This window comes from Barbus barbus (assembly GCF_936440315.1).
Source record: "Barbus barbus genome assembly, chromosome: 12".
Classification (NCBI taxonomy): domain Eukaryota; kingdom Metazoa; phylum Chordata; class Actinopteri; order Cypriniformes; family Cyprinidae; genus Barbus; species Barbus barbus.
Window position 1 is genome coordinate 18,224,616 of NC_136740.1, and position 72,089 is coordinate 18,296,704.

Sequence of the window (72,089 nt, forward strand, 5' to 3'; positions counted from 1 at the left end):
TATAGACAAAAGTTTAAAATCATGAGATCTAATGAAAAATACATTGTGCTGAAATTTGGTTGCATTATGGTGATTCTTAAAGGAATAGTTCACCGAAAAATTTAAATTCTGTTATTAATTACTCACAATTGTGTCGTTACAAACACGTATTAATAACAGAATTTATTAATTATCCCTTTAAGTTACGGCCAGCTTACCACTTACTTCTTTCTTTTGTTGGACACACCTTACTTGCTTAAACAAGTTAGCTAGCAGTCATTTCATTTTGAATATATAAAATAAAATGAAAAATACAGTTTCAATACTTTTCAAATAATAACTTGTGCAATAAAATTGCAAAACTAAATTGAATTTATTGTGGAGGAAAAGAGTTTAGGCAGGGGACATAAAAAGAGATGTTCTGGCAGGCAATATATCAAATAAAACTAAACTGTAAAAGAAAAAACTTTTTAAAATCATTTTAAAAGGAAAGAAAACACCTAACTGAAAAAATTCAGTTAGGGTAGGATTGGCTGACGAACCCATCTTATTCCATTCTTCTCTTTGGGGTCCTTTTTCCACATCCCGAATTTTGAAGAGAAATGGATCATGAATGCAAAGCAGCCTGGAACAAAGGCAAAAATAAACAAATGGAAAAGTAAAACGGAACGTCTATTTCTATATCGGGTGTTTGTTTACACACAATCACAAATGCGTACACACAAACAGAAATACACATGACGAAGATAATTGAAATGAAGCAAAATGACCTGTTTGGAGTGTGATATTTTCAGTGTCTGTCACTACTAAACAGACCTAGCACTGCATATTCCAAACACTTACACAGTCACAACAAAACACTCAAATGTGCTTTCTTAAAGGTCTCAGGACGTTATACAATAAAGCTGGGTGGGCTGACTGCATGTTGGAGACAGTCATTATTGGAAAGAGAGATAGAGATGACTCTGTGTGTGTGTGTATGCCAAGTGAGGGGGGCATTTCCCTTAGGAGGTACGTGCCACTTGGATCGGTAAATCACCATCGGACCCCCACTCTGCTCTCCTCCCCACTTCTGACTGTGAGACTGTCAGAACCGATCACCTCATACAGTCTCCTCAGGGACAGAGAGAGACCGACTGAGAGAGTATAGCTTCAATATTTCCATCTTCAAGCTTTCCATTACCTGTTGTGCACTAGGCGATAAACACTTTTTTTTCTCCTTTTTTTAAATCATCACTAAATGCTAAAAATAATGAAATACAGTTCATTATAAAAGTTGTATTACCTCACACTGGACTAAAATAACTATAATCCACACAGAAAGTCATTTTGAAAAGTATTTCTGATAAAAAAGCTGGATGGTCTGAAGATTGTGGAGGAGGGAGAGAGGTAAGAAGTGTGTCTTATTAATTTATGTGCTGCTGGGCTGGTCTAATGAGATTACGAGCAGAGATGGTAAATAGACAGAGCCACTCTATTAGAGCTCTGAGTCAGACTAGGAGAAGAGCCCAGAGCCCCGGGCCCCTTCCCACTGCTCTGCTACAGGGGCCCCTAACCTTAAACCACGCCACTGTGACTTATCACATACACACAGACCTGCATGAGTCAATGGCTATGTAGAGCACTTGTAAGTGCACATACACACCCTCACGTTTAAATGGAGAATTAAAATAGATTTGATTTTATTTATTTAACAAAAAGCTAATTAAAATTATTAGACACTAAACACAACTTTTTTTACATTATTTTTTTTTTACTATTGCTTATTTGAAGGATAATACGGAATAATTAGCTCAACATACGCCCCTAAAACTAACATTTCTGCATTTTTATATTTTCATAAAGACATAATTTAGTAAGTCTATTAAGTTGTTTTGTTGTTTTGCTTGTACAGGCTATTGGTGATTTCAGGTTTTACTGTTCTTGTGGGAACGTTTAGTTCCCACACTGCAGACAAAGCATGATCCATAAACAAGACAAAAAGTGTCAGAGTCATGCTGCTGTGGGTAGCGCGTTTCCTCAAAGCATGTGAAGTGCCACTGTGTTCATGAGGGCACAGGTTTAAGTCCTGCCTTATTTCATTTCCATGGATCAGTTGGTACACACGCTCCGACATTTTGTGTGATGGTGGTTATGTAAATGACCTGAGTCAGAATCCAGCTTGCCATTCCTCCCAACCCTTCTTATCATTTCCTGCCTGCTCACTGACTGTCTATAAAATGCCAAAGTTACAAAAATCTTGGTCTTGGTGGAATAGATCTGCTACACCGCTGCTGCTGCTGCAGAGCAAGTACAGAGACTTGCTACTGCCAATACATCCACTACATGCTGCTGTGAGCATGTAAGAAATACTTCTGCTGCACATATAGCATATATAGATCCATGCAGGTGGAGCTGGGGAAGGGCTACAGCAAGCACTAAGCAAGTATTTGAATGTTAAAGGATTAGTTCACTTTTAAAAAAACTTTTGCTGATAATTTACTCACCCCCATGTCATCCAAGATGTCCATGTCTTTCTTTCTTCAGTCGAAAAGAAATTAAGGTTTTTGATGAAAACATTTCTCCATATAATGGACTTCATTGGGACCCAAACGGTTCAAGGTCCAAATGGCAGTTTCAGTGCAGCTTCAAAGGGCTTTAAACGATACCAGACGATGAATAAGGGTCTTTTCGACGAAAGAAAGAAAGACATGGACATCTTGGATGACATGGGGGTGAGTAAATTATCAGCAAAAGTTTTTTTAAAAGTGAACTAATCCTTTAACAAGCAAGCTCATTGGCTGCTGATACAAAAAAGAACCAATCAGTTGTGCCATGTGATGATGTCATTATGTCAGATTGAGTTAGACCTTTCGGACCACTCCATCTAGAGTTTCATGATAGAACATTGGATTTATTTGAAAAATAAATCTTTTAGAGTTAGAAACAAGTAAAGACATTACTGTCTTGTTTGATCAATTAAATGCATTCTTGCTGGATTCCTTTGTCATCATATACAAACCCCAAATTTTTGAATGGTAGTATATAAATGTGTACTTCCGCCTAAGTCAACCGTGACCTTTTCAACGTCATTGCGTATAAATTTATATTAGCTGTATGCTAACAACGATATTAGCCTAGTCTTGTCAGTCGTCACACAACCAGAAGCGCTGAACAGGTTTACGGGAATATATCCAACTCTTTCCTCAGCATTTGCCCTCTCAGTTTGCTCTCTTCTTTTCCACACTGTCTTTCCAATCTCAAATCCCCTAAACTCAAACGTGCGTATGGGGAAAGACTCTTAAGACGGTCTTACGAGTTGGCGTGTCTTGGTGTGACGTATGCAAGGATCAAGGCTCTTAGGGCAGTCCTGGCTAAATTAATTAAAAGTTTCCGGCCGTGGCTTCCCCCGCTCCTGTTGCTTCATGGCTTTTCCCTAACTCAGTGTATTGGGCCATGCCACAAATAGCTACGAGGAGGGATGAGTGCGCTTCTGAGGATGGCTAATAGGCTTAATGGGGTAGCCTGACCTAACGAGATCACCATCAGTGTGTTTGCATGTGTGCTCGTGCTTATGGCACACTCAGATTGACACACTTGGTATTCATGGCTATGGCTGTTAAACAGAAATGAAATGATACACATAGGTGGCATATGTGCTTTGTGAGTGAAATAAGGTTACAAACAGACGAAGCTATTAGCGCACTAAATATTAAACCATGGTGGTTTGGTTTCTTGTTTTAAGCATGAATCTCACAAAATGTTATATTTAGAATCAAAGGGATAGTTCAGCCAAAAATGAAAAAATTTCATCAATTACAATCACCCTCATGTCGTTCCAAACTTGTAAGACCTTTGGAACACAAATTAAGATATTTTCGATGAAATCTGAGAGCTTTCTTGCTCCATAAATAGCAATGGAATTAACACGTTCAAGGCCCAGAAATGGACATCAATAAAATAGTCCATGTGAAATCAGTGGTTCAACCATAATTTTATGAAGCTACGTGAATACTTTTTGTGCGCAAAGAAAACAACAAAAACAACTTTATTCAACAATTTCTTCTCTCTTGTGTCAGACTTCGACGCGCATTTACGAGAGTACCTTTAAAACAAGAAAAAGCAATGAAGTAAGAAAAAATAAACTTCAACACTCAGTACAATAAAATGTAAAATATATTTTTCTATATATTCTATATATTCTTCTCAACAAAATGCATCTTGTTTTAAGAATGTCTATCTATTTTTAAGTACTAATGCTAACCCTCTAATAATTGTGGAAATTATTTGTATTTATACATTAATTTTCATGAATGTTAATGAATTTTCATTCTTAATGAGTGACCACCTACCCAAGGTTAGCTATTTTGCATAGCACACTACAATGTACCTTTTTTTAACTGTGTGGTATAGATAGATTTGTTCTCACAGTTTTTTGTACATTTTAAATAAATTTAGTAAGACATTTACTGATTAATCTTGAATATTTGTTAGCAGATTTCACACACAAAATGTACAGTTAGTGAATGAGACCATGTTTTTGCCATGTTGTGTATAGTGTAGTAGCGTGCGTGTGTGTGATGTGCGTCATAATCCTGGATGGAATTCCCTCATCGGTGAGAAGGTGTGTAAAATCAGATCTGTGTAATCCTAATCCAGACTCCTCGTCAGAACGCACAATGTGTCCCCCATTTCGTCACTCCATGTTGACAGGATTACCTCCTCTTTATTCCTCCTGCTGACCAAGAATTCCATCAGCAGCTCACCTGTCACATGCACATACATACACACATTCACTATGAGATTTCAGTAGGCACAATTGCTTATTCCTCATGTGTAAATGCTGTCGAACATACTGAAAAAAGATGTTAGTGAAAAAAGTAGTGTTTGTGTAATCAGCGTGTAACCTCCCCTGACCTGACATATTTTATATAAACCGGGTTACAGAACATTCCTTTTTTTTCCCACAGCATGGCTGCAGTTACCAATCTCTGGTGAACGTCTGCTTTGTGAACTCTGACTATATCTGAAATAATACATCAGTCACACTGGGCCTGAATGGGTTTCTTTGTCTCCCTGAGCTGCTACGACAGGAAACACACGCACGCATGTGCATACAGCATTCTGAGAAGTTTTGCATAAGAATCCGCGGGCCACCCAGCATTGGTCACGCTGTTGTTTTAGGAATGAATTGTCAGCAAACGCTCGATTGTCTTTGGGCAAGAAATCAGAACACGGCACACTCGAAATAAAATCATCCCAGGGTGCAGGGTCACTCTTGCTTTTAATTTGTCTGTGCTCATCTCCTGCTCTCTCTCTTTCTTTCTCTTTCCTCGAGATATATCCTCAGGAGGTATGAAGACAATGCTAACTCTCACACTCCCTTCAGCGCAGAACACTAGAGGCAATAAACTTTTCATTTGATGTCTGTGTTTCTGTCTCTACTTCTTTTCAAAATCTCTCATTTTTCATTTGCGCTCATGTCAAACTTGCTGCTGTCACAGCGTGACTTTGTAAATTGTGCAGTGGCCGGGATCAGCGGGCCGCCAGTGTGAGTGAGTGAGTGAGTGAGTGTGTGTGTGTGTATGCGTATTTGTGCAGTCTACTATCATCAAGGGAACTGTGAATAAAATCCATAACTTTCATTGAGATTTCTATGGATGATCTGGATTTCCACGGCGAAAAGAAGCATTGAAGGATAAATGCTATCAGACTGACCCAAGATGAGGGCATTTGCATTGATACATTTTGTACTAAAAAAAAAAAAAAACTCTCAGAAATGAAGCTGCCCTGACGTCTTTAAAGCACTGATATGTTTATTAGTCTGTATTACTTTTTTCCCCCTTAGAACGAAGTGCATTTTTCTCCTATTCTTAACTTAAAGTTGTGATGCAATGTAATTACAATGGGGAAAAAAATGATTTGATCCCCTGCTGATTTTGTACGTTTGCCCACTGACAAAGAATTTATCAGTCTATAATTTTAATGATAAGTTTATTTGATCAATGAGAGACAGAATAACAACCAAAAAATCCAGAAAAACGTATTTTAAAAAAAGTTATAAATTGATTTGCATTTTAATGAGTGAAATATGTATTTGACCCATTCACAAAACATGACTTAGTACTTGGTGGCAAACCCCTTGTTGGCAATCACAGAGGTCAGACGTTTCTTGTAGTTGGCCACCAGGTTTGCACACATCTCAGGAGGGATTTTGTCCCACTCCTCTATGCAGATCCTCTCCAAGTCATTAAGGTTTCAAGGCTGACATTTGGCATCTCGAACCTTCAGCTCCCTCCACAGATTTTCTATGGGATTTTGGCCCACTCATCTTGGCAAAATTGTTGTAATTCAGCCACATTGGAGGGTTTTCGAGCATGAACTGCCTTTTTACGGTCATGCCACAGTATCTCAATAGGATTCAGGTCAGGACTTTGACTAGGCCACTCCAAAGTCTTCATTTTGTTTTTCTTCAGCCATTCAGAGGTGGATTTGCTGGTGTGTTTTGGATCACTGTCCTGCTGCAGAACCCAAGTTCGCTTCAGCTTGAGGTCACGAACAGATGGCCGGACATTGTCCTTCAGGATTTTTTGGTAGACAGCTGAATTCATGGTTCCATTTATCACAGCAAGTCTTCCAGCCCCAGACCATCACACTACCACCACCATATTTTACTGTTGGTATGATGTTCTTTTTCTGAAATGCTGTGTTACTTTTACGCCAGATGTAATGGGACAAACACCTTCCAAAAAGTTCAACTTTTGTCTCGTCAGTCCACAGAGTATTTTCCCAAAAGTCTTGGGGATCATCAAGATGTTTTCTGGCAAAACTGAGACGAGCAGGCCATTTTTGCTCAGTCTCTTTCTTATGGTGGAGTCATGAACACTGACCTTAACTGAGGCAAGTGAGGCCTGCAGTTCTTTAGATGTTGTTGTCTTGGATGGGTCGTTGCTGTGCTCGTGGGGTAATTTTGGTCGGCCGGCCACTCCTGGGAAGGTTCACCACTGTTCCATGTTTTCGCCATTTGTGGATAATGGCTCTCACTGTGGTTCGCTGGAGCCCCAAAGCTTTAGAAATGGCTTTATAACCTTTTCCAGACTGATAGATCTCAATTACTTTCTTTCTCATTTGTTCCAGAATTTATTTGGATCTCAACATGATGTGTAGCTTTTGAGGATCTTTTGGTCTACTTCACTTTGTCAGGCAGGTCCTATTTAAGTGATTTCTTGATTGCGAACAGGTGTGGCAGTAATCAGGCCAGGGTGTGGCTAGAGAAACTGAACTCAGGTGTGATTTGTTTCACACAGGGCCATGTGGGTTTGGATTTTGTTTTCCCTTCATAAAAAAAACCTGTTGTGTTTACTTGTTATCATCTTTGTTTAATATTTAAATTTGTTTGATGATTTGAAACATTCAAGTGTGACAAACTTGCAAAAAAAATCAGGAAGGGGGCCAACACTTTTTCCCACCACTGTAGCTATTTTTGATGACAGAAATATTATAAACTATATGCTAATGCACAGCAACTCATGTTATGTGAATGAATGTGGTTATCACTGCTGCAAATAATTGGCCAGCTAACCATTTATATTCTAAGAACATTTTCTTGACATTCCAAATAAGTAATGAAAACATAATTTAAACATTCTGAAAAAGTCAGCAAAACATTTTATTTTCTCTTCATGAACAAATCCTGACATTCTCCCATGAATGTTGAACTGCTTGTGTACAGAATATGATTAAAGTCAACATGAAATAATATGCATGTTATAGTTCTTAATGTGAACAATTCATCCATGTTTAAACAAACTTAGTCCCAAACCCCCACCTCTCTATACAATCGACTACAAGCTCACATACATTTTTGAGTGTGATGCCCATCTCACAATCAATAACCGATGCCCTACATATTTCTTTATTTTTGATAATCTGGTACATTTGAATGTGTCACAATACTGAAGGAAAAAAAACTCTCTTCTTTCATTTCACTGCGATTTTAAGCAGTCAGAAGAAGAGTGTCAACTGTATTTAACCCCTTTCAAAAGCTGCTGAGTACAGGTACAGCCTTCTGTTCTTCAGCTCCAGAATGCACTACAACTTCATAAAATAATACCCAGAATAAAAATGAATTTAATTTTCACCTGCGACACTTCCGCTATAACATTTTCAGAGCGTTTCTTATCTGTTCTGTCTGGCATTTGAGAAAAGGTCAGAAAAGAATGTGCGCTGTAGACTGCAAGACTGTTCTGTACAAGCCCAACTAGCAGCTTTACTTCTTTGTGTCGCCGCATCCTGAAACATTTAACTAACGTTGGACCATTTCAATGCACAATGGAACAAGGCTGTTTTAGGAGTGGAGAATGTGAGTGTGTGCTGCTAGTTTTCGTGTTCTGTATACATGAAAGACATAAACTGGCCTCCATGACAACAAATAAGCAACCTGGACAATTTCCACAGCATCTGCTGCACTTTTATAAATTAACGTAAACGTGTTGTGTATGTGTGCATTTGTCAATAGGGTCTCGCTGACTTCATTCAGTGGGGCTTTGTGAACTTGTGAGTCATAATTCTGACGATGAGTGTCTTTCCACCGGAACTAACGACATGAGGAACAAAAAGAACAGAGCAGTCCTCCTTTCTTCTATAGCTAGTACTTATACAAATGCACACACAAACTATTCTGCAAAGAACCCAGTTTTTTTTTTAGGCCATTTTTCTTTTTTGGTTCTTGTACAGTTCAGCTGTAAAATTATTTTTGTGGGCTCAAATGTGTTGTTAAATAAATCAGAGGTCTAATCCCGACACGAACACAACTGAGACTTGTGTGTCTGTGAATCTGAATCTCTTTAGGACTGTATATCTTTGAGCATGCTTGAATGTGAAGAGTGATATTGCTGTACTGGAATATTCTTCTTGACAAATAGATTAAACATTTATCATTTTCATTGCCCATGCACATATGCCAGGCTAAATATTAGGACTTGCCATTTACACATACTACCAGCACATCTAGGTCAGGTTAAGGCAATAACATGAGATAATTTTTACTGCAACCACTGACCTATGTTGTTGGAGGCTGTCCTAAATAACGCATAGTAATGGTAGATGTTCCACTGATGAAGTCTCTGAACAATCATAGCAGAGTCTGGGAATGTCATTTCATCACAGTAAGTAAAATAAATCTTAGTTGTGAATGTGGCCTAGCAATCTCTATAAGGGTGCTTTCACATCTGTAGTTCGGTTCATTTGGTCCAGACCAAAGGCAAAAAATTATACATTGTAGCTATTTTTAGCCATTTTGGTTCCTTTTCACACCACACCGTTTGCTCTGGTCCGAACCAGCTGAAACGAACCAAAATGCAGTCACGTCACAACATCTGCTTCACTTGTTGGCTAGATGTGTCTATGAACGCATTCCCTAAACTGCTTTTTGATTGGTCAGAAAGAGCGTGCGGGAAAATTCCAACGGTGCTTCCGGAGGTAAACTAAGACAGGAGTAAAATGCAGCAGACAGCACACTGCTATTTTGAGGCTTCGCACCTCCTCACAACCCCAAGTTTGTCCGCGACCTGCCATGCTAAACTGCAAACTGTCAGCAAACACTTCCTCATCCTATAATGCACAGCGCAGCTGACTATGGCAGCTGGTTTAGTCCCAAAATGCGCAGTTCTTTTTGCGATTGGGTCTGTTTAAGGTCGGATTGCGTTCTCACGCGTTCTGAAAAGCGTACCGAGACCTTCGCTTGTTTGGTCCGCTTTTGGTGCGCACCGAGTGTGATTGCTGCTTTCTCACCTGCCCAAATGAACCACACCAAGAGGGAAAACGAACTCTAGTGCGATTCAACCGAACTAAATGAGGCAGGTGAGAAAGCACCCTAAAACATGATGCTATTTATATAAAAAAAAAAAACCACTTCATCTACCGTGAGTAAATGTTAAGAAACATTTAAGTTGTTCTCACAGGATGCATGCAAAAACAGTCTAAGACCAGCGCTGTCAGGGGTACTCAGACCAGAGAGATGGTATGTAAAGTTCAAGCAGGCTTTATTTAACACAACAGCATGGAATAGGCGATGAGTGAGCAGGAGGATGATCAGACAGGTGAGAAAGAAACACACAGACACACACCTTGATGAATAGGTAAACACTTTCCTATCTTTTCTTGTAGGGTGAACACACAACACTTTGAGATGGAGACAAGGAACTGGACACTTGGATGTGGAAACAAACAACAGGCAAGTAGACTTCAGGTGAATAACAATCCAAGGAGAATATCTGGTAGGTCTTAGACGCAACTAGACAAACTGTGTGTGTGTGTGGCGAGTACTTTTAAGCAGTGCAGGTGGAATGAGAAACAGCTGTGATTGTGACTGGATGATTGGTGACAATGAGCAGGTGAGCAGCAGGAGGGATGATGGGAAATGTAGTTCTGATTAGGTGACAGAACTGGTGACCTTGACAGTACTTCACCCTCCCAGAAGGCGCGACCTCGCGCCAAAAGGAATCCAACCGGGGAGGGAGGGAGGGAGGGTGGGCGTGCTGGAGCAGTTGACAAACAGGTGAATAGGGCAGTGTGTGCAGGTTAGGACATCTCTAGGGCAGCGCCGGCAACTCAGGAAGCCAGGGAGGTGCCGGCCATTCAAGAGGCCATGGAGAATGGGCCTTTGTGCCCTTTTCCAGGATGCCCGGCTCAGCCACTATGGCCACGGGTATTGGGGGAAATTAGGGGCCTACAGGCCAGGATGGGTTCTGGAGGAGCAGGCACTGGAGGGCACTCTGGAGGTGCGGGGTTGGTTGACTAAGGAGCTTTGGGCTGACATTTCATGGGACTTCAATGCATAAAAGCTGGCGGGGACCAACGTAGACTCAGGAGACGAAGGAGGGTTGGACGGGATCAGCAGAGACGAAGGAGAACTGGGCTCCTGGTTAAGCTCTGTGATGTGAGTGGGCTCCCGGTTGAGCTCTGGAGAGCATTCTGGAGCGGGAGTGTTCATTGGACTGTACCAGGGAGTGGAAGTCAACTCTGGACTGATTTCAGGGACAGGAGCTATATCTGGGCTCCAAGACATCCCATCATATTCCACTAGTACTCCCAGGGGCACATGTGTGACAGCCATTTTGAATGAAGGCTCAGGTGCAGAAGCCATGACGGGATGGAATTCGGACATGGAGGTAGTGACTGGACGAGATTTTGGATAAGGGAGCCTGAGAGGGGGAAATTTCTTCAGGGCCTTCCAGAGAGAAATAACCGCAGGATCTGTCACTTTCAAGTCAGCGCTGTTAGAAACCATCTTCCTGGCTCGAGTGAAAACTTGTGACATCGGTTTGAACATTTGACACACTGGAGTGGACCTTGGGACTGGAGTTGGCATGATAGAATAAACCGCCGGTATACGGCAGGGCTGGAGTGTGCTGGGATGGCAGCAACTGAGTTACACTGGCGTTTTCATCGACCTCGCCAACGATGAATAAACCATCTAACAATAGCACATGATCGATATATTGGGCCAGGGAACCGGGGGTTGTAGCTGCTGGTGCTTGGAGGAAGAGTTGGTCATCCAGACCACTCCAGAAGACTGCCTTTAAATGTCCCATCATTCCAAGGTACCTAAAATGGAGTTCATATTGCTGTTGTGGTCTAGTTTTCTGTCAGGGATACACAGACCAGAGAGATGGTAAGTAAAGTTCAAGCAAGCTTTATGTAACACAACAGCATTGGAATAGGCGATGGGTGATCAGATAAGCATAGAAGATGCAGCAGGAAGATAATCAGACAGGTGAGAAGCCACACACACACAGGCCTTGATGAAGAGGTAAACACTTTCCTTTCTTTTCTTGTAGGATGAATACACGACACTTGGAGATGGAGACACGGAACTGGACGCTGGAGAGCGCACATAGGAGACTAGGGTGTGGAAACGAACAACAGGTAAGTAGACTTCAGGTGAGTAACAATCAAAGGAGAATATCTGGTAGGTCTTAGATGTGATCATAGACTAACAGTGTGTGTGTGGTGAGTCCTTTTAACCAGTGCAGGTGGAATGAGAGACAGCTGGTGATTGTGACTGGATGATTGGTGACAATGAGCAGGTGAGCAGCAGGAGGGATGATGGGAAATGTAGTTCAGATTAGGTGACAGAACTGGAGACCGTGACCAGCGCAGCCCAATTCACGAACAAACGACTCTTACGAGCTGATTCATTTTAGTGAATCAAAAACACACAGTGGAATCAGTGTAACCTGATTCCCAAAATGAATAACTCTTTTTAGTCGTCTCTATTTAGCGAATCAAATGCTCAAATAGTGTAGTCTGATTGAGTTCTTTTAAGCATTAGTTGTGGATTACCAGTTTGAATCCCTTTGAAACACTGCCCTGTTACAATTTACAGCACAACATTTTTGTTAATATATCATCATCAATTTCTAAGTAGAATTGCACACCTAATCTCATTTACTAAGGAATTACCTTAATACTTCTGGTAAAACATTTACTGTAACTCTTTTAATGCATGCATGCTGACATCTATCAAACAATATTCCAAATATATATTTTTTAAAATATTAGCAGTAGTGAACACAAAAAAATTTTTTACTCTAATGTTTAAAAGTTTGGGGTCAAATTTATTAATGTATTTAAAAGAAGTCTCTTATGCTCATTTAGACTGAATTTTTTTTTTTTTTTTTTTTATCAAATAAGTACAATGTAATTTATTCAAGTAATGGCCAAATTGAATTTTCACCAGCCATTACTCCAGTCTTCAGTGTCACATGATCCAGAAATAATTCTAATATGCTGACTGGTGCTAAAAAAACTTTTTTTTCTAATTTCTTTAATGATTTCTTATTATCAGTGTTGAAAACAGTTGAGCAGCTTACTATTTTCTGGAAACCTGAAATATTTTTCTTTTAGGATTCTTTAATATGCAGAAAGTTAAAAACGAACAGCATTTTGTAAAAATAGAATTCTTCTATAACATTACAAATATCTTTACTGTCACTTACCAGTTTAATGCTTCCTTGCTGAATACAATTATTCATTTCTAAAAAATCATACTGATCTCAAACTTTTTAATAGTATAAAATATACAGCTATAATATAAAGTTTGATACATTTTTCATATGTAAGCATAATGGACATTATAACTGAAATATAGCTGAATTAAATAAAATCGGGAGTTTGTGAATCAACAGCAATAATTCAGACGACAAGTACAAAACATATGAAAATATTTTCGCCTATATTCAGCATACTGAACAGACTGCATCCCATGCAAATAAGGCTATTTTTGTGTGCGTCAAATTGTTGGCAACTAAAGTCAAATAGATGCATGAGACTTGCGTAAAAGACCCTCACTGTACAGACTCATACATTTATGATTACATTGTACATTTGTATTGAGCAAATAAGTATTACGAAAAGGGTATTTATGCTGCTTCAAGCAGATTCTGAATTACGTGGCCTGCACTGAGTTTTCCTGTGAATTTGCACAGTCAAATGTGTGTGACAGGAGAAAGTTAAATATTTCAGGGTAGATGCAGATCTGTCTGTGGTTTTCTCACAGATCTACAAAGACTAGTAGTGCAATACATATCCTCTTACTGCCACACACACAAATGCACGTCACTAGGAACATGGTGCCTTGTTACACAAGCCCCCGTTGGAAACAGGATGCTGCCTTATCAGACACATAGACTCAATGAGTAAACACCTTCACCAACAAATTTAGAAGTCTGTATCTAAACCCTGTCACCGCATTTGAGAGAGAGAGAGTGTGGTGTCGACGAATGTGTTAAAAGTTAACACAGAGAGCTGTTATTCACAGTATGAATCAGCAGAGAGGAAAAAGGAGAAGGAAACGTTTTGGTTGAGCACGCACTTACACGTTAACACACTCTTCCACACACACACACATACATATGTGTCGACTATATATAGTGTGTGTGTGTGTGTAGACTATATATATATATATATATATATATATATATATATATATATATATATATATATATATATATATATATATATATATATATATATATATATATATGTGTGTGTGTGTGTGTGTGTGTGTGTGTGTGTGTGTGTGTGCGTGTGTGTGTGCGCACACACTCATGCACAAAAATAGTTCAGTCAGCGTAAACAACACATTTCATTCATAAAAAGTAGCTCAGTCTCCACCCATACATGGTCTGTCATCACCGAGTCATGTGACCCTAAACCGCTCAGAGCAGAAGCAGAGCGACATATGACCTGAAAGGGAAAGGAGAATAGAAAACTAGAGAGAAAGAGAAAAGTAGAGAGATGAGGATGTTAACGGTTCTCTCGTCATCGCTGGTTGCAGTTCCTTGGTTGGTGAATGTAGGAAATACCACAAAAACGTCACGTGGACAGAGTTCACTTTCCATTGTGCGCAACCCACCCCCTCACACACGCTCATACACACATACACATTTGCCAATTGTACACTAGAGTCACCAGCTGCCTTTCTCTCCACCCACGAATTTCACCATTGCAACAAACAACTTTCCATATTTCACACAAACACTTAGACAATTACAGCATGACAGCTGCATCCATGATGGGCTGCACAGCACAAAAGACTGCGTTTGTGTGTGTTTGTGTGTGAGAGATTCACAATTCGTGTCAGATGGAGTATTGTTTCTTTGGTCTATATTCAGTTCTACGTTTATTTTTGTGACAGGGGAACTAAAGGCATTTATTCTTGGCCAGTTGACGCATAACGCGTCCACTGACTTTTTTTCTATATCAAAATCAAGATTTTAGAGTCACATGTATAAGGGGAAGTGTGTATCTTAGGTCCTGAAACAATTAATTTGAAGTTGTTCACCATTTTTATTTACCTCTTGCCTTCACTAGTTCATTTTAAATGGTCACATGGTATGACTTTTTTTTTTACAAGTACAAACATTCCATATTACATGCAGTCTATCAATATCATGTCATAAAAAATCTGTTTAAAATAGTTTTAAATAGACAATAGCTTGTCACATCGCAAGATATGTTATGTTTTCTACTCACACTTCAATTTCTATATATTTATAAAGACATAAAAATAACATGTATTATTTTATTGTTTCATTCATAAATTATATATCTTTTCACAAACAATTACATAGAAAAGTAAAACACTGAATTAAATGTGAAATTTGATTACACTTTATTTTAAGGTGTCCTTGTTACAGTGTAATTATACATTTAAGTACAAAGTAATATTAATTAGCTACATGTATCTACTTAGGGTTAGAGTTAGGCTTAGGATTTCTTGCACGTAATTATGCATTATTAATCGTTATTATAATAGTAACTACATGTAACAAGGAGACTGTAAAATAAAGTGCTATCCCTGCAATTTTTAAGCAGAAAAACTGAAAAAGTATTTTCTTGCAAAAGAAACCTTTGTTTTAAGCACTACTTCAAACACACACACAGATATATATATATATATATATATATATATATATATATATATATATATATAGATAGATATATAGATATATATATACACACACACACAAACACACTTGACATCTACAGAACATGTGCTTTTCATTGTTTGTGATGCAGTTCTCCAGACACTGTCTGTGTTTGAGTGAAACAGAGATATTTCAGTTCCATTGTATCCTGTGATAGAGAGTGAAAATGCGTAGGTAACCTGCAGGTGCGTGGGTGTGTCACCAGAGACTCATGACCAGCCACTTCTTCTTTCTACAGGTATACACTGGTCACAGGGGAGGCTGGAAAAAGGTTGGTCAGGCGGTCAACCAGACTGAGGTAGGCTACGTGTTACTTCCATAAAAGGACCTCTATAACTGGCATTAGAAAGCACTTGCAAAACATCTTGATTCAGAAAATAATGTATCTAATTGTCAGTTATTGTTGTTGAACAGACTCGGACATTACAAACTGCATAACCTACCAGTCAGTCAGTCAAAAATAATCCTTGGATGACATCTTTAAAACAATTTAAGTCCAGAAGCATGCTAAATTTAGAAAGTAAGTCATTATGCACGCATGTAAATGAGGTTGAAAAATAGACATCCTAGTATTGTGACAAATTTAAACAGGGCAGCACTCTGTAAACAAGGCCATGCTATTGCATAAATCACAGTTCTGTAATTAGACTGTTTCTCTAACAGCCCTTGTGTTTTACCAACATACACACATATGCACTCACGCAAACATCCGTGCTTGCAAACACACAAAGATGCATTTTGGGCAGCCGTGCGTAGGAGACCATTGCGTGTTTGGTACGGAACCAGGCTGTTGAAGGCCTGAGTTGTCATGGCGATGATAGTTTGATTCACCATGGCGACTAATGAGTGAAAGAGAAAGGGAAAGACAGACATGAGCAAGGGAGATTGCATCATAGGAAGAGAGAGAGAGAGTGAGAGAGAGATCCAACTTAAGCATCATCCACCCAACAGTTACATGAAACCTGCCAACGCTGGCTGAAAAAAAACTGTAAATATGAAGATTATTCAAATGGTGTGAAAACCGTGAGAAAATCAAAACAGAAAAGCAAGTGCACGATTGCTCATATTCTTTTATACCTAATTGAATTCAGTCATCCACAGGCAAGCAAATTAATTCTTTCCATGCTCTCCTGTGAGACAGTATTTATTATGTATACTATATACAGTATGCCTTTTTTGTATATGTAAAATACTCAGATAACCACATTTGTCAAAATACATAGGCCTACTGTGCTATACTGTATCCCACAATGCACTCATGCATTTCCAATTTCACAGATATTAAATTTTAATAGTTACATCTGTAATAATAGGTGTGAGTTTTAACATTTTTAGACCAGTCAACAAAGCTGAACTGAGCTGGCTCATGGGGACCCAGGAAAGTGGGGTTCGTTCAACTTAAATGTGAAGTCATGACTAGGGTTGGGTATTAAGAACTTGTTCCATTTTTTTTTTAATTCCAAAAATCATAGATTTGATAAGACACACGCATTCCAGCATTTTAATGTGATTTTAATGGGGGATGAGGTTGGGGCTGTTGAGCTCAGAGCTTGAGCTGAGCCTCGGGTTTGGTGAACTGTTCTCTTTATTAACCATAAAGAGAACAGTTCACCAAAAAATGAATATTGTCATCATTTACTCACCATCATGTCGTTCCACACCTGTATTGCAGGGGTGCTCAATCCTGCGCCCGGCGATCGACTGTCCTGCAAAGTTCAGCTCCAACTCGAATCAAACACACCTAAAGCAACTAATTAAGGTCTTCAGGATCACTTGAAAATTAAAGGCAGGTGTGTTTGATTAGAGTTGGAGCTGAACTTTGCAGGACAGTCGATCGCCAGGAGCAGGATTGGGCACCCCTGCAGTATAGTAAACCTGTATAGTTCTTTATGTTGAACATAAAAGAAGATATTTTGAAGAATGCTGGTAATCAAAGAGATGATGGTCCCCATTGACATAGTATTTCTTTCCCTATATTGAAGTCAATTGAGACAAAAAAACAGTTTGGTTCTTCAAAATTCTTCAGAATATCTTCTTTTGGGTTCAACATAAGAAAGAAACGTATACAGGTTTGGAATGACATGAGGGTGAGTAAACAATAACAATTTTCATTTTTGGGTGAACTATCCCTTTAAGACTACACTGTAAAAAAAAAGAAAAAAAAAAAGTTGAGCCAACTTAAAATTTTAGAGAACTCACAAATCTGCTGAAGCTGGTTGCCTTAACATTTTAAGCTGGCTCAACTTTTTTTTTTTTTTTTTTTTTACAGTGTAGATGGGCAGGAGGACTAATAAAATGTTAATAGAACAACAAAAGAAAAAGAAAATTTCTCAGTGATCTTGACTGAATAACTTTTGTAACTTTAGTAAGAATCAAACTATATTTTATTTATAAAAAGAAAACTATACAGTGTTATTTTACATTTGATTACATTTCATTTCAACTTCTGTACCTTGTATTTGTGCTATTGCTAGTTTATTTGTTCTTATTTTATTACAGACAGTTTACTTGTCTTTATTAATGTTTGAAATTTATATTAGTTAGTCTAGTTGTTTTTGTTGTGGCATTTTTGTTAAAATCAAAAGTTCCTCCTGTTTTTGCAAAAACAAATAAAATGAATAAAGATATCTATATGTTTTACTTTTTTCTAGGAATTTTTGTTTAGTAATCAATAAGAAATGGAATTGATATGCAGAATCAGAATCTGTAAAGTCTACAAGCCCGAACGCCTTCACATTAGTCATTTTTGCAGCCGTGTAAACCTTCACGCAGCTTTTACCCAACAGTCTGTGTGGCATTACATCACCAAAATGTTGAGGAAAGGCCAAAAAGTAAGCTGGGGGGGGGGGGGGGTATTGAAAGTCAATGACAAGAGTGTGTAATAGTTTATTTCTAGCAGCAGAGTAAGTTCTAAAAGGGAAGAACCCTTAATACATTCCTCACATTTTCAACTGGTGAACAGCTCCTAAATACCAAGCTCTTCAGTGTCTCCAAACTTCTCTCTCTCTCTCTCTCTCTCTCTCACTCCACTGCTGGCTCTTCAGCAAATATAAACAGACCCGCTCCATTTATTCAACTTGTAACAAACATTAAGTCCCTAATATGTAACTGCTGGGGAAGGAACAGAGCATGACTATATTGGTCAGAATATAAACAGTGAGTAGCCAATATTTAGAGAGAGCCTGATCCATCACGGTTGGTGATAGCTAGTTATGCTGTATGTTGGAGATGACCTCATCCCCCTGTGACAGTCCACACAGAATGTATTTGAATACGAGGTTTGAATTAAATACCATTCCAGTGGTAAAGGAACTCATTAGCAATGGTACGGTTGCCATGACCTAAGGGCTGATGGACATTCATAGTATTACCGGAGTGATTTGAATAGTGGTTCTGTTAATAGTGCAGATAGCGCTCTGTTACGTAGGTTGTGGTGTGAGTGTAATAATCATAGTATGCCTCTGGCCATTTGACCTGGATATTGAATGTAAACAGGTAAACAAATATAGTAACTGACAAATATGTATTCAATAGCTATTTATGAAATCCTGTTTCCATCTCAGAGAGTTTAAAGAAAGAAAGAAAGTCACAATGTATCACCTTGTGTCAAAATAAACATAAATCACAATTACAAGATATAAAGTAGCAACTGTAAAAGGCACATTTAAAAAAAAAAAAAGAAAAAGTCACAATTATGAATAATAGTCAAAATTGAGGGAAAAAAGTTGCAATTTTTCACAATTAAAAGAAATAAAGTAGCACCTGTAAAATATGTTATAACAGTTGGTAAATCTGATAAAAGACAGACAAATTCATCCAAATAAAATAAATTGTTTTACATAAGTATAAAAAATACAAAGACATTTGGCACCAAACATGCCAACTGAACAGCAGTGCTCAATGTACATACTGTACACACACAGTAGGATTACAGTACTTACCCAGAGAGAGAGAGAGAGATACCGTTACCGTGGTTACGATGGCAGATGGCAGCAAAATAATCAGCTCCTGATTTAACAACATTTTTACGAGAGAATGTATGTTTTTCATTACTCAAATCTTGATTAAATAATTGGATACTTTACTGTGAACAATAGAGGCAGAAGATTATTAAGGTAAGACCTAAAAAAAAATGTATTTTTTTATTGATATCAACTGAAAACTGCATATAATCAATACATCAAGCTGGGCAGTTAATTCAGTTGAGAACAAAATGGGCCTATATCTAAAGTTGAGGCATTTTTCAAAAATGAAGAGGAGCTGGAGATAATATATCTCCAAAACATAAGCTGAAATGTGTACTCTCTCTGTCTCACACACAGCTTGACATACATGCTCAGGGTAAGTACTGTAATCCTGCTGTATATGTGTACAGTATGTACATTGAGTACTGCTGTTCAGTTGGCTCATTTGGAGCAAAATTTATTTTTATTTTTGATACATTTGTATTTTTAAATACATAAATCTTTTTCTTTTATTAGAATGAATTTGTCTTTCATCAGATTTACCAGATACTATTTCTATTTGTGCTGGTCAATTATGAACAATAGGTAAAACTGAACTGCTAGCAAAAACTTGGGTGCTGCAAATATTTGACTTGCTCCTCCCCTTTGTGTGACTCCTCCCCTAATCTCACTCCAAACTTTCGCTATAACTTGAGAGCCCTGCTCCCCAGTGTTCCTGTGTGTCTGTCCTGCCTTGTTTGAATTTATTAAAGGCTGTTTGATTTGAGTTTACTCCCCGTCTCATGTTCCTTGTTCCTCCCCGATATGTGCACCGTGACAGTTGATTTATTCCACTTCTTATTTTTTTTTCTTTTTTTTTTTTTTTTCTTTTCTGGTAACGTTACTTTCGGTGCTGCATTGATCTTGAACGACAATAATCGATGTGTCTTGTTTCTTCAACCTTTTTTAACCTTTCAGCAGCACTGAGAGCATATGTGAGAAAGAGAGAGCATGTAACTGGATATTTTTGGCTTCTTTTAGACTCTCCTCCATTTAGGAACTTCTATGACCAGTACTCTACTTGGAAAATAAAAGAGAACAATCTACTATTGCTGTTCCATTTATATATGCGGTCACATTTTAAAGCCATCTATCATATAGATTTTGTCTTCCATACCCTGTCTACCCATTACATCCAACTGCCCTATGAAGATACAGATTTTCTGTGGCCATTTAAGCCAGCATGCAACAGTACTTTACCTGTAACTTAAACCACCCATGGGCTGCACACTCGGCTGGCCCACTGTGTTGAATTCATTCATCAGCCGCCAGTCAAACCTGACCCTGACCCCAACCACGGGCCAACAGCTTCTACATTAACAAAACAGTCTGCAGGTACTACTTTGTTCATATTATTGAGTAAACTACATTTTAATTCATTCTTAAATGAACAAAAACCCTTTTTTTTTCAGAAAATCAGTAGTTTAAGCTATATAGATGAAAGGCATTAGAAAGAAAAAACAATGTGTATGAATTAAAAGTGATAAATAGAGTGCAGATTGACTGTTGTAGGCAGTTCAATAGAAGACCATACCTTTTCAGTCAATGAAAATCAGATAAAGCCTGCAGGGAAATACAAGGAAAAAAAGGAGTAAGGATGGAGTGAAAGTGAAGGAGTGTTAATAAAGGTGCTCATGCGAGATAGAGCAGCTCTTGGCTCTCTTATACCATGTTCTAAACCACTGGAGCCAAATCACAGACAAAAGCCCCACTGTTTCAAACTTTGTGTGTGTTTTTGTTACATATGAGGACACAAATTTTTATAATGACATGGGTATGAGGTATTACAAGGAAAAGGTGATTTATGAGGACATTTCCCCATGTCTCCATATTTCAAAAGGCTTATAAAACATGCAGAATTAGTTTTTTGGAGAAAGTAAAAATGCGCAAAGTTTCCTGTAATTCCATTACACCTATGGAATGTCCACACAATTCACAAAAACAAACGTGTGTGTGTGTGTGTGTGTGTGTGTGTGTGTGTCAAAACATCCAGGTTGTGTTTGTATGTATGAGTGTGAGAGTTATACTTAATATCTTTTTTGAAGTCTTTTAATTTAAGTACAAGTGAAGTAAATATAGTCAAGCCAATCACGATGACTAAACAGAAGATAAGCTGTGTTTTTACAGCTGTAGTTAGAGTTTAATGCCTCAGTCAGTTCTCTATAAAACACCACCACAGGCACGAGTTTATGGGCAGACCACAGGACAGGTGATATGAATTGTTCTTTTAGCCAATCAGGCCTGAGGGTTGCTTGCAGAGGATCCAATCAGGCTGCAGGCTGCTGAATCTCAGGCAATAAGAGATGAGTTTGACCCTACGTCTGGCCTCAAAACACCTTCAAGGACTAAACACCTACGTCAGTCTGGCTATAACTAAGTGTGCCAACAATAGATGCTTCGCATTCACATTAGTGTTTGTCTATTGTACATGAGCAACCGATAAATTCCAGCCATACATTTTGATTAATTTTTTTGGGTCAGTATACAGCGGATGATTCTCAATAACTCTGAAATTCTGATTTGTCCCAATAAAATAAAAATAAAATAAAAACATTCCAATTTCTTTTATTAGTAATTTATAAAGTAAACCCCTAATGGGTTTGTGAAAATAAAAAAAAGAGAAAAACTGTATTTCAAAGGTTTTGCGCTCACTCGCAAAAGTTTTACGTTCTTTGCAAGGAACACAAAAGGTGAAAAAAATTCTAAAGATCTGAAATTTTTAAAACACATCCACTTTTTTTGTGTCACTACTCTTCTAGGCATATTTATTTTAGTTGCAAGTTGTTATATTATTATTTCTTGTAAAGGATAGTGAAAATTTTATAGAAAAGCAAAGGAAGAATGAAATTAATTCTTAACTTAAGCCAGGTCCCATGTGCACAATAGATCCTCATGTGACATAATTATGCTTTTGCATTATACAGACAATTACATCCAAAGTGACAATCTTTGAATTGAACATGTACATTTTAGCCTTTCATGGGAATCTAATGCAGGACGTTGATGTCATTAGCACCATGCACTACTATTTGAACACCATTTTTCATTCAACAACCTGTAGTTGGCCTCATCTCACTTGTAGCACTTACCTAAGTGCTTTGAATGAGTATTCACTGTTGTAATGGAGTCAAATGGGGAAGTCCCTCTCTCTCTAGAGTGAAGATCAGTTTGAGTCACACTGCAACCACTGTACTGCACACTTGGCGGCTGTCCAGCTCTCCACTGATCCAGCACTGAAGAACCCATCGTATCACTAAACTCAGGAAACATCAGATAGCTTGTTACATTTTTTGTCCTCTCTGAACGCTACATAAATATGAAAGAGGTTAATGTTTGGAAGTGTTTGCTAATACATAGTATTCAATCCCCCAGTTTCACAGACAAGGCTTAAGCCTACTCCTAGACTAAAATGTAATTCTGAGCTGTTTCAGCTGAAATAAACTTGCACTGACTGATCTTAAAATATATCAGTGCTTTTGTTTTGTCTCAAGATGCACACCAGTAATGTTTTTTCTAAGCATGTTTATAAAAATTACTTAAATGTCCTAATTGAATTATGGCCTAATCCTGGTTTAGTCGAAGCCCCGTCTGTGAAACCGGGCCTATGTGTATTAGAGATAAAGAGCAGCAAGCAGCGGCAGTGAGATCATTTTTTTATGAGCCGAAAAGAACGCTCTGTTTATCAATTTGCACTGGCTACCAATAGCTGCTTGCATAAAATTCAAAACATTAATGTTTGCCTACAAAACCACTTCTGGCTCTGCACCCCTTTACATAAATCTGAAGTTATGAATTTGTGTACCCTCTAGATTAGAAGCTTGAGTTATGCAAATGAACGTCGCTTTATTGTGCCATCCCAAAGAGGCACAAAATCAGTTTGACGGACTTTTATATGAAATGTTCCCTCCTGGTGGAATGACCTGCCCAACTCAATCCGAGTCCTTAGCCATCTTCAAGAATTGGCTAAAAACACATCTCTTCCATCTTTATTTGACCCTCTAACTCTAGCACTCTCTATTCTAATTATATTCTTTAAAAAAATAAAATAACTAACACTAGCTTTTCTAATCTTTTTGTATTTTATCTATTTATTTTCTTGTTATTTATTATAAAACTAACAAAAGCAAAAAAGGCCTCTAACACTAGCTTGCTCTATTCTTTTTCTAAAAAGAAAAAAAAAGAAAAACCTTGTAACATATACTGCGTTAAGCTAGTTGAGACTCGTTATAGCACTTGCATATCATTGCTCTTTTGTTGATTTTGATTGCTTCCATTGTCCTCATTTGTAAGTTGCTCTGGATAAAAGTGTCTGCTAAATGACTCCATGTAATGTAATGTAAAGAGAGTGATAAGCTAATGACCTTCCTTCTTCACACAGAAACTCTAAATAAAGAGCCTATTGCTTCCCAAAACCTCCAGCAATCACAAGACAGAAGTATAGTGTGTTGGCGTGTGTGCTTCTTCCCACAAAACCCATCTTTGACGTTGTCAGTAGTCACAAACTACCAACTGTTACATCAAAGCCAGATTGTGATGTTTCCAGTCCACTATACCTACTTGATAAAACTGCAATTCAATCTTAGGTGCCATAAAATCATTAAAAATGCAAAGCAGTAAGCTAGGTGTATTGACCTAGTCCTGACCTACTTTTATTGGCCCTGTGAAATCAGGAGAGAGTTGCAGGTTTTGCTGTGATGTGGTTTATTGGTGAATGCAAGCATGGTGGGGAGGAACCGACATGGCGATGTGACGCTTAATACGATTATTTATTATACAAAAACGTCTCTGTCCAAACATTTAGAGAAGACCATCCCCTTTCTACTCTCAAACCAGCACATCTGAATCATCCTCTTAGAAACATGCAAACACACATACACCCCCATACATTCACTCAACAGGCCTATAAATGCAACCATAAGAAATATTACATGAAAACAGACCCACTTTGTAGCCATGTCACCACCATTAGCGGACATGCTAACATGGGTAATCTAGTTACCTAAATCTGAAATCATTAGACATTAATTATCTCGCACACAAACTCTATATCATTAAACATATAAATTATAAACATATGCATTGTATTACCAAGGAATTAAATAATCAAACCTGAGTGTTTAATACTGTGTGCACTGCACTGTGAGTCACAAACTCTTCTTACTTTAAGTCTATTGTTTTGGTTAATATATTAGATATAATATATAATAAAAGAGCTGATAAAATGTAAAAAAACTGTAACTTGAATGCTATGTAAGTCGCTTTGGATAAAAGCGTCTGCTAAATGCAAATATTACTTTAATAAAACTTTTTAAAAATATTTATTATATTTAAATATTAAATAAAGATGATATATGTTAACTAATTAAAATAAATATCATAAATCCAATTACAGACCCTAAAGAATAATCTGATCTAAAGTTGTTTGTAAACTTCTCAAACATCATTTAAGAGTTTAAATATTCTTGAAGATCAGCCCAGTGGAAAAACACAAGATAAGACATATATAAGGTTCAGAATATTAATGAGTTTCTCATTTCATTTTATTACTCTCATATATACAGACCATTTACAAATGTACGCTTAACCACACATTAACGTAAAGCTTGAGTGAAAAATCACTGTCAGACTGTTTCAAAAGCTTAAAAGGTCACCTAATCGCTCACTTTCTACTAATGTCAATCTATATCTAACTGACATTTCCATTTATATGAGAAGACTGATATGAGTCATAATTCTATTTCAAAATCCTGGAAAATGGAGCACACCTGAAAGAGCAAACAATGGAATATGCATTCAATAATTAAACAAAAAAACTAGTTTTGATTCAGCTGAATTTCACCTCCAAATTTATATACATTGAATTTATTTTATGACCTGGCTAAGAAATCACACTGTAAGCCTATTTATGTCAGCCCTGATCTAGTTTATTATAGACTGCTTTATGTACATCATTTTACATGAAAAATGTTTTTAGAATTACATCTTATTCTGTACATCCAAAGATGTTCAGTGAGGCTGTGTTAAAGGGTTTGGGGAATCCCTGTCTGAACATGAGCTTGACCCTCTGAGTCATTTGATAAACTAAAAGGATGAAAGTATTTGCTGTTTACACAAGCACTAGTATATCACAACCTCTGTAAGTTTGTGTGTGGGTTTAACAGAATGAAAATGTGTGTGTGTGTGGCAGACGCAGTATCTAAATTGCATCTTCTACAGTTTCTAAGGCCTTCAGGCAAGCACAGACATTTGTTCAGAATGTAGATGTCTGGAACAACAGATGCAGGTAATTCAGGGCTCCAGACAAAAAAATCGAGTAAGGAGCCAATGGCTCCTATAAAAGAAAAACTTAGGCGCCAAATTATTTTTTTAGGTGCCACAGAATAAAAGTGGTTTATTTTATTATTATCATTTTATTTTTCCCCCCTATTTTAACATTTCAATCATTTTGTCATGTGTTTATGTCTTATCTTTTCTAGGCTTTATCAGCATTTTAATCCATCTTGTAGATGATCAGGTCGACCGGGGGACTAAGGTTCACTTAAAGTGTGAATTAAATGTCTTTTACAACTTGAAATATACAGTCACAAAGAATTGTTCGTTACACAGAATCTGTACCAATATCATGGACCATAAGCATCACTTGGAGTGCAGTGCAAATGTTGTCAAGTCTTTCACACATTCAGTCTGTTTTTCTTCATTAGTAAAATGCTATTTTATAGGAGGAGTTGAATCATGTACAACAGAATAAGTAAAAATATTAATATGCAACAGCACATAAATATAGCAAAACGCTCCTCTTTATAGTTATTTTTCTAGCTGACTGATGAGTTTATGGACACTGGGTGGTTATTCTGAGGTAAATGTATTACAATGCAATGTTTACAAGCTTTATACATTTCCTCAGTTTGAAACACTGAAGGAGCTTTTACATAAAACATTTCAGTAAGTTCAGTAAGCCAGTATAGGCTTTCTTATTGCCTACCTTTTGATCATGTTCATTTCATACTATAGTAGTAAATCGAAATATATAATGGGTTCACTTGCTGCTTTAACTGAGGTGCTAAAGAGATCGCGCCTGAGCATTAAGTGCGATACTCTCCGCTCGCGCGATCCGGACGCATACACGGACCGTGTGGACGCGGGGTACTGCTGTTTATATTACCCAAAGTGTGCGCTTGTGGTCCGCATTAAAGAGCACCCAAACCGCATAATTTGAATTTCGTAGCATTTTAAAGCTGATACTTTGTTTATTAAAAAGTAAGACAGCACAAAGCTGTCCGAAACCCATTCGAGACGGATATAAATCCAATCGCTCAAAGTACTTCAGGAGGTGGTCTGGGCGAAACCGGACAAGTGTAAATGCATCTGGTTGTTGAAACCACATATCTTTCCAGTGCTGATGCCGCGCGCTCTCTTATCGCGGTCTCTGATATTGAAATTAGCTGATAATTAATAAAATTATCCATTGCTTTCATTGACGTGAACTCCGTTATATTTGCATATGAAGCGGGAATTGAAGAACGGATTTATATCCGTTTTGCGAAGACACATTTATGTGGCCAAGTGTAAATGGGGAAACGTTTTAACAAATCATATAGATATCCGATCAGAGAAAATGCATGAAGTGACCAGGTGTAAACAGGGCCTTTCAGGTCTCTCTCACTGCGTTCAGCCGACTGTGTGCGGCAGAGACGAGGACTGTTTGAAACTCTTTTCAGTAAAACTTTGATGCGCATCGTCTTATGTAAGTTTAATACGTGAACATAACAAAAGATGTGAGCGCAAAACAATCGGGAAAAAAGTCCTTTCATGCAAATTATATATAGTCGCCAGTGGCGACCTCAGCAAAAACTTCACTCGCAAATTAATATTTTTGGTCGCAAATGCGACCATTTTAGTCGCAGTTTGGAGCCCTGTAATTTCATAATTATTCAACCCCATCAGAAATCCTTTGAGTAAAGTTGCATAAAAGAGGCAACTGTTATGCAAGTGATGCCTTAATTACAACGTCCCACACATACACAATGCTTAGCATAGTGGTGTGTCAGAAAGAGGGTGTGGCACAAGTTTAGCATGAAACTCAACAAGAAAGAGTGATTCCGGAAGATGACGCACACTGCTGGACCCTATTGGGTAATTTGAATTAGAAAAATGCAGGGGGCAGTTTTCCTACACCTGTTGCCAGGAAATTCACAATGCCAATGACAGGCAGATCTTCAAAACCCACACAATGTATGAATGTTTGAGAATGTATTTTATCATCATCGAATCTCTTCTCACAACTTTCTCGATGAATATACCAAAACAGTGAGTAATATGCCCTTCCTACGTGTAAATGTATTATTGAGAGTGACCCCAGATTTAAAGGTCAAGATGCCGCTATGCTGATTCATGACTATGACAGAAGGTCAGCAGACATGAGACAACTTTTCCACTCGATTTCATGGATCTCAAGTGTGTCCTTATATTCAGAATGGTGAAAATGTGGGTGTAGGAATGTATGCTACTCCAAACATTGACATTATCGGTTCGATTTTGCATCCCTGATTACAGAAATGGATTGCATCTTCAGAAGAGGAGTGCAAGCTACACGAAAAACTACACGCAGCACGACAATCTCGAAATCCACAAAAGGTCAAATGTCAATGTGATTCTACCACGAGAAAGGGGTGTCCTTTGCCATAGACTGAAGCAGATGCAGAGCTTTTTAAAAAACAATGGCAACCGCCCTTTGTATATCAACTTGGCACATTAATACTGAATAAAAATAAAATAAAATAAAGTTTCATTTATAGTTACAACTTTTGCAATCAGAATTTAGAGTAATAATTATTAATTTTATAAATCTTTTTCAACGCCAAGCAAACCCAGATAATTTTTTTGAACAAAATGTATGGCAGGTATACTAGTGTATTTTTATTTTAAAACATTTATAAGTATACCATTTTCTGTCTCACTTCATTATACAAAATCACACACATAAAGATCGTTCAGTTACTGAATCATTTGAAAATATTGAAGATAAAAGAATTACAGCAAATTAAAAAAAATCCCACAGTCTTATCAAAAATGTTTAAAGTAACAAGTCAAATGATCATGTTTTGAAGAAATGTTGCTCTAAAATCACAACAAAAAAAGATAAACATGTCCAAATCATTATAAGAAATAGTTATATAGTTAAATAAAATATATGGGAAAAGATAAATTATAAACAAGTTAACAACTGATTTTAACTTTTGTGCTGTAAGAACAAGGAAATATCTTCTCCATCCACAACTCATCAACTACAGTAGATGTCATGTGATAATCATAGTGTTTAAATGAAAGTCAGACCCCAATAATAAAGGAGAACACCATCGCACTGACATTTAAAAGTAAACATGTTTCTCTGTGTGAGTTCACCTACAAGGTGATGATAATATTCTGCAAATAGTTATTATCTTAAGAGAAAATATGTGTCTTTTACTCTGCATACTCTCTCTCTCTCGCTTGCCTTGTCTTTCAGGAACTCATTTACCTGGCCAACAGACAAAAGTCATGGTCTAGTCCTCTGAAAAGTTCAGCACACCCATGCACACAAAAAACTACAATGCATGCATTCCAAGAGGTCTACACATGGGTATCCCTTAATATGCTCACATGCAAAGTACAATATGCTGCAAATACTTTAAAATAGCAAATCAACTCTTCATTGCTTGCTCACTGGGAAAGCCTCATTCATAAGTTTAGTATGTCAAACAGTGCATTTGTTTATTGTTTTTTTGGAGCACACTAATAATTTTAATAAAATAATAATTTTAAAAACTACAACGGGACAAATTTTTAAAATATTCAATAATATTTGAATATGTCTGTGCAGTTAGAAAATCATGTTTGATTTCTATCAAATATTTCCAACTTATGAAAGCAGTCTGCATACTTCACTTTTGAACACCTGCTAAACTCTCAGTCTGAATTCCTGTCCAATTGTTCTGACACCCCACACATACACCCACAAGCTTCATGCACTGTGAATATGTATGGTTAAAAACTGACAGGTGTGGTTGCTAGATATTCACTCTAAACAAAACAAATACGATGACATTACAAGATAGTTTTTTGGTGCCTTTACATTTTGCAGTTCATACCCAACTTTAATAAAGCATGGTTGCAATTACTTTATAGATTTGAGTAAACCTTTTAAAAGTAGCAAACATTATTTTGATGAGATCTGGTGACATCAATCAACTCTATGGCTGCGCTATAATGCCAGTGACAAGTAATATTTGACTTCTTAGCTAAATAAGTTACATTTAGTATGTGCTATGCTAGCTATTGATTTTAACTGAAAAAGGTAAGATTAATGGGTTCCAGGGCAACAACAACTTTATTCATTCATTTATTTATTGAACAATTGACTTAAAAAATGTGGCTTTATGCTATAAATTAGGTGGCTCTAACTTGTCATAACTCATCAAATTGATGCAAACAGTTGTGTTACTTTTTTTTTAAGCCAACACATTATTTAACTCGTATAAAAATGCTGGGTTGGGTTGAATTTTTTCATTAATTTTTCAACCCAAAAGTTGGGTTAGTCCATATCTGACCCAAAGTTGGGTTGAAACAACTCAGCATTTAGGCCTGGTTTCACAGACAGGGTTTAGACTAAGCCAGGATTAGGCCATAGTTCAATTAGGACATTTTAAGTAATTTTTATAAATGTGCCTTAGAGAAAACATTACTGGTGTGCATCTTGAGACAAAACAAAGGCACTGACATATTTTTTAAGACCAGTCAGTACAAGTTTCTTTCAGTTGAAACAGCTCAGACTTACATTTTAGTCTGGGACTAGGTTTAAGCCTTGTCTATGAAACCAGGGGATAATGTTAAAATATCAAACCAGTCCTACCAAAAACAGTGTAATTCAGCATGTTCCAAATATTATGCTTGGCTTTTGCACATACAACCGCACTGTCATAAAATACCAAAAAATACCACATCCTTTAATAATTGAGCAAAATAGCATTTAAAGCATTCTAAATTACATCATTAAGGGTTTGGCAGAAAAAATAATAATAATAATTATATATATATATATCTATCATTTATTTACTGTCTACTCACTGTGATGCTCGTGCTTGTCCCTATATTGGCAGGGAATGGTGAAAGGATGCAAAACTGTCACAAAATAATATAATGCAACTTAACCTGAATATGTATGCCGAACAAAGCGAAATGTATAGTAGTATTTATCAAATATCTAGTATTTATCAAAAATCTTCACCTCGGCCATTGCTCTTCTGTTGAGCATTCATGATACGTTGAGGTGCTTGCTTGAAAGCATGTTCAGTAAAAGCACATGTGCACACCTTTTCGAGAAGTCTAAAGAAAAACGTAAAACTATTGTAAAAGCAATCATTCTAAGCAACAAGGATTAAAATGCTGTAAGCTCTAGTTTACATATGTACATCGATATAGCAATTAATATAGTCTTAAAATCAAGTGCATTAAACAGGTTTGAAAGTGTGCCTTCTTTCCTCCCTACTTATTCACACGAGTATCATCTAACAAATTTGGAAAGAATCTGCAAATGCATTTGTTCTTACTTTTTTCCCACTGAATTTTTCATCCCCTCTATTTTTTCTTCTACCAGCACATAACTGCACATGGGTTCATAGAAGTAAAATAACATTTATATCCATTCCTTGAAACTCCCCAATGCTACTATAGTTTAGTTGATTTTGAAGAATGACTCACATTTCCCAATAAGAAGAGAGAGAGAGAGAGAGAGAGAGAGAGAAACGTGTAAAACTGTCTTTGACAATTTCTCTCACATCCAGGTCATCGCTTGAGTATAGTCAACACACATAAGTACAAACACCCACTCACAAACACAAGAAAAACTAACAAATAGTTTTTACCACACATGACCTTTCAGCTTGTCAACCTGTGATACGCTTGGTTTAACACTTACACAATAAAATAACAGTCACTCTGCAGTTTAAGAGTATGAATATGTGAATAGAAATTACGTTCTTGCTCATTTTTTGTGGTTTAAGTTAAGACATAAGTGAGCCATCACTACTGGACTATATAATATAAATATATAATAATATAAGATTATCTTAAATGATTGTAGTTATCATGTGACTATTACTGCACTCACCTCTGCCTACGGGGAAACAGTTTTCTCATCCCTTTTGATGAATCAGTGCTGTAAAAGCCATTTGGATATCTGTCACGCATAGACGTATCCATTATACAGTCACTGCCGGACAATGTGGGAGTTTAAGTAGAAATTCACTGCCTTTGTATAAAGAGCAAAGTTCAAGACCTTCAGAAATAAATATATATCTATATTCATTTTTGAGAAATAATAAAGATATTATTTATAAATAGTACTTCTAATTTTAAACATTTCTTGTTTTTTTCAGGTCACTATTTCAACCGTATTGAGTGATTATGTAACTCGTATAACTAAAATAGGAGCGATATGAGAAGGTGTGATCACTTTGATTTCAGAAATGAAAAAAAAAACATGAATTTATCTGTTGTGATAAACATTATGTTGTGGTTAGTGTAAGGGTCTCCAAAAAAAAAAAAAAAAGGATAAAGTCACCATGTTATCATGATGTGCCTAGTTTCAGTGGGGAGTCATTTTGAACAATGTGGAAGGAAAAAAGTAAATGTCTAAGAAGTGTGCCTTCTCAAGACAGAACATCCTCACCCTTTTAAATTTTCATGACATTTCCATGACCTTTCCAGTCATTCATAGTTAAAGGATAGGATTTTTTTGTATTATTTTTATATAAATTTCCATGACTTTTTTTCTGGGTCTGGAAACTTCAATTTTAAAATCTCCTGATATTTCCCAATTTTATTAAGGTCTTTTCCCATATCCTACACTTTTATGACACTAACGTGGGCTTCTTCCCGACTCTTTCTCTCAATTTTAACCTTCCTGTATATTTTAGACCCATGAGTTGGGTTTTGATTCTTTTAAAAAGTGTGTCAAGTGATATTTAACAGTTGTCTCTAACCACTCCAAGCTGAACCTGTCATGTCACAAACGAGGCTAATATCACTTGACCCGGTTTACCCTCTCCCTCCTTAAGCGTCTAGAGGCGGGGGAAGGTCACGGAGAGGGGGATTCCCCGTGACGGCAAAGCAGCAGCGGCTAAAAGCGAGTTTCCCTCTGCGCGTGCACCGTTTCCATGCCTAGCCCCGAGGTCTCGCGCCGCGGAACATGTTCCCCACAACTACAGACCACCTGATGTAACTTACCGCTGGACTTCTTGAAGTTGAGAAATAAACAAAATATAAACGTACGTTTGTATTTTTGGCCAACGCATCACAAGCAAACTCACAAGCTCGTTCCAAAATGGAAGAATACATATCGAGGCATTTATATGCTTTCCTTTCAGATATGGACCCTGATGCATGTACTGCGCAAGTTCAGAATGATTTACAACAGCTTTTCATGTGCTGTGGAAGAAATGATTGCCTGTAACTACCGTCTGTTACTGCTACCTGTTGTATCGAGATTCTTAGCGATATGTTGTCGGCTAAGTAACTTACTCTCTTTCAAAAGGTTGCTTTTAAACCACCACACTCGATCTACAACAACATGCTAGCTCAACAACCGAAACCTGTTTAGTGTCCTCTGGACGTCCGAACTTAATACTATCCTGCTTTTCCAGAGAGCCAAGCGAGTTCAACAACAAGGTTAAAATGGAGAAACCTGCGAAAAAAGCTTCATTTTGAGCCAACGGGCGAAATTTCCAGAGGCTACCGGTTCTCTACTTTCTCCCATTACAGTATGGGGATATCATAAGGTTGTTCCCTGGTAAGAGGTAACGGGGACACGCTTCCGCTAAAAATACCTGTCTACGACTATATTTGGATTGGCTGGAACACAATCAAATGTCTAAAATAAACTGACCCGCCCCGGCGCAATGAATGAAGGATCTGCTATCTCACACCGCCGGGCAGCCCGCTGCTAAATTTAGTAACATCGCTTGCGTCAATCACGCGCCTCAGTGCGTCAAGCCCTCACCCCGCCTTCGGGAGCTGATCATTGGCCAGAATTAGAACGTGGCCAAGAAATTACGCGTCTTGTGATTGGCTATTGTTGATATTTTTTTTGTACTATGGCGTACGCGTGCTACATTTAATAATTTGTTTAGTGTGCACGGCGGAAGCACATTGACGATTGAAAGCCACCAACTCCGCAGCCTTATAATTTTAATTTGATCATTTTATGATATTTTGTTTGCTTTGAAGCACTGTCATTTTGACCATAACAAAATGTTTTTTTCTCCTGTTCAGTGTAAGCTTGCATAGCAGTCTTTATTTTAGGTAAAAAATCACAAGCGCACACGCTCATCCACAAAGTGTGTAGTAACCTTACACATTGTAATAAACGTTTATAACCACTAAATATGTTTACAGCGAATATTTCATATAGTGAAAAAACTAAGGAGACCACGCTTGTGTGTATTATGGACTGATCAATTATATTATGTTGTTTTATAATTTGGCGCCTGTTAATAAAATAAAATCATTTAAAATAGTTTCATTAGCGCTAACACGAATAACATTTATTGCCAAATTTTCCTCCAGCAAGTAGTCGACGACATAACACTTGGCCTACCGCGCGATTTCAGACAACTCCCGTCAAAGAATCGGAAGATCAACCCTCCTCTCTCTCCTGGCATGGACTGTACGGCGTATACTGTACCAGCGAGGCCGGGGAGCTACAGTGCTCGACGTCACCTCTCCCATGGCGTCACATTGACGTCACGCATTCCAAGCTCGCTATGTAGAAAGCAGGGGCAGATAAATGTGCTATTAGACTTTCTCTCGCTCAGCGAGCCACATAAACAAAGGCACATTGCAACTTACGCTCAGCGCATCCTCTCCGTTTCTAACGCCGACACTCTTATAGTGGAGCTGACAGAACCACGGAGTACTTTTTTTTCTTCTTAGCTAAGAGGAAAAGTCAAATGATATTTTTTTAATGAAAAACCATCAACTTTTGCGACTTTGAAACCAACTTTCATTCAACCATTTTTTTTTTTTTTCAGTTTTTACAAATTTCTGTTGGATATGCACAAGGAATTATTTGGGCTTTACAAACATATGTAAAGACGGAACCTCAACAGAAATCAAGTAAGTGGAAATTTTAATACGCTTTGTAGAAACAGCTCACAGTGTGCGTATTGAAATGTAAAAATACTGACAGCATGCTTTGTCTCATTTGTGTCATTTTTCTTCGTTCTCCTTTCATATATTTCTGCATGGCATTACGTTATAAAGAACTTCTGGTCCGGACCTGTTGAATGTTCGTTCCCCACCGCGTAAAGACAAACGAGCTGTGTTGTGTGCGACGTCTTTGTAGATGGATGGACTGAATCCGAATTTAATTTGCGAAACGTATATATTTTCTCAGGTTGTCATGGAAATGGGATGCCTCTTCTTCGCCCCTGTGAATCCGCTGTGAGCTCGCGCGGGGCCGGTAGAGAGTCTCGTGAGATGCGCCTTGTAGACGGAGTGAGTGTCGCGCGCTCCGCGTTTCTCAAAAGCGAGACTTAATATTGTGTGTATGTTTGTTTATTCGTTTGTATCAGTATCTGCGTTAAGAATACTTTCAGTTATTTCGTCTATAATCACATCAATAGCCTATTGCTTTTACCACGTTTCAGTTAGGTGACAACACGAGCTTCATTCATTCTGTCTTGAAGCCACGGAAGGACCGCAGGCGAACATACACTTTGAAATACACATTTGCACAGTAATCAAACATAAATGTACACAAACGGTCATAATGTCGTCACAATTAACTAACTAATTAGATTTTATTTTCATATTTACCACTTTCTCACTCTTGTTCTGGCAAGTGTTCTTATGAGGAGCTAAATATCATTACTTGTAGGCTAGCGTCAGGGAAGCAAGACTTTAATTTCTGAACAAACAGCAATACCGAGTTCATACAATGTGACTGTGAAGCCTATACTACGAGTAACTGTATGGTGTTTACATTCTTGAAAATGAAGTACTACTCCCATAAGCAACGTGCTCCTGTTATAGGCTACTTTAAAAAGTATTTGCTTTCACTAGGCTATGGTTTGGTGTGAATTTGAGGTCAGCAAGAATCCAAGCACATGATTATTATTGACCTGCACACCTATATGAGCGTCAATGACAAAGTAAAGATGTGTAATAGGCTAGCTACAGCAGCCTATTTACGTATTTCTTTGGAAGTAGCCGGTGACAGAACTGTCATTAATAAGTTTAAGATACGACACTGATCAGGGCAACCGTCCAAGTGAGTTGTTATAGCCTACTAAAATTGTATTGCAGTGCACGCGAGATCGGGTCAGTAAGTACAGAGCCTGTCTCTTCCCCTCAGGTCTCTGTCCCCGTCGGGTGTCAAATCCCGTTCTCCAAGCTAATTTACTGTACTTGTATTTTTCCATCCCTTTATCTCCACTCTCTCCCTTTCTTTGTGTGTTTGCTGGAAAGCCTCTATCTCGCGCGCTTATTGAACGCAGAACGGAGCGCCTCTACAAAGCGCGTGCTTCAGTGCTCTCTCGCGGTTCTCTAGGTTACCGGGGCACCAGCGGACCGGCGGCTCCATGCGTACACACTGAAACACGCTCTGTCAAAATCACACATAACCTCAGAAAGACAAACGGCTGAACTCAAAAATAAACATAATAAAGTCTATAGAATGTTGCTGCTTCGTTGCAGCATACATGTGTGTGAAGTAAACAAAACAAAAAAAAAACAAAAAAAAAAGTAATTATGCGGCCACTCACAATTCTCTTTTTGCTGGCCTGTGTTTCGTTGTCCATATTACAGCTGTCAATTAAATAATAAATGAGTGTATGTAGTCTATATATATCCAGGCCATGAAGGTTCTGGGATTTGTTTCTAGTAGTTTGAGGGTCGAGAAAGACAGTGCTCAATACCTAGTGTCGAGGGTTGGCTTTGTGCGAGCGCGCCTCTGTCAGGGAGGGGGCGCTAGTCGCTTTTAAAAACTCCTCGGTGGCGCGCTTGGGTTTATTTGACCGAAGACAGGGATAGTCGGACTTCGGTGAGTGCCCAGATGAATATTGTCCGACCGTCAATGAGATTGCCATTATTATGAGCTCATGGAACAAAAAAACTGCAAGGCAATATCTTTTATTAGACGCCCAGAACTGTTCTAACACCATGCTCGAATACAGGAACCGAAGGAAAAATTAATTATTCCGTTATACATTGTATTTGTAGACGTGTGAGATTCTGAGTTATTTTTTTTGTGCCTAAAGAATGCATATTACCTATTGACTTTAATGCACGTTTTCACTTGTTATTTGCTTTTCCATCGAGTGTGGTACTAGACAATCTTGTCAAATGTTATGCTGTTTCTGCTTGGGGTTTCCTTTTTTGATTAATGTTGGTTTGTTTCCAAAGGCTGCAAATTGTATCGTTGTCAAAGTCTTATTTTTATTATTTCTGTAAAAAAAAAAAAAAAAAATCCACAACTTTGTCCAAGTAATATTTCAGTATTTGTGAATAGTATTAACAAGTAGCCTAACATAGGCTACTCTAAACAATTCCTTATATTTAGTGTGGTTTTCTGACTTAAGAAATACAAAATACCAGTAAACGAATTTGTATAACCTGCATACTTTACTATTTGCATGCAAATGTATAAAGGGTTAGATTATATATGTAAATCTTAGTTATTTTAGTAATCTTAGTTGCTTATTTAGTAGAGCCTGAATCATCTTGTAACCTTTAACCCTTGTTTATTAGTTTGCACAGAAAAATTAAAAATATGTTTAACCTATAATTTACACTACCAGAAAAGCCTGAGTATGTCTCTATTATTATGCCAGTTCCCTGTTTGTGTGTGAGACTTTATGTCGTTGTGATCTAAATCATTCTGTGCTCCCGATTCCAGACACCGGTTCGGAAGAGCGCCTGCAGCCCAGGTCTGAGTCCCGGCTACCGGATACCTCACCCGCCGCGTGTGCTGAAGCAGCCCCGAACCCCAAACGCGTGCAGCCTCCACCCGAGAAACCGACCACGATTCAGCGAGCAAAAGGCCAATCAGGTACCACAAGTCTCTGTAAAAATCTCTCTTGACTCTGAAGAGCTTTTAGACACCTTTTATATTAAGCTATAATAATTTAGTAGTTTTAAGAATACCTACTAAACGCAAACCGACTGGTAGTAAGATCATACTTAATGTTTGTTGGTTTTTTGATTACTCTATGTCGGTGAACTTTTGCCGTTATATCATTTTGGTTTGTCTAACTTTGGATACTTGGAAATTTCAATAAATCTCATTGATGTTGTAAATTTTGTACCTGTTAAAATGATAATAAAACAGTTTTTGGTGTGTATTATTAAAGCAACCATTTACTCATATGGCTAGAAATTTTTGATAGGTGTAGTTTAAACTAAAATATTTCTTTTTTTTCCTGAGAGATTTGTTTGTGTTTGTAATTGTCCCGGAAATAAATGCAAATAACCGGAATAACTGATTTTTACAGGCATTGTCGTTTCTCTTCTACAACACTCCTCAATAAATTGCATTTCATTCTGTTTAAACAAGAGTTTCGCAGATGATGGTTTGACATTTATATGGCAGAAAAAGCATGCATTTGTGTTCCAGTTGGAGCGAGCGCAATCTATAGCTATTATAGCTCATTCATTTTATATTTGCATCCTACCAATAGTATCATAACATACTTTCTTCTTCATGGTCAGAGCAACCTCGTGTGCTGCTTTAGAATACATTGTCTTTGTTGTCTTATTAGTGTTTGGAAAGTGAAAGTTTGCGCAAATGTATTTGTGCCGCCTGTGTTCCACTGATGCTTGTTAGTTTCAAGAGCAAATTCATACTGGTTAGCGTGTCATGTGCATCTATTTATTTTTTTATGTCGTTGATTTTTATTTATTTTTTATTTTTTGTTAGATCTATGGCACTCTGACAATGAACAAGCGATCACAGTTATTGGAACAGCTGCATTTTGTCCATCTAAAATGCACACCTCGAGGTTAGCAACTGTTTCATCCCTCTAAAGCGCTTTCTATAAGCCTGAGTGTGTATTTGTGTGAGGCTCTCTCTGTCTGGTGCACGCACACACACACACACACACACACACACACACTACAGCTGTAAAGCATCGTTTCAGTATGACTTTATGTGGTCTAGACATTTTTAATAATTCGACTTTGTTACGTTAGGTTGGCTGCGTTTTCATTTTTATTATCCGTGTCATGGTGAAATGTGGAGCTGAGGTAGAAAAACAACGTGCACTGGGGTTTGGACGTGCACAAACAAACCATAAACGGATACACACGAGAGATACAGAGTCAGACAGAGTCCTGCTTTTTTCTATAAGGATTTGTCTAGTCTTACATAATTTGAGCTGGCCTTAAGTGTCAAAAAGACACCAAAACTTTGATTGGATAAATGCCATAGCCAAAACTACACAAAAGTAAGTTTATCAACATAACAAAGTTTTAAAATCGTTTAAAAACATTGCAAGTTTAAATGAATGACAGAGTTGGAATGACATAGCCTAGTTTATGAACCAAAAGCCAAAAAAAGAGAAAAAAGAAAGTGTATATCTCAAGTGCACGTTAGGGAGATATGTGTTTGTGTGGTGACAGTGGTGTAACGTTAAGATGTCAGTGGTATAAAAAATCGACTCACGTTTGCTCCATCCAGCACGAGACAGATTGACCTCAAACCATTCATTCCTGCGTCAGAATCCATGACGATGAAGGGGTCGCACCTTATCCCACCCACTCACTCACTTTGATGTACAACTCTCCTCCGTCAAGGTGCGAATTATAGGAATATAGGCCTATTAATTATCCAAAATAAAGTTACCTCCCAAGTAAAGTTAACGTTAGAATTAGGTTGTTTTCTTTTTATAGAAGGTTGTTACTTTTTATATAGGCTTCACCAAATAGGCTTTCAAACAGTATCTACAGGTTAGATTATTAGATTACAAATTAATCAGAGTGCACCCAATTTATACGATTGTGCTTGAGGAGGTAACCATAGCAGCAGCTGCTAGATTACTGTCTGTTGCGAACGGTAACGTTACATGGCCAAAACATAGGCTAAGTAGGCTAACCACTGGACATATTTATCAGGTTTATTTTAGATTTATAGAGTTACACATTTAAAATATGTCATAAAAATCATTCTTGTTTAAAATGTCTTTAATATAGTTGATGGCTAGCTAAATACGCTAGGGGCGCTAAAACACTAATTGGGTCGCGCGAGAACAGCCCATCTGAAATGTGACAGAAATGAATTTTACTTTATACCCCTGAAAGTCGTTTAAAATTAGTACACTGTAATATGTACAATGTAGAACTTTTTATTTTATTTTTTATTTTTTTTAACTGTAAAATATTAGCCTACTTTTTCTTGACGCGCAGTTTGGTTTACAGGTTCATACAAATTTAAAATTAGGCTGCATGGAGAAAATATAGCAACATGAAGTTTTATTACTAGAGTTAATAAAGTAAGATGGACAAAAAAATAAGTTTACAGTTGTTTTAAATAAAAGTAACCAACACTTCAATCAATTCTGAAAGGAAAGTTGAATTGGAAAAAAAAAGGTTTACTTAAGGTAAGCCCCCTTCTGCTCATGTGCATTATCCTATGAATCCACTGTTGTGATAGAAATGTCTACTGACATTAAACTCACTGTTATCCATGATGCTTTATGCCACAATATGCGTTTGTATGCATAGCCATCGATGTGCGTAGAAAACGGAACGCGCGCGCACCGGTCCGAGTCATCACAGGTAAAGAGGCGTTCATAATTGATAAGCCTCTTGATTTTAGTAAACATACATGACGTGTTGGAGGCACAAGGATTACGAAGTCACTACACGACAGCGTCAATCCGACGTCGGGTCTGTGTACACTTCCCCACCTAGGGAAAATAAGCAAACAAAGGACACGCACACACAAATCCTCACGGACTCAGGTAGCTCTGCACAGATGCACTTAAACAGCTGTGTCAAGACGCACAGTTGTAGGTTATATAACTCTGGGAGTGCGCGCTGGCAATATGGTTTTCCCGGTGTAGTGCCGAATTCTGACCCCCGCCAGATTATTACCCCCCTAGTATAGCTAGGTTTAGGGTTAGGTGTGGGGGAGGGGTTAGGATTAGGGGTGGGGTTAGGATTAGGCAATCAGGTAGCGATTTCAACGAGGGGGGTAATAATTTGGCAGGGAGTCGAAAATAGGCACAACACCGAAGCGCAGGGCTGGCTCAAGATACAGACTACTACGAATAACAAGGGAGTTCCTCGTTGCTTTTAATACGATCATTTTATTTCAACAGGTGCATGGTGCACATTAAATTAGTAGACCATCATGAATATTTATGTAAAAGCGTTTTGGTGAAAACTTTAAGGCGTTATGATTTGAATATACGCGACTAAACTCATCTTTCTCTGTGCATGTTTACATCTATGCATATTTATAATTATGAAATATAATATCTGATGATGGATAATCAAAGACTGATTTGTGAGTCAAGCGTAGGTATGTGCGCTAGATTGGTTGGACGGTGTTTGCTCACAAGAATGGCATGGAATTCAAATCCAGAAAGAAAACTAAAACTGTTTAATCATTTAGACCCAGCAATGAGCATTCTGTCATCATTTAGGTACTCACTCTCATAGGAATTTATTTCTTCAGTGGGGATGTCAGCCTCACTCACTTTCATTGTATGTTAAAAAAGATGCACTAAAATAACTTTGAGTAGGCCTAAATGATGACAGAATTTGCTTTAATTCAGATGTGACAATCCAAGCCAGGAATGAGGAGTGCATTATTGATTGATTTATTTAATTTTCGCATGTGTGCCCACCAGCTCACAGCCTAACCCATGTTTCCAGGTGAATGGTTTATCTACTAACTTGGTACTAACGAAACAGTACTGAAATGCCATGGTTGACATCACATCCTCTGTACACCTGAAGGCAAAATTCAGCCAAAAGGCAATATGATAAGTCTCTCTCGTTTTCCTCTCCCTCTCTCCCCGTCTCTATAGACATGCCCTGCGTTCAGGCCCAGTACGGCCCTGCACCTCATGGGTCCAGCTACTCCGCCCAGTCCTTTGGTTACCATGGTGACTACAGTGCTGACCTCATGGCGACAGACTACTCGAAGTGTGAGCTCAGTGGGGGGGAGATCTCGGCGGCGGCTGCCACCACTTCCCTACCCAGTTTTAATGTGTTTGTGGAGGGCGGCTTTGAGCCGAAACCCTCTTGTCTGTATCAACTCCCTCCTCAACGCCCAATCATCAAGAAGGAGCAGGAGTCTTACGCACCCATGACACCATCGGACGAAGCAATAGCTGGGAGCTCCATGTACTTTAAACAGTCGCCCCCTTCGACGCCCCCCACGCCGCTTCACTCCGGCCCACCCAGCAGCTCTTTCTTGTGGGATGAACACAGTCTTCCCCCTGTGCCCCAGCCCTGCCTGATTGAAGGCCCATTGAAGAGCCCTCGCTTCCCTCATTTCTACGAGCAGACAGCCCCACCCTCCACCAGCGGCTACGACACTGCCATCGGCCTTCCGCTGCGCCCTGAACGCTCTCCTTCCTCATCCTCTTCATCTTCACATGTGCCACCCAGCCTGGACACACACACACACTCACATGTGCACGCCCATACGCACTCACACATGTACCCCCTGAACATGGGTAAGCCGGGAGGCCTGGCGTTCCGCTCTCTGGGCATGGGCCCGTGCCCGCCGCTTCTGGGAGAGAGTTTGCCATCGCCGCCCAGTCGCATCAGCTCCGGAGAGGGTACCTGTGCTGTGTGTGGAGACAATGCGGCCTGTCAGCACTACGGTGTGCGCACCTGTGAGGGCTGCAAGGGCTTTTTTAAGGTAAGAATTCAGCATCCCAGCAGCACTTTCTCTTTCTTATAATAACTCTCAATCAGATCGAATACAGACGCACCCGAGTTCCATCACTGTCACTGCTATTTACATGAGTGTGCCATTGCAATTGCATAATAATCCTTATTGACACACACTTTGACTGAAAGAATCGTACAAGATGTTCTGTTTAATGTAAATAGGAGGATCATATGCAAGGAGCTTTTACTTAATATCTTAAACTATAAGATTCCACTGCACACTAACTGACGCACGTGTACTTGGGCCTTTAAAGAAGTATTTCACCAACAACAACAAAAAAAGAATACTCTCATTTTCTCACCTTCGTGTTGTCTCAAACCTGTATGACTTCCTACTGTGGAACACAAAAGAAGATATTTTGAAAAATGTTTTAATGTTTTTTTTGTCCAGACAATAACATTTAACATATTGTTTTTAGACCAGTGGTTCTAAGATATTTTCTACATTTCTGCTGTAATTATGACAAATAGCTTGTTTTTAATCTTGTTTTATTAACAGCAATTGAAAGTATTGATAAATTACTTTAACCAAGATTCTTTTTTTTTAAACTTAGTGTTCTATTTACATCCATATTTAATCAGATTTTAATTAGACATCGATTATTTTAATATATAAATAATCATTTATTGATTTATATACATTTATGTCATCCTGCAACCACTTTGGAAGTTTATTGAAGTCCCCAGTCAGCCTCTATCTCTAGTTAAGAACCACTGTTTTAGACCACATTGACTTTCACTTTATGAATAAAAAAGAGTTTCACAGTATCTTCTTTCACAATATTTTCTTTGGTTGAACTCTCTCTTTAAAACAAAGCACAATAAACAGAACTATTGAAAGAACTAAAGCTGAGGTTAACTAAAACTGACGAAGTGCTTGCTGGAGGTAGTCTCTCATTTGAATTTCCCTTAATGCTTTACATTTATTCATACTATTGCAAATGATTGTTGTATTGTAGAAGCTGACGTGGGAGTTTGCAGTTTGTGTTGATTGATATGTGTTCTTCAATGTGTGCTTAATTTGAATAGCATGTCTCATTGTGTATCTGAGTGTGTCTGTCATTAAATGGAGTGTAAGAGGATTGTACTTGCGCTTTATAGTACAGCATGTCAGTCAGTGTTTTTTTTTTGTGTCTCTTATGTAGCAGTGTAGCCAGGGTAGTGTTTGTTAATTGTGTATTCATTAGGGGTCATTAGTTTTGTTCTTGGTTTGAAAGGAGCTCTTGGCTGAAGAGCCTCACGCTGCTCTACACCGATCGCACCTCATTCTCTGAGTGTGAGGCTCAGGGTTAACCAACCATTGTAACGCACTCCACGGGCGTTTAAACCAAGGTTAAAGCCCACCGTGTGAATAGCAATTCTTCAGTGAGCTGTGTGTGTTTTTGTTGTTCATTTTGAAGAGGGGGTTGGGATACGGTCTATATGACCATTTGAGGCTGTACAGAAAATAATTTGTGCACAAAAACTGAAAGAATGTTTAGTTTCAGTTTCAGATGTGCAACTGTGACAGGTTTGCTCAGCCTTTTCATGAAAGTATTGGCTTGTGTGTACTGAGTGTGAATGTGTGTGTGCGCGACTTTGAGTGCTCTCACAAATCGTCTGAGCGGCGGTTGCCACGGCGTCTGTGAGGGTCGTTTCCCTCGGTGACCAGTGAGAGGTGTGACAGCGGCGCGCACTTAAAATACAGCAGCTTGGAGCTGTAGCCAGAAACGCACACACACACAAACACAGACTGAGGAGAGTCTGTAGTGTATAAGGATTTAATTTAACACTTACAATGAATTTAACATATATACGTGTAGTATTTATTTTACATTTTGGAATAAATGCACATTTGAATTTGATCAGATCAATATTACAGAAACAGCGAGAAGACTTAAAATATACAGACACTGTGTCGAAAGACTGACAATGAAAGTGAAGGAGTGAGAGTGGCAGAGCTGAAATAATTGGAAATGGCCTGTGGTCTCGTGCAGAAATAAATTATGCCTCTTTTCAATTAGTTTCACAATTAGTTTTTATTTAGTAATTAATAAAAGCAGGGGTTGGTAAGCCTGAGGCTTTGTAGCCATTACTGCAATGCTGGCACACATGCACACACACAAATGACATCCACAAACAATGACATATGCACACTGGCAAGACTTATATGATCAGCATACTTATTTTTATGCATACACACACTCGTACTCGCCCCAACTCACAAAACACACTCACCATTTAATTATCTCAGGCAACTCATTAACTCACAATATAAATATTAGCAGGTGAATTTTAATGCAAGACAGTGTATTGTGTGGCAGTGTATATCCTTTGTCAGACCGCTAACGCTCTTTTTAAAATTTCTAATAAATGTTTTTACACAATAGGGTTTATTGTGATATTTATGCACAATGATTCTAAGTACATTAGTTTTTAAAATAAATTTTTAATGAAGTGTGCATGCATTTATCCACCAAAATTATTCAGATTCTCCCTCCAGCTTTAGTTTTACTTTCATTAACAGGCACTAAATCATTTCACTTATGGTTCTGTTTTACATCTGAATACAAACCGTTGTGCTGTTTCACAATGAAAAATAGCACACAAAATCTATTCTCTCTGTCTTGCTCATTCGCTCACACCGCTTATTTTCACACCATTTCTTTGGTTTGTAATTTGCTCTGTGACTCATAACATGCTCCGAGTGAGAATATTTATTCTGAATATTTACCTAATGGAGGGTCAAGACAGGCTCGCTCATTCACAAAACCTTCACATTCAACCCACTCCACTGGAATAAAAGTTTAACAGCTCTTAACTGAATTCAGACTCATCTCCAGCACTTTCCTTTAGCTTACGTTGATTAAATCAGTTGCAACAAAGATAAATGTGCTTTTGTGCCAGCATTATGGCATTTACAGAGTGTTGAATTATAAACACACTAAAATGTGCTTCATTCACAGACATAGTCGTCTTATAATACAGTCTAAGTGCGCAATACACGCAGACACACACACTTAACCAATTAATGGTGACCCAGTTCCACCTCTCCTATTGAACAGCCATACACACACATCTAATTACACACCCAGAGGAGAGGGCGAGAGAAGATAGTCTGATCATCTCTGATTAGGGGAGGAGAGGACGAGGAGAGGGGGATATAGGTTCCCTAAGGGGTTTTAATGTGAGACAGGGCCATTAGCACATGTTACATGTCATGAATCCACAACTGCTTGTCTTTACCGACCCTACGGACCCTGCTGTGCACTGGACCGCAACTCTGTGTGTGCGTTTGTATATTTGTGTGCTTACATGAGAGAATTATGGTAGTTAGACAATAATAGTAGGTTTTAGTTTTTGTCATAAACTCTTAAAAATAAAGGTTCTTCATTGGCATCAATAGTTCAATGAAGAACCTTTAACATCCATAGAACATTTTAAATGCACAAAAGGTTCTTTATAGTGAAAAAGGGTTCTTTTGATTATTAAAATGTTCTTTACATTAAATGGTTCTTCTATGGCATTGCTGTAAAAATCCATTCAGAGCCTTTATTTTTAAGAGTGTAGTGTTTGATTTTCAAGCTTTTTGCCATTTGTTTGTGGGCAGAAATTGATAGACATGTTCATAAAAGTTACAATATAACCTAAGATGTCCTTTTTTGTTTTAAGAAAAGTCAGGAAACTGTTGTAACCGTGACAGTTTTGTACTGTGACATCGTTTAGAGCATAAATAAACACAAATACACATTCACATACAGAAACTGTTTCAGTTTCTTAATGGCCGTCATATGTACAGCGGTTTATCTTATTTTATGAACATCACAAGATGTCTATTCATCTAGCAAGCTCCTGCAGCAATAAAACCTCTGTTTTGTGGACTGTACAATAACTGTGACCAACGGACAGAATCTGTCACAGTCTGAAAGTAGCCTATAGAACTCAGATATGGTTCTATAGAACTCTAGTTGCACTCAGATAACTTGTGCATGTGGTGCAGTGGGAAACAGCAAGGTGGGTGCGCTTTTTCCGACTAAGCCCAGGGTGTTTTCGAGATGATGTGCTCCACAGGTTGTATTTTAATCAAGTCATACTGAATCAGTGTGAATGTAGCTGTAACTGAGTACACTCTCCTAGCTAACAAGTGCATTTGTGTGCCCACTGGGAGATTAGTCCACTCTACCATGGCCGCAGTGGTAGTTTTATGTTCAATTTAAGTAAAATATGAGAAACCGTGCAAATCACATGGATGTGTGTGTGTGTGGGTGTTTTAACTTCACCTGACAGTAAAATTCCAGCTTCCTGGGAAACGCAGGTGGTTTGATTGATTTTTATTTACACTTGTTGAAAACAGCTGTGTGTGTATTATGATTTTTTTATTTTAACATTTCATCGTATTAAAGTGTTTTAATACAAACCAAAAATTAAAGTTAGATCTAAAAGAGTTTAGTTTTTTTCAACTAAAAAAAAATTACAAAAAAGGGTAATCAGAAAAATGACAAAAAAGGTAATCAGAATCAGGGTAAACTATTAGCCATTAGCTAATGGCACACTTGACATACAAACGCAGCATTAAACTTTAAAAATATGTAAGATAATGATAATGTCATACCTAGCAACTATCATGCTTACCGCTTGTTTGTTTTTGTTTTGTTTTGTTTTTTTAATTCACTGTAAAAACTGGCAGCTTTCCTAATTGAATAACTGCACAATGAAACCAACATTGTTGATGTAAGTTACGTTTTAGTTGCCATTAAATTGACCGCAGTTGTAGCTTGTTAAAGCATGTTTGTTTTGGATATTACCTTAATCACAGAACTTACCAGTCTCACGCAAGTGCTTAATCTTTTGACTTACCGTTAGCACGTGCACTTGATGCTTTAACCTTAGCGTTGTCAAGTCTTTTCCCTCTTTTCTACGGTTTTTAACAGCGGTTTCTCTACGTTTTTTTTTTTTTTTTTTCATTTTAATAAGGTCAGCAATAATCGCGCATATCCAGCCGAGGAGAAAACAACTCCAGGGGGGGTTATTGCAGAGGCACGATCCGCCAAAACCCTGAGGTGCCGTGAGCTGACCCGCGAGTTTCACAAACAATTTTATCACGCGGCGTGGGATGTCTCGCGGGAGCGGCCTCAGCACGCTTTGCACTGATCTTCATTGTCAGTAGCTTGCACTAATAAAATTGTCCCTCCTGCAGGCAAGGCATGTTGGGAAATTAATTTTATCTAATTATCCTGATGGAGCCGGAGCTTTTTTACATTGTAATTAAAATCTGACCTGCAAGCTTCCTTTTTAATTCTTAGCCAAAAACAGGATCAAATTAAATAAATAATATGTTTAGACCTGTTAACTTATTGTTCTTCTTCTCTCTCCCTTTTCTCTTTTTATTGTCTGTGGCTGCAGAGGACGGTGCAGAAGAATGCGAAATACGTGTGTTTGGCCAGTAAAAACTGCCCTGTGGACAAAAGGAGAAGAAATCGCTGCCAGTACTGCCGCTTCCAGAAGTGTCTCAGTGTAGGCATGGTGAAAGAAGGTATCAAACACACACATTAACACACACACACACACCTAGAATATGTCTGGCCAAGCCACTCAAACCAATTATCACACAATAGGCCCTGGTGCATATGACCTCGTCTGGACCTCTGGTTAGAGACTGATGCAAAGGAGATACACACTCTTTATCTTAATTACTTAAAACCCACAGATGCACACACTACGCCCAAGAAGCGCCATGGATTAATTCAGATTTGGCGTGTAGCTGGTTAGTATGAATGCATGAATTAAACTATAATGGAGGTGTTTACCGGCAGTACTTCGCCTCCGTAATCACAGTCTATCAGCAGCTTTAGAACCGGTAATAAAACAACACACAGGACAGTCACAGGCACATGTGTTCATGGGGAGATTTAATTCTTGTAGAATTTAAGCATGAATACCATGTGATTTAAAAAGATCACACCTCTGATCATCTTATCCATCTCGGCCGGAGATTAGGACAGACATACATTGTTCTTATTATATCTCACCTTCACTCACCCGTTCCTTCCAAGACCTGCAATCGTGCAGATTTTAGCTGCCCCCTACTGGCCAGTCCAGCATTGTTGTGTGGCATAGAATGACAGAAACTTCTGAAACTTTTATTTTAAATCTACTAAACAAACATGCAAAATGCTTTTGACTTCCCAGGGATTGGTATAATGAATATAAAGTATAATTTATCAACACATCATTGCTCACAGGTGTTCAAATACACTGTTATTGTTTTGTATGTGTGGAATTGCGTAATATGGTTTGAATAATATTAATCTTTAATAATATTTAAATCTTATAACTTCTTGTGGAGGACTCATGCATTGTCTAAAATATGTTTGTTTGTGTGTTTGACACAAGTGGTGCGCACAGACAACCTGAAGGGGAGGAGAGGTCGCTTGCCGTCTAAACCAAAGAGTCCCCTGCAGCCAGAACCCTCACCCCCATCACCTCCCCTCAGCCTATTGAATGCAGTTGTGCGGGCCTATTCCCAGTCTACACCACGAGAACTAGACTACAGTCAGGTATCTGTGGAGAGATCCTTTATGAATCTTGTCTAATTGGCAGAATTCATTATTTTACCACAAAAATTATTAAATTACAAAACAAATACATAGTTTAACTTCAAAACAACAATATAACCATTGACATTTATTTAATTTATTGATTTGTGTGGCATACTCATCTCTCTCTCTTCCTGTAGTTCAGTGCGGTGGAGCCAGTGGGTCTATCTGAGTCTCAGCAGATCCAGATGTTCTACAGAGTGCTAACCGGCTCCATGGAGGTGACACACTGCTGGGCGGAACGGCTGCCTGGATTCTCTGAGCTTCACCACGATGACCAGAACCTGCTCATTGACTCTGCCTTCCTTGAGCTTTTCGTGCTTCGCCTCGCCAACAGGTACATGCAGGCACACACAGATCTCACAGATTGCAGATTTTAGGGCACATTGAAAAATACACCATCTTCAGCATACACTAAAACATCCATAATAATGGAGCTGAGCGTAATAACAAAAAATAAATAAAGAAATAAAAATCTAACATTTATAAGTTTTTAGTTATATGCTGTATACAGTATATCTCAATATTTATGCATTTACCTAATATTGCTTAAAAGGCTATTTTTTTCAGCCAGTCACTTTAGCCAAGTAGATTCACAATTTATAATGTATAATATAATCTATGTAGAACAGCAATATCATTGTTCCCAATATTTATTTGATTTATTATTACATTTAATTTCCCAAAATATATATTTTTTAATCAGAAGAAAAATCACTGTAACCAAGAGCCAAGATTTTAAAAATGTTTAATGTAAGATGTAAAATGCAACAGAAAACTAGTCAAACATTTCTTCACTATTTTTTGCTAAATGAACAGAAGAAAGAATGACATTCAATGTCATTCTAATTTTATTAGAAATTTTATTAGACATTTAATATTTAAACATTTTAATATATAAAACTTCCATATGGAGGCTTCATTGAACATTTCTGATGATACAAGTGAATCACTGAATCAGGGTTATGAATCAATTTTTTGAAACGAACAGTTTGAAGTGATTCACAGGAATGAATCAAACTCAACTCTAATTCCTTTTTTTTGCATCAAAATCTTCACAGTATTCACAATGTTGCTTAATAAAATATTTCCAGTAATATATCATTAATATTTGCCCCCCAATATATACAATAATATACAGAGAATAGAGCCTGTAATAATATCCTAAATAGACATTTTCAGCTCTCATCTGAATGGCTACAGCTGTGGGAGGAAACGGTAGTTATAGCAATTACACTCTGACTTTACACTTATAATATCTCATAGCAACTGTCAGATTTTTCTATGACTTGCTATTAGTGATGTCTCATATGTCTCTTAGGATTTTCTTTCTGGTTTAAAAATTAGCATGAGGTGTAAAGTATCATTATGACTGTGAAAGAAGTCATTCACAGGCAAAGTCATGATTTATATTGTGTAATATGCTGCAGTCGCTGCTAGTTACATTGTGATTTCCTATACAACAACGAGTGTGTGTGTGTGTGTGTGTGTGTGTGAGCACGAGTGTGTGCGTGTGTTCTCGCTCTCTATTCAGCACTGTAAGGTTACTATGGACACTGCGTGGAAGATCCTGTGGAATTCACTTATTTAAGTTTATTGGTTAACAGCCCGGCCTAACCACCTCCCACTCCCAAGACATTATGTGTGGCAGAAACAGCTCTGTTTTGATGATCACTTATATATTACATTCACCATATTATGTTTAATTTCTATTTTACTCGTGAAGGCCGGAACAGTTTGCATCCAAACTAGAAGTAACCTGTTGTTTCTTGACTTTAAGTAGAAGCATGCGTGTGTGGATGTGTCTCAGTGACTCAGTGACATTCTGATGTTGCTGTAACAGGAAGTGGATCTTTGTCTCAGCTCAGCTGCTCCTTGTTTAACTAGCTCCGGTGCTCTTTCTGTGTTTCTCTCTCCCTCTCTGATGGTGTAGGAGCAGGTGTGGGGAGGGAGGGCAGTGGGTGGTGGCGTCACAGCCTCAGTAGGGAGCTGCAGACTTGGGTTCTGACTCATTTAAGTGGGGGGATTCATCCGGGCTTACGTCACGGACACTCGAAAACTCACAAGATACACGTTCAGAATGTGTGGAGACTTCACAATACGGGAAAACTTGCACATTTTCCGCTCACAAACATTCACAGTTCTCACATGTTTTGAAAATAGACTCTACACTACCAAAACACACCAGAGAATGGTATCTGATGTGGCTCACACATGCACATAATCTTACCCCATGCGGCCACGCTGAGGTTAATGAATGAATGAATGGACGCAAAGAGACCGACTCACTCTGACGCAAATTTAAAAGGAATGTGTGCATTTCCCTCCTCAAGGGTGCTGTTGTTAATTTCGTTCTGTAATAATGAGGAGCTTTCACTCGTTCTGTGTTCACTCTTTTCCTGTTTTCCCTCCTTCTCTATGACAGTGGTAGAAAATGGACTGATTACAAACGCCATTTTTGAACCCTTCATGAAGGGTCCTTCCACATGGCTGTTAGTGAAGGATATATATAAAGAAGTAATTTTACCGTTTATGATCATGTGATGTTGGGTGGTGCATTCTCATGATTCATTTTAATACATGAAATGAAACCCTCACTTCTCTCATATTCCCTAGAGCTACATTACACTTCAAAATTTCAGTCTTATGCACACCAAGGCTGCATTTTTTTGATCAAAAATACAGTAGAATATTGTGAAATATTATTAAAACGTAAAATAACCATTACTCCAGTCTTACCGGTTATAAAACGGTTATATTTTATTCATGTATTTTATTTGCTACAACAATCGTAAAGCGATACTCCACCCCAAAATAAAATTCTATCATTTACTCACCCTCAAATTGTCAAAACTAATATTCCTATCAATAATAAACAAACAATGAATAAATAAATTAAAAATACATTTAGAATGAACTCTTCTTTTATTAGTTGTTAGCATAAACATGATGTTGGCATAAAATAACAGTCATGTACGTCTTCATGTAGGGTGTTCCAGACGCCCACATACAAGAGCCCTGCGCCCTTCATAGTACTCACTTCAAGTGCTCTCCTGGAGTGAATAGGGCAAAATGATGCTCACTTTCCAATATAACATCACCAGTGCCATGTCTGTGGATTCTGTATATATGCATTCATATGTAGTGGCTTAAAACCATTAGCTCGCATTAATGAAGCACACATTTTGATTATTTACCCCTCTGGGCTTCAAAAACAGCTCAAAAGATGACTCTCGAATATTCCTCCTCGCCTTTCCATTACTCCTCGTCTATACGAGTGTGTGTTTTCGTGCAGACTAATGAAGAACAGTTCACACAGCAGAAGCCAGCACTCTACGGGAAAAATGAGAGGAAGTTTTTCTTCCTAAATTGCAGGGTTGAGAGCGAAGGGCTAAAGACAGACCAAAAGAGTGAGAGGATGAGTGGATTGAGAAGATGGACGAGTGGAGAGTGAGTGTTTGGGTGTTTCGCTGCAACACACACAAACGATTTTCGTGAGAATACGTGAAGATACAACTTTAATGCTTTGACCCAGAACCCTCCAACCCTGAAAGGACAGAGCTGAGAAAGAGAGAGAGAAAGAAAGAGTATAATCTCAGGAATGTTTTAAAAGCTTTAATTGGGAAAGCTTGGCGTAATTAGGTCCATTCCTATCTTTGATGTGCTCTTCCCTGTACTGGCTTTCATTTGTCGCTATGGTAATTGTTTCCGTGCAGTATGCCTTAAATACAGATTCGGCAGCCAATCCAAGGGCAGATCGTCATCACATGAATCAGAGAGAGGTGATAATCAGCGCGTGTGTGTGTGTGTGTGCGTTTGTCACAGCAGTGATTGTGAGTACTTTCTGATAGCATGTGTGCGTACAGAATTAGAGGCTTGCTAAATTGAAACAGGTACCTGTTCTGAAGGGAACGAGAAGAACAGCGATTAATTAAAAGATGAAAGGCTGCGACTGAACTCGTGGCTTCAAACGGCACCTTGAAGCAGTATAAATAACAACAGTTCTTCACCTTCTCCCTCTCTTTTGCTCAGGTCTTTGCTGGCGGACGAGAAGTTCGTGTTTTGCACAGGCCTGGTCCTTCATCGGCAGCAGTGCCTGCGCGGCTTCGGCGAGTGGCTGGACTCCATCCGAGACTTCAGCACTCGCCTGCAGAGTCTCAACCTTGACATGCCTGCGTTCTCCTGCTTGTGCGCCCTAGTGCTGCTCACGGGTAAGACGCAACCTCTGAAAATCACTATTTCTATGCATTTCACACACTTGTCACTTCCTGTTGTCGTTCTTGTATTTGTGTATTTACACCCCTTTTGTCCCGCTGCTAGCGGTCGTCACAGTGATCACAGGTGTGGGGCAGGTGCTGACAGAGATTAGGTTTACCTGGACAGCAGAAATAATCCCCATTAATCACACACACACACACACACACACACACACACAACAGAGACAGAGATGGTGTGAGGTTTGTGTGCATCTCCTTTTGAGTGCAGGTGGAGATAGTTGATTATTGGTTGACAAAGTAGGACAGTGTGTGCGTATATGTGTGTGTGTTTGGATCAGCAGGTACTCGAGTCTTACCATCCATTATTAACTCAGAGGCTAAACAGCAGGTCGACCTATATACAGACAAGCACACTTTGCACCACACACACAGAAACACGGGCACATTCTGGCAAGCATTAGAAGAATAAAGAGAGCTGGGTTTCTATCAAAGTATTTTGGAATATTGCCTAAAATAATGCTGGATGAAAACATGGAGATGCGAATCGAATTTCAAAAATGCTCATAAAAAAACTTTTACTTTAACTTGAGGTGAATGCGCATAAATTATGATGGAAGCAAGATTACTGAATAAGTTTATAGATGAATTTCAAAGAAGTCCTCAAATGTCATGTGACTGAATAATTCAAATGTAGAAGAAAATATCATATGGATGGAAACTGCTTTATTTGCAAAAATTTTTTTAAGATTTTAGCCTTTATTATGATAGGACAGATCAGGGCTGACAGGAAGCGAAGTGGAAGAGAGAGAGGGGTGGGGGATCGGGAAAGGACCTTGAGTTGGGATTCGAACTCGGGACGCCCGTAGTGCAACTGCTCTGTATGTCCAAGAGGCTATCGGCGCAGACCATATTCAGATTTTTTGCGTAAATTAAATTCAATAAGTTATGTGACAGAAAAAATCTGATTGGATAAAAACACTGCTTTATTCACAAAAATGTTGCAATATTCAGATTTTTGCATAAATTAAATTCAACAAGCCATGTGAATAATTTGCTCAAAGAAGAAAATCCACATGCTGCTTTTTTTATGTTGATTTATTTGCAAAAAAAAAGAAAAAGTTATATGTCATAGCCACATTTTTTCAATTTTAAATAGAAACATGTTAATGTTGGGAAAATAGAAACATTTTAAAAAGATCAAGATAGGAACAATTTTAATCTTATGCTAACTTTAAAGACAGCAAGTGTGAATAAAAACAGAGAGAGATATAGCTGTCAATCAATTTACTCAGTCGTCCGTTCAGCCCAATCTTTACCTCTCTTTTTTCAGCCACAATCTACAGTGTTGTGTGTAGATGTGTGTGTGTGTTTGGTAGCCCCCATGGAGCGGCACTTAACTCTGTAGAGGAATTGAGCGCTACTCAGCAGAGCTCGGGTCCCTACCTCTCTTCTCTTTCTAGCTCTCTCTCTCTCCCTCTCTCCACTTAGTCTATCGACCCTCTAAAAGTGTCTGCGGTGAAAGAGCGCCATCGATCATCCCCCAGGAGAGAGGGAGAGGCACAGAGAGAGCAAGGGAAAAAAAACAGTGAGAGTGAGAGAGGACGTAGGCTGAATGTAGTGACAACGGAGCTGCTCTAGACACATAGATTTGGAACACACACACACACACAAAGATATATCCAAAGCAAGCCAGCATCCCTTTGCACTTCCGCATCCATGGTTGTTCTATCATACTATGGGCACTTACACACTCATATAGTAGTGTGAAGTCTAAGTCAAAGACACTAGACTGCAGATTGAGGATGAGAATTATTAGAAAAAAAGATAGTTCAATAATATGTCATATTATTATTATTATTATTATTATTAAATTAATATAATTATGTAATGTATTATATATTATATTTATATTTAATATTATCATATATATATATATATATATATATATATATATATATATATATATACAGTATATATATTTATACAGTATCTCACAAAAGTGAGTACATCCTTCACATTTTTGTATATGTCAAAAATTGTATATCTTCTCAAGGGACAATACCACACAAATGAAACTTGGATATATTTTAGAGTAGTCAATGTGCAGCTTGTATTTAAGTACAAATTTACTGTCCTCTAAATATAACTCAACATACAGCCATTATTGTCCAAATAACTGGCAACAGAAATGAGTACACCCTAAGTGAACATGTCAAAACTGTGTCCAAAGTGTCAATATTTTGTAGGGGCACCATTGTTATCTAGCACTGCCTTAATCCTCCTGGGCATTAAATTGACCAGAGCTGCATAGGTTGTTGCTGGCATCCTCTTCCACTCCTCCACAATGACATCACAGAGCTGCTGGATGTTAGACACATGGTGCTCCTCCACCTTCCGCTTGAGGATGACCCACATGTGCTCAGTAGGGTTCAGGTCTGGAGACATACTTGGCCACTCCATCACCTTCACCTTCACCTTCATCAGCAAGTCAGTGTCATCTTCGTGGTGTGTTTGGGGTGGTTATGCTGGAAAACTGCTGTTTAGCACAGTTTTTGAAGGGAGGGCATCATCTTCTGCTTCAGAATGTCTCAGTACATGTTGGAATCCATGTTTCCCTCAATGAACCTCAGCTCCCCAGTACCAGCAGCACTCATGCAGCCCCAGCCCATGATGCTACCACCACCATGAGTGAGTGAAGTGACATTCAGCCAAGTATGAACACTTGGAATTCGGAGAGAGTGCTGGACATTCACTCCCCCCACTTACAATCCCTGCCGGCCCGAGACTCGAACCCGCAACCTTTGGATTACGAGTCCGACTCTCTAACCATTAGGCCACGACTTCCCCATGCTTGACTGTAGGCAAGACATAATTTTCTTGCTACTCCTCACCAGGGCGTCGCCACACATGCTGGACACCATCTGAGCCAAACAAGTTTACCTTAGACTCGTCAGACCACAGGACATGGTTACAGTAATTCATGCTCTTGGACAGGTTGTCTTCAGCAAACTGTTTGCAGGCTTTTTTGTGAGCCAGCTTCAGAATAGGCTTCCTTCTGGGACGACGGCCATGCAAACAGACTTGTTGCAGTGTGTGGAGTATGGTCTGAGCACTGACAAGCTGACCTTTCACTTCTGCAACCTCTAAAGCAATGCTGGCAGCACTCATGCGTCTGTTTTTTGAAGCCAGCTTCTGCACCTGACGCACAGCACAATGACTCAACTTCTTTGACCCTTGCGAGGCCTGTTCCGAGTGAAACCCGTCTTGGAAAACCTCTGTATGACCCTGGCCACTGTACTGTAACTCAGTTCCAGGCTGTTACCGAACTTCTTATAGCCTAGGCCATCTTTGTGGAGAGCAACAATTCTAATTCTCAAATCCTCAGAGAGTTCTTTGCCATGAGTTGCCATGTTTAACATCCAGTGGTCAGTATGAGAGAATTGTACTCAAAGCACCAAATTTTAACTGCTCTAAAACAAGATACACAAATTTGTATGGTCCTGTCAAGCAGACAAAATCATGAACATGATGAATAGGTCATGTGGCTTTGCATGGTTAAATGATGTATAGCTGTTATCACATTAATTGTACTCACTTTTTTTGCCAGCTTTTTTTGACAATAATGGCTGTATGTTGAGTTATTTTCAGAGGACAGTAAATCTTTACTGCTATACAAGTTGCACAATGACTACTCTACAATATATCCAAGTTTCATTTCTATAGTATTGTCCCTTGAAAAGATATACTAAAATGATTGCCGAAATGTGAGGGGTGTACTCACGTTTGTGAGATACTGTGTATATATATATATATATATATATATATATATATATATATATATGTTTGTGTTTGTGTGTGTGTGTATATTACTGGTTCACAAGAATCATTTGTTCACAAACGTAAACAGCTCTGGGCCAGATTTACTATCAGCTTGCGCCATTGCAAACCCTCATTTAGTGTTAAAAAATTATTGTCAGGATTTACTCAAGACATAAAGTGGGAAATTAGCACTGAAAAGGTGTGGACAGTTAATTTTGTGACTCACCATATTGAATATGTACGAGTTTCCCTTTTGGTAACTCGTTGGTAAATTTATGGAAGGAGAGTATTTAAATGAATCACGCAATGTGATTCACAAAGATTTGCGCTCATCAATTCACTGGTATTTGTGGCATTATTTAATGCCCAAAAAAGCACGTCTTAAAGCAGGTGGTAATTTGCGCTGCTCTAGGTAGATTGCGTTGGTCATTATGGAAATGAGATGTTGCGTCTGTGTTCTTTAATCTGCACCTTGTCCATAAATCACCCACAGAATTCTCCACTCCCATCTGCACTTTTATGGAATTGCACTTTAACGATAATTTGCCCTGTTTAGTAAATCTGGTCCTAAATATTAAGTGATCCATCAGCATTCAAATATCACGAAAATTATTTGGTTTCATTACGTTTTCAAAAATGGAATCGGTTGTGAATTAAAAGTGATTCTTGATTCCCAAACCAACTGCAGATATTGTTACTGTTAAAGTGATGTGTGTATGGAGTGTTTCAGTGGTGTGAGTTGTACAGTTGTAGTGATATTTTAACCAATATTTAGCTTAAAAAAAAGCACTCAGACTCTTTCCTCTTGTTTCAGAACAATGTCCTGGTCTGAAGGAGCCTAAAAAAGTGGAGGAACTGCAATCCAAACTAATCTGCTGCCTGCGAGATCACCTGAGCTCGGTCAGCGCAGGAGGCGTGGCTTCAACCGGCAAGGCCCCACCCACAGTGGGAGCTGTGCTGGGCTTGAGGGCGGAGCTTCGAACTCAGCGTACACAAGGCTTACAGAGGATCTTCTACCTGAAGCTCGAGGACCTGGTCCCACCCCCACCGCTCATCGATAGGTTTCTGGACACCTTGCCCTATTGATGACCACGCCCCTTTTTGCACACCACTGACACGCCCACAAGCTCACTCAGACACGCCCACAGCGGCTATAAAGTCACCCTGGGAGAGACAGAGCCAGTAGCTAACAGTGACACTGAACTCGATTTCCCATGAGTCCCCAAATCCTTACAGGAATTAAACGTGTCTGAGGAGAAACCAATCATATAAGCGCTTTTAATCTCTGCTCTGCGACTGATAGTGTAGATACGAGGCGGGGTTTGAGCATATCTGACGTACCGCGCCCTGGGAACGAGCGCCATGCCTATAGCTGAGCGTACCACGTCAAGAGAAGTATTACCGTGCGAGAATGTGTGTATGTGTGTGCGTGTGTGTGTGTGTGTGAGTACGCACACTTACCGACTCCTTTGCAGGCGGTCCAAAAGTTCCAGCACAATCCACCTCAATGACAGCAGTTGTGTTCATCACAAACATACACTCACAAACATACAAGTGCACGCGAACTGTCCTTTCACACATACGCACGGATCCAAAACGCCAGCTTCAGATGCCAGATTATGACATATCAACTGTCGTTGGCAGAAACGAAGTGGATGTGTTTGAAAACACGTAGGAGTGTCTCTGAGGGAGGCTTTCGCCACACAGACAGAACGACAGAGTGCATTAATGTCCAGAATCACAGTTGATCACACCCCAGAAACCTGCAAACAAGTGCAATTTACTAAGTGCTATTGTAAACGAAGAGAGAGAGGAGAGAACGAGAGTGTGTGAGTGTGTGTGTGTGTGTGTGTTTGTTCCAGTCCTATTTCAAACTCTAAATTATTTTAATACTAAGACTCGCCTTGTAAGGTAAAGGTTTCAATTGAGATGATTTAGCCCAGTCTGCGCACTAACTTTTAACGACGAAGTTCCACAGACTTGAAATTACTGTAGCTTTTATTATTATTATTATTATTATTATGAATAAAAACCAAGGGATTTTAGCGGTAGGGTAACAGACTAAAAAGAGAATTGGGCTTTGAGCACTTAAAAAAACAGGAGGTTAAGAGAAGGCAGGTGAGACGCAGGTGCAGAGAGAGGATAGAAGGAATGAAACATTCCACGTTCATGCTCATTTTTGTATGTTTATACTGTCTACGCCATTTATTAATATGGAGGACATTGTTGCAAAAATGTCTTTTATATGTACAAAAAAGTAAAAACGGATTATATGCATGGTTTTCTCCTCCTCGCCTCTGCTTGTATTTATTTTGCAAAGACTGCCGGCTCCACAAGGGCTTGAACACACTTACTGACTGGGCGTTCTCGCTTACTTTATCATATGGCAGCAGTTTGAACAGATGGAAAGTACAAATTATATAAATAAATATATATATATATATATATATATATGTATATATATATACACACACAATACAAAACTAATATTTTGAAGTGTTTTTATCTGATAGCTTTTTCAAATCTTGTGGTACAAGTTGTGCATTGTTTTTTGGAGAAGAAACATGAAAAAAGAAAAAAAAACATGTTTTTCAATGTCTCTTTTGGTTTGATTAGGTTTTTTTCTCTCTTTGGTTCACTGGAGGCTCTGTTCAGCACTTTGAAATCATAAAAAAAACCCTTCTGATTACTTGAGTGGAAGTGTCGTTTTTCTGTTCACCTCTGTGTAAAAGCATCTGAAGTGTTTTTCTCTTGAAGCTTGTGTTTGTTGTCACGACTCGGGATGAGACCGAGGGACTCCCCCTTTGTGAAGTTCAAAAAGCGTCAACGTGCCAGGTGTCTTTACAGCCTAATACCATCAAGTACCCTAGTGTGTGTGTGTGTGTGTGTGTGTGTGTTTGGGGGATTCTGGTCAGGGTCCCCACTGCACTGAGCTTCAGGTATGGGATTGAGCTGGAGGACAGATTCAGATCATTTTGGGGGACTCTGACCACATCAGGCCTGCGGTCCTCGTTAAGCCCCATCGATCTGCGCTGTGACATTTCAGTGCAGAGCGCACTCTCACACATGCACACTGACACGGCTGCTCTTTCTCTGTCTTCCTCCATCACTCTTCTAATTTGTCTGGGATTGTCGAGAGCAAATCTCACCATGCATGGGCATACATGAACGTACCTACACACACGCACATACTTGCATATGTGGTTTATGGGGACTCTCCATAGGCATAATGATAAACTATATTTTGTATACCCCAACACTATGCCTCACAGACAACTACTGGCTTTTTTTGTAGTGTTTGCTAATTTTGTTAAGCTATTTGGTTTGTGTGTGTGTGTGTGTGTGTGTGTGTGTCAGGGTTATTTTAGTTAACTAAAATTGAAACTAAAGCTGAAACCATTTAAAAACATTTTCATTACTTGTTTCAAATTTCATTACTTATTTCAAAAACGTTTTATTTTAGCTATTTGCCAAGGCAACATTTCTCATTTTAATTTCATTTAACTTTATATAGTAAAATAACTGAAACCAAAACTGAAATAAGAATATATAGAAAAAAAACTACTTAAAATTACAAAAACACATCACAATTATTAAAACATTAAAATAAAAAAATAAAAACAGATTCTATATTCTTTAAAAAAACTATGATAGTTTCTCAATGATTCTAAAATAAAGCTATATATATATATTCAGTTTCATTTATTTGATAGACTTTTATGTGTCTTTTTCTTATATTAAGCTTTAAGAGAATGTTATGAACACTCTCACACGGTGGCACACACACTTAGACAGGTGGATGGTAGGTTGGTGAAGCTGTCAGTCTGGGGGAGGGCAGATCGATTCAGAGTGACAGGTAGCCAACCCCCCTGGAGTCTTCATTAAAACCCTGTATTAGAGCTGCAGGGGAGGGGCACACACACACACACACACACACCTTAATTTCCCTGTAAGTATGGTGTGGTGTGTTTGTGTGGCTCATGATATATTGATTGGGTGTTAGCGAGTGTGTTGAGGGGATCAGCAGGGCTGGACTCACACTGTGTGGACTGGAAACAAAGCTTTAGCGGAAGAGCGAGACTGGTGCTCACACACATATGCAAATCATGTCTAATGCCAAAGTGCACATTTGCATTAGCTAAGATCTGGAACTATTAATTTCATAAAATAAATTAAAATAAAATTTAAAGTTTATTAAATACAAGATTTCCTGACAAATCTTGTATTTAATAAACTTTTATTTTATATATTTACACTTACAATTACAATTTACAATTACAATTAGAACAAGATAATAAACATAATCAAACACTTGACAAAACTCCAACAAGAGCCCTAAATCTAATCTTAATATTGATCTGTAATCCAGTTTAAACATTCACCCCCTAAAACCAGGAATGAGTTTGCATTAAATTGATTGAACGTGAAAGAGTTCCTGCGATAAAAATAGTTCATATTTGGTAGCTTAAACATCTTTAAAAACTATATAAAGAAGTTCCAACAAATCACATTTCATTTAAAATCTAAAGGCAATACACAATTTTAATAGAATATCACTATCCCTCATTAATTATAATATGTCCCCCTAATTAATTATTTAGGGTTGGTTTCAAAAGAAAGCAAAACCCTAATCACATATATGTATAACTCATCCTGCACTGTTTGAGCTGAAACTTGAATTTTACCTCAGTTTGCACAGCTTGTTGAAAAGATGTGTACTATTAACCTAGTAAAGTGGGTGAAAGATCAAATAGACTTATGATGAAAGAACAACCTGAGCCATATATCTAAGTTGCAGAACATCACTGAAACTTTGGAATGAACCTTTTTGGCTACGAGTTAGCAACCACCCAGAACACCAAAACAATCATATAGCAACATGCTAAAAACACTGCACAACACCTGGCAAACACCTTGGCACTTTTGTCACAGGGAAACACCAATCGCATTTTCTTCAGAAAAGGTAAGAATTTAGAATATTTTTAACAGGATCTCTGTCTTAGTTTAGTTTTAGTCTCATATTGTTTTGGTATGAAGCACTGGTGTAGGCTGCACTGGCCTGTTTGATCTATGAAGGGGGTATTCCAGATTATAATCTCATTGAATAATGTGGTCTGGCCTTTTGGGTTTTACCTTTGGGTGATGGGTTTGAAGTGAAGATGATGGTGATATGATGAAGAATGGTCCCTTCACAGACACGTGGTATTACCCCACTACAGTGGGACTCCCCCTCGTTCAGGATGGATGAGGGCGGTAGGGGAGGGACAGTCTGGAGCGATGGAGAGCTCTGCTTCATTTTGGAAGTTGAGACTGATTGGATGAACATTCTGCAAGGTTGTTGGGTTCAAATTCTCCCCTCGAAGCCCTTTTAGATTCTACCACAAACATTTTCAGTTTTTCCATCCTCCCACTCTTTCTTTCTGTCTTTATGTATCTCACGCTCTTTTTTTTTTATGTCTCTTGCTCAATCAGTGTCTTGTTGATTTTTAAGATCATAAATTTGTGTCGGTAAGTTTTTTGGTGGCATGTTATAGAAAAAAATTATCTTATTCTCTCACACAGTAAAATTGATAATATTGTGAATTATGATTACAATACAAAAGACCAGTTTTCTATTTTCTATTTGAATATATTTTAAATAATTTATTCCTGTGTTTGAAACACTGAATGCTTATAGTAGCGTGCTTGGTGTCATGTATATGATACTTTAGAAATCATTACGACTTGGTGCTTACGAAACATTTCTTATTATTATCAATGTTGAAAACCGTTGTGCTTTTTGAAATCTTTTTTCATAACACTATAATGTACTTACTGGATCAATTTAATGTATCCTTGCTATATAAAAGTAATTTTAACAGTAGTGTATTTGAGAAAATTAACTTATGATAATACAGTGGGTGAAAAAATTAATTGATCCCCTGCTGATTTTGTACGTTTGCCCACTGACAAAGAAATGATCAGTCTATAATTTTAATGGTAGGTTTATTTGAACAGTGAGAGACAGAATAACAACAAAAAAATGCTGAAAAACGCATTTAAAAAAAAGTTATACATTTATTTGCATTTTAATGAGTGAAATAAGTATTTGATCCCTATCAATCAGTAAGATTTTTAGCTCCCAGGTGTCTTTATACAGGTTACGAGCTGAGATTAGGAGTACTCTCTTAAAGGTTGTTTACCTGTATAAAAGACACCTGTCCACAGAAGCAATCAATCAATCAGATTCCAAACTCTCCACCATGGCCAAGACCAAAGAGCTGTCCAAGGATGTCAGGGACAAGATTGTAGACCTACACAAGGCTGGAATGGGCTACAAGACCATCGCCAAGCAGCTTGGTAAGAAAGTGACAAGAGTTGGTGCGATTATTCTCAAATGGAAGAAACACAAAATAACTGTCAATCTCACTCGGTCTGGGGCTCCATGCAAGATCTCACCTCGTGGAGTTTCAATGATCATGAGACTGGTGAGGAATCAGCCCCCGAACTACATGGGAGGATCTTGTCAATGATCTCAAGCCAGCTGGGACCATAGTCACCAAGAAAACAATTGGTAACACACTTCGCCATGAAGGACTGAAATCCTGCAGCACCCACAAGGTCCCCCTGCTCAAGAAAGCACATGTACAGGCCCGTCTGAAGTTTTTCAATGAACATCTGAATGATTCAGAGGAGAACTGGGTGAAAGTGTTGTGGTCAGATGAGACCAAACTCGAGTTCTTTGGCATCAACTCAACTCGCCGTGTTTGGAGGAGGAGGAGGAATGCTGCCAATGACCCCAAGAACACTATCCCCACCGTCAAACATGGAGGTGGAAACACTATGCTTTGTGGGTGTTTTTCTGCTAAGGGGACAGGATCACAGCACCGCATCAAAGGGACAATGGACGGGGCCATGTACCGTCAGGGCCAGGGCATTGAAGCCAGCCGGGCCTTGAAAATGTGGATGGGTATTCCTGCATGACAATGACCCAAAACACACGGCAAAGGCAACAAAGGAGTGGCTCAAGAAGAAGCACATTAAGGTCCTGGAGTGGCCTAGCCAGTGTAACATTTGGACCTATCATACACACAACTATTTGTTATATTTAACAAATAATCTCTTATGCCCCTTTACCTAAAAGGCCAACTATGAGGGACTGTGGACCCTTCCCCCGAAATGCCTCTAACACCTAAGAAAGGCAGAACAGGCCTCTGGTTCCATGGCAACCCATCTGATAACACTTGTTTTATTGCTCAAAGGAATGCGGGCAGAGAAACTCACTTCATTTCACTTTAGGAAAGAGACATTATGCCATAAAAATTGACTCTTCTCTAATTAATTCATAGAAAAACCTTTCTTTGAATGAACACACATATCTTCAGGTCATTGTGAATATTATTACTGTTCTTTTATATGTTTTTGTGTATTTTATCCTGTTTTATGCATGCTTATGATAGAACACTAGTTAATATTACCTCATGTATATCATGTTTGGTCTCTATCAATTCGTCTTCAGATGATCTAATTGAGATTGTATATTATATGTCGATAGCTATGCAACATATGTGTTCTAAGAATCTTTAATAGTTTGTATATCAACTTCCAATCCTGTTCATATGCAAATTACCATGCATGGAGACAAACAGTCGTAAACTTTCCCTCCAAAAGTTCAAGTCACCATAGGCTCTTTGACTCCCCAGAGGTGTGACCTCTATAGCAGATAAAGCTCTCACGTAAGTGACGCCCCTGCAGTCTGGGGTTCTGTTAGATCCTAGGAGGATGTGAGCTAGAACTCTTCTGGACCCTTAAGTTTTGTGCCAAGCCTTGCGGCCTTGACTTTCCGTTCAACCAAAGCTCCTCGGACCTCAGCAGATCTCTTTCTTAGCTCTTTTTCACTTTCTACCTGGGAAGAACATTTCTACCTCAGAACATCTTTGGAATTCATCACTCTTCAACCTGGAACAACGTGATCGGGAGTCCAAAACCTTGAAACCATTAAGACTTTCATCTGAGACTGCATTCCGGACACTCGTCACAACCAAGGCAATGCAAGTATCGTACATTTAACTAAACAAAACAGAGGTTTAGGATAAGTTATAGAACCCGTTATAAACGGTGCTGATGGTTTTATTCAGGTGGTTAACTGACTCTTTTCATATCTTCATTCTCTGGTTTTCTGATGGTTTCATCCATCAACTCTCATTTGCCCTTTCCCCATGTATGAGTGATTGTGTGTGTGTGTGTGTTTGTTTGTTTGTTTGTTTGTTAGACTAGTCTGTGTTAGTGTTTAGTTAATAAAACTCTTGTGCACAAATTACATGAGTTTCTGATTCTGCCTTGCAAATTAATGTCCCTTTACGATTTTTGATCCTTACTACACGCTCTAATGTATTAATACTTAGGAAATTATTTTCTGTGGCCAGGAAAATATCCTTTCTTAGAGTTGATATGAACTTACACTGAATGTTCGCTGAACGGACAGATTAGTTGTTGGGAATTTATTTCTGCTACAGTTATTACTGTCACCCGATATAAATAAATTGTAATTGTAATTATTTATATACAATTCCCTTTTGATCTTATAAATTGCTACACCAGTCTCCAGACCTTAATCCCATAGAAAATCTGTGGAGGTAGCTGAAGGTTCAAGTTGCCAAACGTCAGCCTCGAAACCTTAATGACTGGGAAAGGATCTGCAAAGAGGAGTGGGACAAAATCCCTCCTGAGATGTGTGCAAACCTGGTGACCAACTACAAGAATCGTCTGACCTCTGTGATTGTCAACAAGGGTTTTACCACCAAGTACTATGTCATGTTTTGCGGAGGTTTTTCTACATTTTGTTGTTGTTATTCTGTCTCTCACTGTTGAAATAAACCTACCATTAAAATTATAGACGGATCATTTCTTTGTCAGTGGGCAAACGTACAAAATCAGCAAGGGATCAAATAATTTTTTTCCCCACTGTGTGTGTATATAAAAGAAAAATTTGGACATCTTCATCCTGTTCAAAAGTTTTCACCCCCCGGTGTTTCCTTCAGGAGCATCAGTGAATGTTTGAACCTTTTTTAATTGTTGTGTTTGAGTCCCTCAATCATCCTCAGTGTGAAAAGGTGGATCTCAAAATCATACAGTTACTGCTGGAAAGGGTTCAAATATGCAAAAGATGCTGGAAAACTGAAGATTCTGCAGGACCTGGAGGATTTTTCTGAAGAACAGTGCTCAGTTTAACTGTTCAGAACAAACAAGGGACTCATGAACAACCATCACAAAACAAAAAAACAGTCGTAGATCATCCAGGTAACCACACACAGTATTAAGAACCAAGGGTTCCCAAACTTTTGAATGTGGTTATTTTAATAATTTCAGCTATTTTTTTGTCTTGTGGACTATATGTAAACATCTTTTATGGAAAATATCTTACTCAGGACAGTACTAAATAAAAAATAACATGCATTTTGTATGATCTCTCTTATTTTGGTAAAATTATCCACATTTTCACAGATTCTGCAAGGGGTTCCCAAACTTTCGCATGCCACTGTATATATATAGTCCTGGCCAAAAATATCGGCACCCTTGGTAAATATGATCAAAGAAGGCTGTGAAAATTAATCTGCATTGTTAATCCTTTTGATCTTTTATTAAAACAATTCACAGAAATCTAACCTTTCATTGGATAATAAAAAATTTAAAATGGGGGGAAATATCATTATGAAATAAATGTTTTTCTCAAATACATGTTGGACACAATTATTGGCACCTCTAGAAATTCTTGTGAGTAAAATATCTAATATAATATATAAATATCTAATATAATAGAAGTATATTCCCATTCATATTCACTATTTTGAGCACTCCAGGGTGATTATGAACATGAAATTATCCAGCCATGGCTTCCTGTTTCACAGAAATATAAATAGGAGGGAAAACAAAGCCCAAATTCCCTTAATCATTCATCACAATGAGAAAAACCAAAGAATATATTTCTGATGTGCAGCAAAAGATAACTGAGCTTCACAAATTAGTGAAGTGGCTTTAAGAAAAGAGCTAGAGCAGTGAAAATCCCTATTTCCGCCATCAGGGCAATTTACTATCAACAGAAAATGTTACGAAACTGCCTGGAAGAGGACGTGTGTCTATATCGTCCTAATGCACGGTGAGGAGGAGAGTCTGAGTGGCTAAAGACTCTCCAAGGACCACAGCTGGAGAATTGCAGAAAAAATTTAGTCTCAGGGTCAGAAAACCTTAAAAAATATATTGTCAAACAGCACCTACATCACCACATGTTGTTTGGGAGGGTTTCAAGAAAAAATCCCCTAGCTCATCCAAAAACAAACTCCAGCATATTCAGTTATCAGACACGACTGGAACTTCAAATGGGACTGGCTTCTATGGTCAGATGAATCTAAAAAAATTAGCTTTTTAGCAGCAAACACTCAAGATGGGTTTGGTTAACACAGGGATGAAAAGTACCCCATGTGCATAATGAAATACACTGCTGTATTTTTTATGTTGTGGGCCTATATTTCTGCTGGAGGTCCTGGACATCTTGTTTAGACACATGGCATCATGGATTCTATCAAATACCAACAGATAAAAAAATCAACAAGTGACTGACTCTGTTAGAAATCTTATAATGGGCCATGTTTGGATCTTCCAACTGTACAATAATCCAGACACAAACCTCAAAAACAACACAAAAATGGGTCGCTGAGCACAAAACCAAGCTTTTGCTGGCCATTCCAGTCCTCTGACCTGAACCTTGTAGAAAATGAATGGGATGAACTGAAGAGAAGAAGCACCAACACGGAGCTGGGAATCTAAAGGATCTGAAGTGATTCTGGATGAAGGAATGGTCTCTGATCTCTTGTCAGGTGTTCTCTAACCTCATAAGGCATTATTGGAGAACATTTAGAACTGTTAAACTGTCAAATGGAGGTTTCAAAAAGTACTGAATAAAAGGGTGCCGTTAATTGTGGCCAATGTCTATTAGAGAAAAACATTTATTTCATTTACATTTAAGAGTCTTTTCCTCCCTCCAGGTATCCAGCGCAGAACATGGTATCGGTGATCATACCAGGGTAGGAGTTGTTGCAGACGCGATCGGACAGGAATGACTGTATGTGTGTGTGTGTGTGTGTTTTATACATTAAAAATATGTAAGAATATGCAAGGATTTTTCATTATAAATAATATAGGTAATACGAAATACATGAAGAAAATAGCAAAAATGAGATACTTTTTCTTTCTTTTTCTTTTCACTTATTTATTTATTTGATTGTGATAGTAATCAGTCAATTGGAGAGCAGAGGAGTGATTATCAGTTATGTAGATATGGTGGTTTTACCTGTAAAAGAGGCTTATGAAACTTGTTGTCTGCAGTGTGGCTTTTCATGCTGGTTGGCTGGTTGTGTGGGTGATTTCTTTGTAGGTTCTTTATGAACTAAAAGGGTGGTTACATCTCTCGCTATGTCTTTCTGTTTGTGTATGTGCATGGCTGGAAAATAAACCTAAAGATCCAGAGCTTTACAAAAAGCCTTTGGGAGATACAGAAATAAAGATACCCAGAGAGACAACAGGAGGGAGAGAAAGGGAGGGAGAGAGGGAGCACACAGTGGGCTTTGGTTGGATCTCAGTGCTCACATGTGGTTAATCTGTCGGTGTTCCCTAAAGCCGGAAACACTGATCATTGAGGCACTGAGGGAAGAGCAGGTGTGTGCGGTGAACCTTCATTATACTCAACACATTCAAAGTCATCATATATATGCTTAAAATATATACACAGAATGCTTAAACATTTTAAAGTCTGTGATGCACTTCTGTAATCATTATCTAATCACTTTCTGATAACCTCATCATTCCAAACCTCAGGACAAATTTTGTATTAGACTTTCTTCGGATATGGCAACAGTTATGTACTGTCGTTTTTACATAACTCATTGAACATACAGATTTGTTGGAAGTTTTTTTGTGCAGCTTAGAATCAGAAAGACACTCCACATCTCTGACACCAGGTAAGCAGCTATATCTAGGCCTATATATTTTTAATGATATGTGTACATTGGACATTATACAATGTTATTGTTATGAAATGTGAAACAGAGAAATGCCACTTTTTTTTCAAGTTTCTCTCTCACTCTATACACATATTAAAAATAGTGAAACTGTGAAAACAAACATTTTTATTGTAATGTCAAGTCCAAATGTGGATATTAGGCATATAGTTTACCTCTCCCAGAAAAACTCAAGTATTTAGCTTCACTATTTCATATGCAACAATTAGCATTTTTCGTAACTAAACGATGTTTGTTTGCAAAGTGTTTTATCCCCTGGATGATAAGGTTGTCCAGCACGTTACTCTTTTAAATCAGTTTTAGTTCCGCTCAGAGCCACAGACGGACACATTTTGTAGTTGCACACAGCACAAAGCGAAACCGCTGTTTACAAACACAAAGTTAGTGACAGCGACTAAAATCACCGACAGCAGGGCTTCGCCTTTCACCGTTTTATCGACAGGTAAGGAAAGACTGAAACTGAAAAAAAAGGCCGTTTCAGTATATGTGGTTTACTATCACTGATCTGAATAAAGTGTCTGTTGTTGAGGGAGTGTAGCAAGCCAGCTGAACTTCTACACATCTGATTGCCCTAGGGATTTTATTGTTATGGCATATTAAAAGTATAATGTTGAACTTGAGAATGTGAACACAGTCCTGATTTGTCAGCTAACATTGACAGTGTAACAGTCTCATTTGACAGTCTGACATTTGACATAATATTGACATATGACACTTGAACTTTAGTATTCTTGGTTTTACCATGTTTTCTACACATATAACATAGTAATAGTAACGCTGTGATGATGGACTATATTCTTTGAAGTATCTCAGAGTACAATGTAAATACCAATGTACAAAATTATGCATTCAGCCCCTGTATCAGCCTATATCAAAAGTACCATATTATTGCCATCTGATTCTATTGTATTGATAAGTTACTATTGTACTACTAACTTGTAATTTTTCTACCCACCACCTCAGCGTAATACTGTATTGTCTTTAATAATATTTATTATGTAAGTTTTAATATTTATATATTTATATTAGTGCTGGGCAACGCTATTCGCTATTAATCGCTATTAATCACATCCAAAATAAAAGTTTTTGTTTATATAATATATGTGTGTACTGTGTATATTTATTATGTAAATATAAAGACACACATACAGTATGTATTTTGAAAATGTGTATATATGTGTGTATGTTTTTTATTTATATAATTTATTAAACATTTTACTTAAATATATTGCATGCATGTATGTATGTGTATTTATATATGCATAATAAATATACACAGTACACACACACATATTATGTACACATAAAATTTATTTTATTTTGGATGCGATTAGTCGCAATTAATCATTGCCCAGCACTACTTTTCATCTATTGTTTAACTGTCATATTGTCTCTTACTGTCTTTTAGAAAAAGACTATGTATGTATTTGTTAAGCCACTGACCTTATAATAGAGGTCATAAGAGACGGTCATGATGGCGGAGGAGGCTGGAAAGCTTCCACTTCGGCGCCTGGAGCCCCCCATTCAGAAATTCATTAAAGTGGCCATTCCCACTGACCTGGAGAGACTGCACCAGCACCAACACAACATAGAAAAGGTACAAACACACACACATGAACAGCGACAGCAAAGCCCAGCACATCACACCCAAAACTCAGCATATGGTCAACAGAGAGCCATGTGTCTGTGTGTACGGTCACCATAGGGAGTCGAGTGCTGAACAGCTCATGATGTATCTGAAATCTCTCCCGGTTAGCCTGCTTGAGGAACAATTAATAGGATAATAGGGTTTTGGGGAACTTGCATAGCCATGGAAACCTAGATGATTGTGAATTACCAGGCTGTGATCATGAGGAGATTTTATTAAATATGCATAAACAGTTAAAGCGGTGAAATTAACTAAGCTTCCTTGTTGCAGTTTCAGAGGAACGGTCAGTGGGACAAACTGCATCAAGAGCACATCAACTCCAGCCGCACTGTCCAGGTACAACAAAATTGTAATATAGCAATTTTTTTACATTTGCAAGTTGAAATTATGATGATTGACAATGAAAACTATTGTTTGTTTGTTTTTTAATGTTGCCACATTTATTTAGCAAAGATGCATTAAATTGATCAAAAGTGACAGTAAAGACATTTATAATGTTATAAAAGATTTCTATTTCAAATAAATGCTGTTATATTGAACTTTCTGTTAATCAAAGAATCCTGAAATGTATTACGATTTCCATAAAAATACTAAGAAGCACAACTGTTTTCAACTGAAGTATTTTTTTTACTTTAAAATATTCTTGAGAGTTCAATTTCCATAAAATAAAATGTAAAAATCCTTATCCACATGCAAATGACTGGAAAATCATTGTCGCAAAGTGTAGGACAATTACCATTAACGACTAGGGGGATTTGGGTTCTTATGTGATGTTTCAGTTAAAAACAATCTCTCCATTTCATTGTTGGTTTTGTTGGTTTTCTCAGGGTAGTGACCTGGTTTGAAAATATTCCCATGTGCCACAAGGCACTGTGGAATGTTGCTCAGACAAAACATTCTTAGTGATGTAACAGGCTGTTGCCATGGTTAAAATGCATAATAAATCTTAACATCATATGGGCACAGTTAAAAGGGATCATTTAGGCAAAAATGGAAGTTATCCTTATCCTGTTATCGTTAATTCTCCCTATATGATGTTTTCTCAATGGAACTCATAAGGAGACATCAAGCTGAGCTGCTTCCTTCCATACAATCACAGTGGTTTGAAATTGAAATTGAAAATCAAAGTTAACTTAAAAACTAGTTTGACAGCTGTGGTCACTATTCACTTTCATTGTATGATAAAGAGCAGCTTGTAAATTCTGCTTTTTTATTATAAATAAAATTTGCTGAAGATATATTAACCTTCGGGCCATCTAAGAGGTAGATGAGTTTCATATCAAAAAAGATTTGGAGAAATGTAGCATTAATTCACTTGTTCACCAATGGATCCTCTGCAGTGAATGGGTGCCGTCAGAATGGGAGTTCAAACAGCTGATA

The 72,089-nt window shown here is 38.2% G+C and overlaps 2 protein-coding genes across 3 annotated transcripts in view; both read left to right on the forward strand.

The window, feature by feature from the left end:
* Positions 1-38,422: 38,422 nt before the first annotated feature.
* Positions 38,423-58,094, forward strand: LOC306877805 (putative nuclear hormone receptor HR38; the record flags this gene model as incomplete). The annotated part of the gene is made up of 7 exons (XM_079429780.1): positions 38,423-38,490; positions 41,524-42,365; positions 47,780-47,909; positions 48,770-48,939; positions 49,116-49,309; positions 53,005-53,183; positions 57,823-58,094. Exons 1-7 carry the CDS (start codon positions 38,427-38,429, stop codon positions 58,092-58,094), a joined length of 1,851 nt encoding a protein of 616 aa, XP_079285906.1. The 5' UTR covers positions 38,423-38,426.
* Positions 58,095-69,378: 11,284 nt separating this feature from the next.
* LOC306877844 (syntaxin-17-like) overlaps positions 69,379-72,089 on the forward strand; it is a 13,721-nt gene continuing 11,010 nt past the window's right edge. For both annotated transcript variants that reach the window (XM_079429836.1, XM_079429835.1), the window contains exons 1-3: positions 69,379-69,503; positions 70,470-70,658; positions 70,980-71,045. In XM_079429836.1, the coding sequence (XP_079285962.1) occupies positions 70,533-70,658; positions 70,980-71,045 (192 nt within the window). In that variant the 5' untranslated portion in view covers positions 69,379-69,503; positions 70,470-70,532. The remainder of the gene's footprint in view (positions 69,504-70,469; positions 70,659-70,979; positions 71,046-72,089) is intronic.